The following is a 70524-nucleotide window of genomic DNA, read 5'->3' as shown; positions in this document are numbered from 1 at the left end:
ACTGTTCCACACAGGGGTTCACAAGCCCATGCTTTCTGTGTGGACACTCCCCCCCCCCAGTCAGAATCAGGCAGGACAGGGGTCTCCCACTGCTCCCTCTGTCTGACTGTCGCTCCCTTGGCCCATGGCAGGTCCCGCAGCGCTAGCAGCTCCAGTTGGCAGCGCTGGCCTCTCCCGGTCCCTCTGCGTCTGGGAGCCGCCCTCCTGGGCCAGTGCCACCTCCGGGACTGTGGTCATCCACAAAGATACTCGTGGATGGCTTTGTGCCGAAGCAGCAGTCTGCAAAGGAGGTTCCACCCCCCCACGCACACTTCCATGAGAGCTGCTGCGGAGGGGTTTGTATGGCAGTGTACGGCCACCCTTCCCCTCTCTGGGCTATGTGACCAAATCTGACCCCCAGCAGGGCTGGAGGAGGGTTGGATGCACTTGTCTCTGTCTATAGTGAGCTGATCCTCAGCCTAGGGATGCAAACGCCACCCCCCAGCCTGCCAGACAGGCATTGGGGTTCAGGTTCAGTGTCCAAGACCAGCCTCCGGCAGAGCCCCAGCCCCAGGCCCGCACTCCCCAGACCGGCACCCAGTCCCACACCCACCGGGAACTGCAGGTCTTGAACCCTCAGCACCAATGAGCTCCAACCCACTAAGGAGTCTCAGAATAGGAGCTGAACTCCGCCAGCATAGCCTGATCCCGGGCGCCAATGGGCCAAACGCTGGGGGTCGTTCCCAGCTTCCATATCCACCCAGCGTGGCTGGGATCTCCCTGCTCAGAGCTGCTTCCCTGGCCATACCTGCCCCACTTCTTGCTAACAAGCTCCTGGTAACCTGGCCCTGCCTGACACTGGACCTCGGTTTGCCCTCTGGCCTGTCTCAGACGCTGACTTCCTGGTACCAAACTAGGCCTGACCCACCGACGCTTGCTCTGACCACTAGGTCAGTTCTGGGCAACTCCCCAGGCCCAGCTCCAGCCCCGCACTCCCCATTTGGGTCTAGGCCTGTCTCTAAGTGGAAGCATCATTCCCAAATGCTGTGCAGAAATCTCCCCGGTAATGTCCCTTGTTCCCTGGAAGGAGGGGCCAGCATGTCTTGGGGACTTTAGCCAGCTGCAGGACGGATGAGGGAGTGGGTGCCCCCGGTGCCATGGGGCAGAGGCACCCCGGGGCCCAGCTCACCTGTGTGAGAGGAGAAGAACTTCACAATGAAGGGCTCCCGGCTGAAGGTGTCATTCCCGTAGGACTCACTGCCATCATCATAGAGGTAACTGTCCACCACCGACACCATGCCCGTCCTGCCGGGAGGAGATGGAACGACCACACGCAGTGAGGTGGCTCCCCTCTGTGGTGGGCCCTGGGGCACGCAGAGAGCAGCCATGGCTGGGCAGGAGGCGCCAGAGAGCGGGCGATGCCCTGCACCTCACCCAAGGAGAAAACACCTGCTGGGTCAGCAGAGGCTCCCTGGCCTGCTGCTCTGATCCCCCAACGGACCAGGCAGAGTGTGGACACAGCATGTGCAGGCCTTACTTATCCAAAGCAATCTGCAACTTCCAAACAGGTGCTGGCCTGGCTCTGCCCGGGCAGGGCTCCATCACCCAGCCCTGGCCAGAACAGCCGGGATTCTCCCCACTTCCCCCATCCTCCAGCATTGTCACTAGCTCCGGCTGTTTGCTGGCTCCTTACCTGTAGACAAAGAGGTACTGCTCCTTGTAGGATCCCCGGCCCAGGGGCTTGCTGACCACATAATTGTACGGCTGCAGCGACACCCTAGAGTGGATGCAGCAAAAGAGCCAGCAGTGAGGCCCCTGTGGGAGCAGGGAGGGCCGTGTGCACGTCCCGCGCATCTCCGTGCTCCTGCACCACCTCCCACCATGCCCGTCCCACCTCCAGCCAATCTCCCAGCCAGCTAAGCAGCAACCCTGCCTGCCTTTCTGCTGAGACGTCTCCCTCCATGCAGAGCCCTCGCCCGTCCATGCCAGGAAGCCAGGCTCAGCAGAGGGCGTCTCCAGGAGCATCATTCCTTCAGTATGTAGGCTGGCTTGACGTGAGTAATCGGATGCGGGGGAGGTCTTATTTCTTGGGAGATGGGATTAGGGAGGTAAACAGATCTGCGGGCGGGAACCACAATGTCTGTGCCAGCTGTGATCAGAAGGACCCTCCCGGGAACCACTGACAGTGGACAAGATAACCATGGATAAACTAAGCCTGGCACGTGAGCTGTGGTGAAGAGTAAGTCATGCCTGGACAGCGCGTGCGGTACAGGGACTGGGTCCCACGACGTGACCAAGCCAGCCCCAAAACGGGTGATGCAACGTCACAAAAGAAGAGAGCTGCTGCGTCCCTTTGGACGTGTGGTATGCCCTGTATCCACTCCCTCCACTTGAGTCTGATCAACGCCGCGTCGTTTTGCTGGACGCCACACGCAGACACCTCAGTGATGAGAGTGGAGTCGAACAAGGGTTGCCACCTGTCTGGTTTTTACCCTGGTTTTGGTGTCTGTGCCCAGCCGGGTGCCATTTAGGGTTGCCAGGTGCCTGGTTTTCGGGGAGCTGGTAACTCTATGCACCTGAGCCAAAAGTCCGGTTACCACAGGGCAGGGGGAGGCACCAGGTCATTAACCCACACGCCAAGCCCTGCGCAGCCAGGGCCGCCTCCTAACAGCAGGCAGGCTCCTTGAGACACCTAGCGAGTGACAGGGAGGGAGGGGAAGGAGTGAGCGATGGGGGCGGGGACTTGGGGGAAGAGGCAAAGGAGGGGCGTGGCCTGGGGAAGAGGTGGGGCAGGGGTGGGGCTTCAGAGGAAGAGGTGGGGCAGGAGGCGGGGCCTTGAGGCTCCAGTTGCCAGCAGCAATTAGAAAGGTGACAACCCTAAGCTGCTGAACTGAGTTCTTTGGAAGCCAAGTGGAAACGGTCTTGGAGGAACTCCTCACCCAGAGAGGTGCTGAGCCCCTGTGACCCCATCCATGTCAGCGACATTTACAGGTGCACAGCACGGACACCACCTCCAATAGACTCTGCCCATGCTTGGGGCATGTTACCCCTGGCCTGAGGCTGTAAATCTGCCTGGTCTCTCTGCTCTTCCCAAGCCCATTCCAGCCCTCTCTGCCCCTTTGACAGGCTTCTCTGGAGGAACAGGTGGCCCCGTCCCTTATCACCAATTCACCCCCACCCCACTTTCCTATCGTGTACAGGGTAGGGCCCAAGTCTGACCTCCCGCCAGGTTCACACTGGGTGGCCTCCACTGGCTGTAATGGCGTTACCCCGGAGATCAGAATGAGTGTTTACAGTCACTTTGCACTGGTGTAAACGGTTGCACAAGGACAGAGCAGGGAAGCCCGAGGCCCCACTGTTTGTGTCTCCCTTGCCAGCAAAAAACCAGTGTATTTTTGTAAGTCACCATTGGAATGTGGGGGGTGGGCTCTTGTCATCTTCACCCCCTATTTCCTCTTCTTTCACCCAAGCCATGGGCAGTCAGGGGGCTCAGCTTGTCAGCGCATTGCACCAGCAGCATCATGTGTGTATCACACCTCGTGCGCTGCACCCCCTTCCTCTGGTGAGATCAATCTCTCTGGCAAAGTGGGGGGCAGGGCAGGGCAGCTGGCTGCCTCTGGGAAGCCCTGGCACATGACAAAAGGGGTGTGGTTGGCAAAAATCTACCCTGGCAGCCTGGGCATGGGAGTCAATGGTGTAAACTAGAGCTGCAGTGAGGATCACAGGGGAAAGCTGCCATCCAGGGAGCCCCTCATTCCTAGCTTCTAGCCATGCCGTGCTCCGTGTCTGCCCCCTCGCTCATGTTCTCGGGGTATCCTGGGCTCCTCTGCTTGTGCTGCCTTTTGTATACAGGATTATGAAATGTGAAATGGCTTGAAATGTGCCACCTGGTACCATGGCATCCCCATGCCACGCTCACTTTATGTGAATGGCGGCGCACGGTGCCAGGCCTGGGCGCACCGGGCCCCTTCTTACACTTGTGCCTGTCTGCGGTCAAAAGCTCTGGTGGCCCACGGGGTGTCGCTGAGTCAGTTATGCCAGAACCACTTGCAGAGCCACAGCTCCAACGCTCGCTTCGTCTGCGCTGCTGCAGGCGGCCGCGGAGCCTTTCCCCGTGTGGACAGCCGGGTGCTGCACCCAAAGGGGCCTCATCTATATCTGCCCTAAAGCACTCCAGACCACAGCAATGGCTTAGGCTCTTCCCCTGCTTCTTTCCCCCTCCCGTCTAGGTGTGGAAGGCACCTGTTGAGCTCGTTCATCAGTTTCCTGACGGCGCTCAGATCAGCGTCGCGGACCTCCTGCACCACAGTGACGTCATACATCAGCACAATCTGGGGGAGACACAGAGCGCAGCACTGTGAAACTGAGCCTGGGGCGGGCTGCCTGTGCAGCGTCTCGCGCCACTCGCCTTTCTCTCCAGATTTCCTTAGGGGAGCACAAATGCTGAGGAATCAAAGAGAACGCCCAGCAAAATCCAGACCCCAGAAGAGTGGTGCCCCAGGGCCGACAGCCCCCTTGACCCACCAGCTAAGCCAGGAATTTACCTCTCTTCTGGTGCAGTGCATAGACAGGGAAACACAGGAGACTAAGATGGAAATGGCAGCTTTCATACTGCAGCTGTTCCAGTGGGGTTCGAAACCAACCAGCAGGATCCCACCAGAGCAGAGACAAACACAGCAGTGATTACACAGAGCATAGGATGAGTTTCACTGCCATGGGGAATGCCAGCCAGAGTGCCAGGGTTACCCTCTGCTTAACTCACAAAAACATTGTGGAATCTGAAGTGATTAGATAGATATATAGATGGATAGATAGATAGATGATAGATCATCTATGCCCATATGTAACCATCCAGCTGTCTATCACTTGGACTTGGTTTCATTTCTCAGTGTTATAGGGGATGGTGTGGCTGGAAAGTGTCTTCCTGCAGGGATCCCTGAACAGGGCTGAACTAGACTGTCTCCATTTGTAAGCGTGAGGACTAGGGCGTAACCCCCACAGAGGAGAAGTAGCACTAACCAGCTTTGCCAGCTCCTAGCTGGAGTAAGCCGAGAAACAGCCCAGCACTTGGCCCTCCATCACTGCCCTTTCGTTCAGGTTTCCAAGTCACCCTCGGCCCGCATGGTAGCAGCCTCTCCTGGTAGCAGCCAGAAAACACTCAGAGCCCCTGGGCCAGCTGTTTTGTGGAGTCTTGGGCACCACCAGCTCCTGCGAGCTCCCAGGATATGGCCCCTCCCCACCCAGCACTCACTTTCACGATGATGTCCGCGACGGTCTCGTTGGACATCTTGCTGTCTCCGAAGCTCTTGATGTTGAAAGCGCTGATTCTCAGGGCGGCGGCTACATGCAGGAAGGATGCCAGGGACAGCAAGGCCAGCGCCAGCCTCATGGCCCCCATCCTGCAGAGAGGAAGGGAAGCAGAGCCCCAAGGAATGAGCTGAGAGGTTAGTTACAGTCAGAACCTCGAACCTTGCTTGTCGCCTGTCACTGACCAGTCAGGAGGCTTCAGCACCAGACAGGAGCAGAGATGGGGGCAGCCCACTCATCCGTTAGGGGCTGGGCCTGACCCCACTGGAGCCAACTGCACTGCTCCTATTGGTTCACCACGAGCTGGCCCTGGATAGCAGACAAGGAATGCAGCTAATACATCCCCTGCTCCCCATGGTTCTCTGCTCCCACCTGCCTTGCTTTGCCTCTAGCCAACAGCAACCTGACAGCCAACCCTCGGTCAATGGTTCTGTGGGCAGCCGCTGTCTGCAGCATTTCCAGTGGCACTGAGTGCCCCTAGCCCTTGGCACTCCCATTTGGGATCGTTGTCTGCAAGGGGCTGCACTGGGATCCAAAAAGCCAGGGCCAAATTCTGCTGGTAGGTTCTCACTCTGATGTAAATCCGGAGTCACTCCACTGAAGCCCATGAGATTACAGGGGAGTTACACATGCGTACCTGAGAACAGGACTTGGGCCTAAGGCGGAGGTGGCTGACAAAAGGTTTTGCAAAACACGCAAAAGAAATGACCATTTTTCCTTCTGTCTGACATTTTGGGTGATTATTTTGGGGTGGCAGTTGATAAGTGGTGCATTGTTTCAAAGAAAACTTTCTAAACAAAAAGGTTTTTCGCCCAAATCCAGTGACTGTCCACTGAAACGTGTGCGTGCAGATGGTCCTGTGGGTCGAAATGGCATTTTTACGGAAAAAAGTGGAATGAAAAATTCGGGATGGACTCTAGCCCTCGGGACACCGCATGTTCGGACTGAGATTTGACCTCCACCCCGGTCCTGGGACACCCCAGACTCCTCCAAGGGCTCTGGTGACATCAGGGAACCTGGTTAGATCACAGACCTTAGGAGCCCCTCCTGCCCATCTGTGGACCTGTGTTCCAGTCAGCATTGCCCTTGCCCTGAGCTGTTCCGCAGAGCTCTGTCTCTCTGGACATGCTGCTCCTGGCAGCACGTAAGCCATGGCAGCACAATGTTTCTACCTTCTCCCCTCTCCATTCAAACCAACACTCTGTTGCCAGACCGGCTGCTGCTCACTGCATCTTGCATGCCAATCTGCCCGGTCTGGTCTGCTGATTCTCTGCTGTTCAATCGACTCCGCATGGCCGTTCCCTCTGCCCAAGAGCATCACTTGACATTCAGACCCATTCCACTTCAGGTGCCCCCTCTCAGCCAGTTATGCTGAGCAGCAGCAGCATCCCTCCTCTGCCCCTCTCCTTCCCCTCCCTTCCCCCCACCAGTGGGATCTCCTGGAGATGGAGAGATCAGACACATCAGGGCTGGATTGAGTCCAGCCCATGGAGGGACGGCAGGTGGAGCTTCCCTCTGCACAGGCTACTGCTACTTCCAGTCCCAGCCTTTATGACTCTAAGTGCAAGGGTCACAGGAGGCTAATACCGCCAGCAGTGCTAGTCTCCCCCAAAGGGGAATGAGGAGCGAGCCCCCTCCACAGCTGGTGGGATGGGGGTAGCATCTTCGGACCCAGTGCCTGCTCCTAGAGGGAGCTCGCCCCGGGGCACCCCATACTGCAGGCCAGCCGACACCCCGCAGTCTTGCCCAAATTGTTAGCACAGATCTGGACAAGTCGCGGTCCCATACAGAGCCCTGTGGAGTCTAGCGCTCCCCAGGATGAACAAGCTTCTACTCCAGCTGTCTGCTTCCCACCAAACTAGCCACACCATTGCCATCTTGGTACTTTATTGCTTGAGCCAGAGAGAGAGTTCACATGTGAATCTGCCATGGGAATCTATTGAAAACTTCCTGTTACCCCGTGCGCATTAACCCTGGTGGTCCCACCTCCTTAATGGTGGCTCATCCACCTTCTCTAACTATGGCTTTTCTCTGGGCTCTTTTCCTACCACAGCAGTGAAGCTCTGGAGGCTACCAGGGCCGTGTGTCTGACCCTGCCTCCCTGGGCTCCCCTTGCAGGACAAGTCCAGCCCACCTCCTTGGTACAGGCCACAGCTCACTCCAGAGAACTCTAGTGTCGTGGGAATCTGAGCCCTCGACCTGCCCTCTGTCCTCCTACAGCTGTTGGTTCCATGTAGCAACTTTACCTGGCCCAGGTAACGATCTTGAAAGCAGCCCCAGAGACGCCCTTTCCTCAGAGTTCGCCCTCACCGACATTCGCCCTTGAGACTCCCAGGATTCACCTTCCCAATGGCACTCTGCCCGAGAGAACGGCTCGATGGCTTGGCAGAGGGGCAGGGGGGCGGAGTGCAGGCTGGCACTGCATGATCCTGCCCCGGGGCTGCTCAGACTTCCGTGGCGTTCTCAGTTCACCTGTGCCACTAGATTAACACAGGGCCATTCCCTGAGCATCCTACCCAGACAAAACGCCCATTGGAATTCATAGACCCAATCCTGACGAGCCTATTCCAGTCTCTCCTTGGAAACCCAGCAATGTCCCCTAGACCAGCGCTGTCACTTCTATCTGCACAGATGGCAGAGCAATGATTCCCCAGGCTCGGTTATAATATCTCACACGCTCATTCAAAGTTCATTGCTTTTGACTCCACTATTAGAGAGCTCCCTTCCCGTGCACTCTTCAGTCCTGAGGGCACCCCCAGTGTCCTGAGGGCAACTGTGTTGTACCTTCAGTAGGTCACTACTGTTACGCTACCACCTTGTGCTGGCCCTTTGACTGGTGACCTAGGACACTATACAGCACACCGGGCTCTTACACATAAAGGGTGAAATCTTGGCTCCATTGAATCAATGGGAATTTTACTATTGACGTCAGTGGAGCTAGGATTTTCCCCAAGGTGTCTGTAAATTCAGGAGAAATTCTACGCGTCATTCTCTACCCTCTTTATTCAGGCCATGTCTACACTATAGAGCTCCGGCACTGCAGCTGTGCCACTGTAGTGGAGATGCTTCCTACAGCAACGGAAGGGGTTTTTCCATCACTGTAGGCAAATCCACCTCTCCGAGCATCAGTGGCTAAGTTGACGGAAGAATTCTTCTGTAGACCTAGCCACATCCACACCAGGGATTAAGTCATCGTAGCTCTGGCACGCAAGGGTGCAAATTTCACACCCCCAGGTGCCGGAGCTATGTCAACCTAACTTTTAAGTCCAAAACTTCCACTGAAGTAAGGAGGTCAGGATCAGGCCATGTAGGGAAATACTATAATACAGAGAACATATATCTCCTCAATTGGCTGGCTTACCTCAGGTGAGGATCTGGCCCTACATACTGGCTGGTGGAGAAAATCTAATCTCCAGAAAATTATTTTGAACAGATGAAGTCTACATCTGTAATAAGGAAATTAAAGTGCAACTTACCTTTTATGTTGTTTCTTACACTCCACGGAGAGCAGAAGTTCCCCTGGCCACTATTTATGAAAATGTGTGAAGTCCTGACTTTGCCACTAACTATTTGCTCAAGGCCTGGTATAGGCTCCATATGGTCATTTTCAGGACAGAAAAGGTTTACTCAGTATAAAAATAGCTCTTCCTATCAGAGTTGATATTGGTATCTCCAGCTCTGGGGTCCAGTGGAACTCTAGGAAAAGACGCTAATCAATAACAACACAGACAATGTCAAAGGGAAGGCTTTATTCCATACAAAAATAATTAAAGGAAATAAACTCTGGGGAAAGCAATAAAGCAAAGTCAGGTAAAAGCTGGCCAAACAGCCCAGGCATATTAATGGGAGCTCTGGGAGCATGGCGGGGCTGGCTGTGGAAAACGTAGGTGTTTTCTATGAAGAGTTTCCAAGGAGGCAAAAATGTTCATGACGGCCTGTGTTTAGTGCAGAATTTTCTGGGAACATTTTCATTTTGTTCAGAAAGCCTTTTTTGGTCCAAAAACTCTTCAGAAAAATAGCTTTTACCCAGCCTAGGGAGGCAGGAGCAGTCCCTGTAAAGGGTCACAAACAGAGCTGCCAAGTAGTTAGTCTTGCCAGACTGCCACCCAGTGGGCAGCTGTAACTAACTTGTGCGCCATTTCCCATTACCCCACCATGATGACAGCCCATGAGAAGTTCCACCTCAAGGGTTTGACAGGCAGCAGCCTCCTGGCGCCTGATTGGCTCCTTGCCCTATATAAATGCAAGGAGTTGACTTTTACCTCCTGACTCAGATTCTGACCCTTGGGGTCAGCCCTGGCCTGGAACCTGACTACAAACTCCTCTACTACTCCCAGCCTCAGGTTTGCCCCTGCTCTGATCCTTGGCCCTGCCTCCCCGGTTGGGATCCTGACACTCAGGACAATTGTCACTGTTTCACAACTGGATTCTAGGTCTATCGCTAACCATCATGGTGACTTTGACCCCTCTTCAGGGGAACAGCATGAGGCTGGTATGTGTCATTTTAGTCCCACTTGAACCTGTAAATGGTGCTTGGGTCTTGTTCTGGCCTTATTCACAGTGGTGAATTGGTGAGATCGTTCCTTAGACAGAGCAATGCACCTTTCTGCCTACAGAGGTGAGGCCCTCTCTGTCATGGAAAGGCAATACCCTGCAATATCCTGGACAAACCCTTCCTGAATTAAGACTAAGTGTATTAGGAGTTCATTGTATTAAAATGGCAAATATGTATCCATTATTGTGGGCTTGTCTGTAACGTCTTTAGGGGAGAGATGTGACTAATGCCAGCCCTGGGAAATGTTATGACCTTCAAAGGACTATTTGAAGCAATGTGAACTTTTAAAGTTGAGAGGGTTTCTTAGGAAATACATGGGAGGAGGGGAATGCAAATTTACACCTTCAGACCCACCCCGCTGAAGCTTCACCCTGAAGAGGGAGATCTGTCAGTTGATCACCTGTTACATGAAGCCAGATCAAAGACGCAAATCATATAAAGAAGTGACTATCAGATTCATGGGGGTTCTTGTGCTGAGTGAACAGCTGTTCTGAACTTGTGAGCACAGAAACCCTGGGGGGGGGGTGAGGGAGTGAAGAAGGGTGGCTCACCTGCCAGAGGTGAGGGTGATCTCTGATAAGCTTATTAGTGTGCATCTTGGTTCTTTTCTTGTCTGAATGCTTTCACCTTAAGAATAAATCTCCTTGCTTAGAAGGAGCTGGGTGGTAACTGTGTTTGTTGCCAATTCTTGTGATTTTTATCATGAGTCTCCTGCTATTTGGTATTTTTCTTAAAGCCCCAGCTTCTGGATTCGGGTGATACATGAGTATCTCAGCATTTAAAAAAAAAGTAAGTAATTTTCTAGCCCTCGTGGTTGCAAAGAAAAGCTTAAACACAAACCCAGAAGACTCAAAAGGCCAATAGAAAGAACCCACTATTGATGGGGTTTAAAATATTATTTTTAAGCCAATCTCATGAGATTTTTGTGGCTTGGTTTATGATTTTTTAATGCTTAGGGTTGGCAATATTCCCAAGATCTGAATGAGCCAGGCTTACCAGTGCCCTGCTAAAGGCATGTGAGTGGAGTATTTCAATCATTACCACTTTGGTTCAACTATTATCTAAAATATTGTCACTTTCCAAATGTAACCAGCTAAAAAGTGGCTGGCTTGGTTTAAACCAGAGACGGAATGAATCTAGGTCCACGGTGTCTTACTGTGACGCGTACCCTATGGCTGGGAGCAAACCAAGCCCATGTTCACATAAAAGAATTTTAAGGTGTCTGAGGGGAGCACACAGATGTGCACACTTCTTCCAAGTAGTGTCTTGGGAGAGAAGCAATTGCCCTGGGGATTTCCAACACAGAGATGAAGCCCTGAAATAGAGCTACATTTGGGAAAACCTGAGGCTAACATAGATGCTCCTAAATCCCAATCAACAATAAAAAAAGGACATTAGTTGTATATATAACGCATCTTAACCCAGCAGAGTTTTGACTCTGGAAAGGGAGAGGAGTCAGAGACTCCATGAAATCCAATAGGGATTTCACTCTTGCTCCTCACTTCGTGTGGAAGGTGCTCAGATGCTGAGGCGATGAAGGCAGGATACGATATAACCATTTGTCTTTCTTTGTGAAAAGCATTAACATGAACTATGTTCCTACTGTCACTGAAGAACTCAATGGGAGTTTTGGCAGCAGCTAGGATGGGGCCAGGATTTCAGCCCCGAAATCCACGCTCCGTGTGGCTGCTCGAAAGCAGAGTGAATCTTACAGAGCAGCAAGGCGCGCTCCCCTGATGAGATTCCATGATAAACCCAGCTTGGCCTTATTTCCCCCATCCAACAGCACACTGCAAAATTTCTAGGCTAAGTCTGTGCCCAAGGAAGCATTTGACTACCTTATCTAAACTAAATTGCACTAGGGATCCTTGAATGATGACACCTTAAGAACAGAGTCCAGAGAGTCTTCAAACTGGTTTGGCATGGTCTGTAGCAAACCCCTACTTCCCACCCCTCCCAAAAAAAAATAACCTAAAGGAAGGAGCAACCAAAACTCCACTGGCCTCCTGGCTACCATCTAGCCAGGAGCAAGGTGCTGTGCCAGGACTCACTTGAAAGGCAATTGGCATTTTAAACAGTACCATTGGGTGGGGCTGGCCTGCCGAGCAGACCTGGGCTTGCCAGCTGTTCCAGGGACAGGAAGAGGCAGCTGGGGAGGGGCGGTTCATCCCCCTTCATCTCCTACACAGAACTTGGGGGAGCAAGGGGGCGAACACCCATCTGATCTACGGCACCTTTCTCATGGGGCTCAGTCTCCCCAGTCTCCTCCCACACCCCCTGCGACTCCTGCAGACCTAGAGCATGGTTTGTTACTCCCCTGGCCCAGACCCTAGCCAGGACCCTCCTCTTCCCCAGTTGCTATTTTCCAGAGGAAAGTGAATCTTTGGTCCTCAATGCCTCTTTGAGTGGCACTGTCAGCTAGGGAAACCCCAGCCTCTATGGCCTATTTATAAATCTCCCCTGTGAGATGATGGTCAGTCAGGCATCTCCCAGAGGGCCCCCCCCCCCCCCCCCAACATTCTCTAGGTTCAGGGGAGTGGCAGGGCCCGATTCTCCTTTCTCTCCATTACACGCCAATGTGAGCGGGAGGAGAGCAAGGCCCAGAGCCTCCCCGATTGGTGCAGCCGGGCTCCCTACAGCCACCAGCACCACCTCGGGAGTGGGAGATGCCTCCATAGTGGAACCACCCCCAAGCTTGCAGAATCTCCAAGGGCAGCCGCTGTGGAGGCTCCTCTGGGCTGGCCAGGCCAGTTTTATGCCGCCTGAGGGGAACTCCTCTCCCCTGGGCTCTGCATGCTGCTTCTCTGCCCTGCCACATTACAGCCAGGGCCCCCACATGAGGGGGAAAAAGGGCACACTTTACTGGGGCTCAGAGGCCCTGGGGGCCCCGACCCAGGCTGCAACCCCCATTACCATGAGGAAAAAATGTTTCTTGGCTCATGAGTTTGTATGTATGGGATGAGGGATTGTGGTATGTGTGAGGGAGGGGGCCCGTGTTACAAGTTTGTACTGGGCCCGAAAAAACTATGCTTGAGTCCTGATTACAGCTGCCCCTGTGCCTCTCCTTTGTTTACTGTCAGCGCTGCTCTGACTGGAGCAGCTGTGCTTATTTACATCCCTTTATCGGCCAAGAGCTTTTCATCCTTGAAAAGCAGCTGGCGCATTTCTCAAAAGGGCGTGCGGGGATTGGCAGCAGAATAGAGCCAGGGCGGCAGGGAGCACCCGTGGCAAGAGGTGGCACAGCTGCTCTTTGCAACATCAGGAAGGATGCTCCACAGGTAGAATTCTGGCTGAGTCAGGGGCTTCTGCTGCAACCAGGCCACCCTACGCTCTCCTCACAACCCAGGCCAGGGCTTGAAAACGCCATCTGGCTCTTAATTCCCTTGCTCGTTGTTCACCTTTGTTTCACCTACTTTGAAAGGAGAATGTAAAATAGGATGCTGCGGGCAGTGCATGCTTCCTGCAACAGCCAAGTGGGTAGAAAATCTTCCAACCAGGCAGTGCACAGAGGATACAGAGCTGACTGCCGGAGCTTCCAGGCACCTGGGAACATTAGCTCAGGGATTCTCAAACTGGGGGTCAGGACCCCTGGGGGGGTTGTGAGGTTATTTATATGGGGGATGTGAGCCGCCTAGTTCTGACAGCAGCGCCACTGCCAGCAGCGGCGCAGAAGTAATGGTGGCAATGGGGTGCTAAGTCTGCTATGAAAAGTGATATTGACAAAGTTTCTTTGCACCCCCAGTATTAAACAGTAACTATTTAAAAAGAGAACTTCTGCTTATGACAATACTTCGATAAAATGTGTTTTAGTCTTAATTTAAAAGTGGTGAGAAAAGATAAATTCATTTTAAACAATAGCTATACATTTAGCATTTAAAATAGTATTAAACATAAAAAATGTGTGTGTTAATTTACAAGGGGGGGCAGGGTCACACTCAGAGGCTTGCTGTGTGAAATGAGTCACCAATACAAAAAGCTTGATAGCTACTGATATTCATTGCCATGGAATGTTAGCTTTGAAGTCTAACGATAATGACCCAAGACAACACACAAGTCTGCAGCACTTTGAAAATGTGAGTGTAGCATGGAATGAATTGCACTGAGTAAGAAACAAAGAGGCTCTGTCCTAACTGCGGTATTCACTTCCAGGTTTCATTCCATAAGCCTCCATTCTTAAAATGCCATGACTCTGTCACAACACTTACATCCTGCCTCTTCTGGTGGAAGGGGAATCTGGGGTCTCTGTTGCTGACTGAGGCCCAGCTTGTTGCAAAGTACAAAGGGCCTTGATTATAATTTGAACCAGAGCCTTTCATGGCTATGTTACTAGTTCAAATCCAGCCTGGTGTCAACAGAGGAGGATTTTCCAACACACAGTAATGATTTTGGACCTCATTATGACGGATAAAGAATTAATCATTGGATTGGAAGTCACTGGTTGCCACTGAGCAGCAATGACTGGACCACATTCAATATGGGCAAACTATGGCCAGTCCCAACCATACTTCATGCTTCAAGAGGGCTAATTTCCCAAAACTGAGGAAAATTATGAGCAAAGTTAACTGGGTGGAAAAACTTAGATAGAAAAATATGAATGAAGTTTGAGAGTTCTGAGTGCTTTAAGAAGAGTTTATTAGAGGCCAAAAAGCAGTAGAGGACAACTTTGTTACTGAACCAGGATGGGTTTTTAGCCAATGTAAAAGGCAGCAAGTAGAAATAAATTTTAAAAAGCAATAAAAAGCAATATACAACAAATGGAGAAAAGAGAAAATAGATAGCACTCAATATAAATGAGAAGTTATGAAGTGTTTGAAGATTGATAAGGAAAGCTAAATCCATCATGGAGGAGGGGAATGTATAGCTAGCAGTGCTAAAGACAATAAGGAGTTTTTAGGATTTCTTTTGTTGCAGATATACTTTTAACAATGGTATACACTCTGCAGACTGCTGTCCTGTCCTCACCACCCAGGAAGAATTGACTCCACACACCTAGAGTCTGTTTCAGACCTTTTTTCTCAGGGATTTGGCTTTATTTCTTGTAATAACACAATTCAGCACACAAATAGTCCTTTAACACCCCCCCAACCAGGTCTCTTGCAGGAGCCTTCCTTACTCCCTACAGCACTCCACCAGTTCTATTATAGATCATCCCAGTGCTCCAGATCCAGCCACATGCGTGAACCAACTTCCTGCAATTCTCTACCCCCAACTAAGCCACTTGCAGGCTTTTATAATCATCTGTTCTCTTTTATAATCATCTGGGAGGTAACTGATCAATCATGGGTGAGGCTAGGTCTAACTTCCCTTTAAAAACCAGCTACCCTGTGACAGGCCCATAATTACAGGGAGATAGTTAAATTATTAACAATGTTGCAGAAAAGGTCAATGTGTTCAATAAATATTTCTGTTCTGTATTTGGAAAGAAGCAGGATGATGTGCTTGTATCACACGAGGATGATGAAATACCTTCCAGTCCATTAGGAGGATGCTAAACATCTAATAAGGATAAACATTTTTAAATCAGCAAGCCCAGATAACTCGCATTCAAGAGTCGGCTAAGGAGATATCTGGCCTGCTGATAATGTTTAATAAACCTTAGACTACTGAGGAAATTCCAAAATGGATGCTAACATCATGCCCATATTCAAAAAGGCAAGTTGGATGAATCCAGTGGGCATGTACTCCGCACAGCTCAGCAGTGCCTCTGCTTCCCTTGCTATCATTACTACACTGCTATTTATACTCATGCTAACTCAATTACAGCTAGCACAAGTATGAGTACACCAGCTGGGAAATCACACCCTAGCTCATAGTGTAGACGTAACCTAAAAGTTGTTGTTATGTGATGGAGTTTTGGTGGTCCATGTGAAATGAGTTCAAGATTGTGGTGTGGGTGGGAGGCAGGATCATCATCTCGGGACACATCCCCACCCCAGGGGTGCAAACATCTAACAAGCTTCTAGAAGGAAACTAGAGATATTATGACAAGTGTGTCCAGCAGTTACCCCCATTGCAAGTGAGAGAATGTTAGATTTCAAACAGATAGGATCTGTCAGCCTAGCATCCCATCCCCCAAGGTCCTGTGTCATAACCACAGCTGAGGGTCATTGCTGCAGGAGGTACAGAAGATACGGGAACAAAACCAAGGAGGACACTGGGTGCCCAATTATGACTGCAATCTGACCCCTTTATTCCACTCCTGAGGCACATGGGGCTGGAAAGAGGCCGAGGGTCCCAACTAGGAATTCCACTGATGCACAGGGGTTATCCAGACAGCATAGGCACAGGCCAGGGATGGGAAGGGGCATTTCAGGGAGGCCAGAGCATTCTGCGCTCTAGTTATTCTGGGAACAGAGCAGACGCTAGGCGGCTGGGGGAAGCTGCTGTAAATAAGCAGGGGATGCTCTGGTGTTTGGTGCTTGGCCCAGAATTCAGAAGGAAGCAGGGTGGCTTTGCCCTCTTTCTGCAGGCTGCAGCTCCTGAGAGGCAAAGCTCAGAGTTGGGGGGCTGCTGGGCTCTGGTTTTTTTTTTTTTTTGAGGACTTCCAGGCAGTGACAGTGCTCATGTGACATAAGTAACCCCCACCCAACTCCCCCAGAAGCAGCAAATACCAGCTCTGGCTGGTGGCTGGACAAACCAGTGCAGCAGAAGGAGCCACTCTGAGAACAAGTGGCCATGTGACTAGAAAGTTGGTCAGGGTTTGGAGGTGGGAGTTCTATGTCCTTGCTTCTGGCACTGAGCTCAGGCTAACTGCCCTGTCCGGCTTCCTGGAGGTCCCATGTGGTGTGCTTTATTTATGTAATTAACCGGCTGTATGGGTCTGCTCTTGTTCTTTCAGGTGGTGCAATGTTTCATTTGTATTTTCAAACAGAGGAAAGCTGTACGAGCAGCTACTGGAGAGCGTGTCTACAGGCCCCGGCGTGTAACACCTGGGATGTATCTCAGTGATGATTGACACAGGTGTGAGTGTTCTTTGCTTGTTAACCAACAACAAGAAATATTTGATACAGTAAACTCAGTGCTCTCATTAAATATTATTTATTTGTACTGTGGTCACACCTGCAGGCCCCACACCCATGGTGCTAGGTACTGTACAAAAACATAACGAAGAGCCAGTCCCCATCCAGAAGAGGTTGCAATGTGAGTACTAAGGGTGCTGTATCCTGCCTTTACTAAATTCTCAAGCACCAACTCTGAGCTGCAGGTTGCGTGCCGCTTTTGCGGCCTCTGGATTCTGGGGTTGGGTGGGGGCCAGTCTGGACCCCATCATAAAAAAGGATAGCTCCCCAGGTTTCCATAATCTAGGCTGGGCTGCAATCGCTCCTAGGGGCCATTCCAACAACTAAGATTAGCCATCTTGCTGCATTGCTCCAGCCACACCTCTGCTGTGCCCCTGTGCTGACAGGGAGACAGCTCAGCCCTATGCCACTGGAGGAAGCCCCTGCATGAGCAGTATTTCCTGGGGTTTAGCTAAACCCACTTCGAGGGTGCAACATAAACGATCAGAGCCTAGAAATGGTGCCTTGGTCAGTGTCTGCAGGTGGCTCCGGTCCCAGTGGAAGTCAGCAGGGAGCATGGCATTGCAGTGCCCAGGGCTGGGGGCACTATGACACTCCCTGCAGCTTGCTAGCCTGTGTACACGAGGGCCACCAGCCCTTCCTAACACCAACCCAGTCCCTCGAGCGGGTCCTGCGAGAGGGTGGTCCCCGCCCACCCCTCACTCTTAGCCCTCCGGTGCTTTCCATCGGGTCCCGGCCCCCGGAGCCCCCCGGCCTTCCTCCCCCTATGCCCCGAGCCGGCTGCACAAGCTGCAGCCGGTTCTTTTCGAACCACGCCGAGGGACCATCTTTACACGCTCGTGCTCCACACCATTCACTTCCTCGCCCTCGTGTCCCGCCCTGACACCAAGTGGCGGGACCTGTTACCATCTGCGGAGGGCGAGGATCCCCGGTGGGCCAGTCTGTACTCCACCTTGACTCCGCGGCCCACCGGGGATATCAGTTGGCGGCTCCTTCACGGGGCCGTGAGCACGGGCGTGTACTTGGCGCGGTTCACCCCTCGTCCCGACGCCTGTTCCTACTGTGGCGTGAGGGAGACCCTGGCGCACGTCTACCTCGAGTGCGCCAGGCTGCAGCCCCTGTTCCAGCTCCTCCAGAACCTCTTGCTGAGGTTCTGGCTGCACTTCTCTCCGCACCTGTTCCTTTACGCACACCCTATCCATGGCCCCACAAAGTCGCGGGACCTCCTGGTCAACCTCCTCCTAGCCCTGGCCAAACTGGCCATCTACAAGACCAGGGAGGGGAGGTTGGCCGGGGGGGCGCTCAGCGACTGTGGGGCCTATTTCCGTTCCCTCGTGCGCTCACGGATCCGGGCAGAGTTCCTCTGGGCAGCATCCGCCGGCTCCCTGGACGCCTTCCGGGAGCAGTGGGCGCTGTCCGGGGTTCTCTGCTCGGTGTCCCCCTCCGGTTCCCTCCTTTTGACCCTGTGACCCCCACGTCCCTCCCTGTTTTTTCATTAGTTGCCCCCCGATGTTAGTTGTCTCCCGGGTCCAGTGACTCCTCCCCTTAGGCTGGAGGAGGGGCCTTTTGCAGTGGGCGGGCACAAGCCCGCCCCCTTCCCGGGTCACAAATAGGACCAACCCAGCACAGGGGAAATAAAAAGCAGTCTTTTACAGCCCTCCTGTGTGTCCCATCCCCCCACATTACAGCAGGTCCCTGGTTTCTTGAGTACTGCCTCCTTTCTTCCTGGGCACTGACCCCATGGCCCCCACTCAGGCACCAGCCCCACACCTCCCCTCTCTCCACGTGGTCATCAGCCCCACTCCTCCCCTCTCCCTCCCTCTCCAGTCTCCACCCACCCCACAAACTCCTCCCCTAGCCCCGCCCCTCGGTCACCCCGCGCGGCCGGCAGGCGGCGCTGTGGCGGATGGCCGCGACCGCCCCCTCCCCCCACCGCCGGGCCGGCTCGTCCCCCTTTTTGGCCGGGCCGGGCCACCGTGCCGCTCGCCCGCGTTGCGCCGCCCTGGGCCGCGGCCCGCCCGCTGCTTCCCCTCGCCTCAGCCCGGCCTCGCCGCCGAAGTCACCCGGACATGCTCGCCTGAGCAGGCCCCGCAGGAGGTGCGGCCCGGCCGGGAGCGGGGGCGCGCCCAGCTGGGCCCCGGCCTGGCCCGAGACCCACAGCCGCGCGCGCGGGGGCTCTGAGTCTGGGGCCGGGCCTGGGGCGCGCGGGCCGGGGGCGGCCTCGTGGCTTCTCTTAACGCGAGTAGGGGGCGGGGGGCATCTGGGGCGAGGGGATTTGGAGGCCTGGGGGTGGGGCGAGGGGATTTGGAGGCCTGGCATGTGGGGGCATCACACACCCCTGACCTGGGCCTGTCACTGCACAAGGCGGCTCGTCCCGGCCCGTAGCCAGGCAGCCGGAGAGACGCCGCTGTGCCCGGCCGGCACCCAGCCGAGAGCTGGACTGGGGCGGGGGTGGCACTGAAACGGCAATGGGTGTGTAACGCGATTGGCTCTGCCCAGGGGCGGGGGGCCAGGCCAGCGTTTTCTGCTGTATCTGAGCTTCCGTTTACCAGCGAGGTCCCCAGCCCTTGCAGTTGCCCGGAAAACTTTCCAGATGTGACCTGTGCGGAGCTGGCTGCGCTCCGATGTCATGGGCAGTCTGCAGACAGGGCTCCTGGGCGGTTTGCTGAGCTGCCCAGGCTGAAGTTAACGCGGCTGGTCGGTTTCACTGTGGCTGTTTAGAACTTTGTAGCAGTGAAACTCAAGAACCAGATACATTTCTCTGCCCAGCAGTTTGGGGAAGCAGGAGCTCAGGAGCCAGTGGCCCTGGTCTTCTCCCCCAACACTCCTCAGGCTGCTAGGTGTCTGATAAACTTTTCAAGTGGAACTACTGCTGCAGATATACCAAGGGTGACAGTCTTGTGCTGCCCTTGCTTAGTTTTGAGGTGAAGGGTTTTCTCTCATCCCATTCTTGCAAATGGTTTGGCTGTATTCAAGGCGCACACATGTCATTATCTATCTGCCACCTTTGTGCTATAATTCTTCTTTGTGTCAGCAATACAGCAGCTCATTCCACATCCTTCAGGGGTTTTAAAAAGTCCTAAGCATATTCAGGAGCCAGTGCCATAAATACTTTCAATATGAGAAATGTTTTTGTGTTACTTGGCTTTGGTTGTTTGTTTACATCTCACTCTACTTTTATGTAAACAAAGAAAATAAGAAACAAGGATTTTTTGGGAAAGAGTGAAAGACCCCCTGCAATCTAAGTCCCGGCTGTTCCTGCTCAAGAGTCTCTAAATGCAAATAGAAAACTGCCACATAAAAAGCAGAAGCCTCTCATTTCTTTGAGCGGAAGAACTGAGACAGATGCTACTGTTGATGATGATATTGGGATTTATTCATCGCTTTTTTGTCTTTTCTCTTGCAGGAGCACAATGAGTGATATTCGCCATTCCCTGCTCCGCCGGGATGCCCTGAGTGCCGCCAAAGAAGTGCTGTATCATTTGGACATCTACTTCAGCAGTCAGCTCCAAAATGCACCTCTTCCCATTGTGGACAAAGGCCCAGTTGAGTTGCTGGAAGAGTTCATATTTCAGGTTCCCAAAGAGCGCAACTCCCAACCTAAAGTAGGTAACAGGTCCAATGAGCAAAAATACAACTGCATTTGAATTGGCTGATAACGTATTGATGTTGTTTTATACTTACGATCTAGGGCAATTAAATTTACACAGCTGGAATCTTGTGTCTCTGTAGAGTCCCACAGATTAAATTGGGGCTATATTTAGGTGCAAGGGTCCACACATGTAGATTTGGATGCAGGATCAGGGCATAGAAAGATAAGATGCACTGGGAGAATCAGGGAAAGAAGTCATCTTTAGACTTTTTCTTTTGGGAGTTCTCTTGGGTCCCCCTCCGAACTTTATCTTTTGCCTTGACAATAATAGCTGCATGCAGTTACCCTGCAAATAATATGATCAAGAATCTTTCTAGGTTGATAAGTAAATGTAATGTTTGTCTTGGAACCAAGCATGTGCACACTGTATCAGAGAGAATGCAAGAACTGAAAGGTGATAAGGCAGGCTACACATACTAGGCTATGAAGTTTGGGAAGGTAGAATTTCTGCTACTGCTCAGAAGTCCTCGGATTCCACTGCTCCTGTCTAATTTTTCAGCAAAGGAATTTATATGATCTCCATGAAGCTGCCTGTAGAACAGGAGAAGTATGGCCAGGCTTGCCCAAGAGCAGGAGACAAGTGTGATGAGGAAGAGAATATTCTCATAATACTTCCCTCTGTTTCTGATCATGCTACATTGGGATTTACTCTATTTTCTGGCTTTGTTTTTTAGAGGCTGAATTCACTTCAAGAGCTTCAACTCCTTGAGATCATGTGCAGTTATTTCCAAGAGCAAACCAAGGATTCAGTCCGGCAGATTATTTTCTCAGCCCTCTTCAGCCCTCAAGGAAACAAAGCAGATGATGGCAGGATGGCCTTGCTAGGAAAATTGGTTTCCATGGCGGTAGCTGTGTGCAGAGTTCCCGTTCTGGAATGTGCTGCATCGTGGCTGCAGGTAAAGCTGGTGCATGGATAGGACATTCCTCAAGAGTTGACTAAGTGAACATATTGTACAAGTGGGCGAACTGAAGAAAAGGGGTTGTCTAGTGACCAAAGCAATGCAGGGTTGTGACTGAGAGGTGGGCTCTAGAAGTCAGTTCACAGAACTTGTACCTGCTATGCAACTGCCATGGACCCTCCATATTCAGATTCCCCTGGCACTTAGGAGAATTGACAGGGCAGTGCGGAAAGGGACATTCTCCCTATTGAGATCTGTGCAGGGAATAAATTTGTGGCTCTGGAACTCCCATGTCCCTGCTCCTATGGATCTCTTAATGTCTGCTTTAGGGGAGCCCCACCCTGATGTGCCTCCTAAATCCTGCAGGAGTGAGCTTTCATTCCTGTCCCCTTCAGGAGGTGTGCAGAAGCAAGCTGTTCTGCAGACTGGGGAATAGGTGGGGTGGAGAAGGGCAGCAGAAGGGAATTCCTACACACACACCCTGCTTTCCTATGGTCTGCAGTATAGGTGTTTCTCCATATAGGTCTCATGAAGGCTGCAGGAACAGGAACTGGTGTAATGTGGTGGCAGGAGACTTTGAGGGGGTGGCTTATCGTGGGGCACTGCCACCTTCAGATCACTTAACATGGAAACCTTTATGTACTTAAAAACTTGGTGCTTAAAAGACATCCCAGGGACAGTGCTGTCCTGGTGAACTGCCCTCATATTTATCACATACTTCCCACTCACCCATTTTCCTGAGAATCTTAGGGGGGGAAGCCCTGATTCTGATATCCCCCAGAAATCCCTGGGAGCATGGCTTCCTTCCTGTGGGCTAGAGTAGTCTGCAGCATCAGGATATGTTGCATGAGGGACTGTGGTTAAAAGTACTTTGGACAGTAGTGGACAGAGACATTGCTGTGCTCAGTTCAGAAAATTAGAGCACTTTCATGCGAAGAGCAAAGGTTAGTATGATGATGAAACATCATGCTCTGTATCAGTCACATGTAACTTTTGCCAGCTCTAGAAATTCTTGCAAAGGTTTTTCCCCTTCAATTATTGACTTGTATCCTCCACCTTAAATTTTTTTTCTGGGAATAGTCAGTTTACAAATCAGTCTTTCATACAGTATGAGGGAGAAAACATTTTTAAGAAATAGAGAAGCATCATAGTTGAAATTCCAAAAATTGGCAGGGGGACTTGGAGAGGTGTAGTGTCTGAAACTCCACTTAAATCGTGTTTGACTAGATAGTAGATTTCAAGTTGATGGTGCCTCTTTAATATTATTTTTTGCACAGAATTATTATTATAGCCTACTGCAGTAAAGCTAGAAAGTGGCTTATCGATGGGTTTGTAATATGTGACAGTCATGGTAAAAATGATTGTCTTGTTCCAAAGTGGCGTTTATATCCATTAACGAAGTTACACTCCTTCCCCCAGATATTAATAAGTAAAAGACAATTTCTTCTCTGCAGGATAACTCATACTTGAGATCTGATAAGCTGGTGAAGCCAGTGTAATGAGGACTAGCCACAGCCATCAGAAGCTAAAGATGAGGCACTTGATCTTCGTACTTTACATTAACCAAACAGAACTTTAAAGTTAGCGAAAAAATGTAGTAACAACCAATTGGTAGTTTCATGTAACAGAGCCTTAGTGAAATACTCTGCATCTCTCCATGGGCTGGGCACCGCAGAACTTCTTTTATACTTGTCACCACTTGGTACTGCAAATCTCTTTCAGCGAACACCTGCAATCTACTCTGTGAGGTTAGCCCATGCCTTAGTGGACGACTACTGCTGTTTGGTGCCAGGTTCCATTCAGACATTGAAACAAATATGCAGCGCCAGTCCTCGCTTCTGTTGCCAGTTCATAACGTCGGTTACAGCGCTCTATGACCTTTCTTCAGGTAAACTGCCGCTAGGCAGCAGTCTCCTCTCAAAATGAATGCTATAGTGCTATGCACATGAGCTATTATGGGCATGTTTGTGTTCTCAGCTACCTATTGGCATTTTCATGGTACTCAGCACAATAGTTTTGCTAGACACGGTGCTGGATGCAGCACCTGTCCTTTGGAGGGAGGGAGAGAAGCTGAGAAATATGACACAGTGGTCAGTGATCCCAGTCAAGTTTGTAATAGACAAATGTCCATTAACAATTGGCCCTATTGTTCACGGTTTCCCCTTATGGCGAGGAATGAAGGGGTCCTCTTGAGCTAGGTTCAGATGTGGCTACAAAGCCAGTGGAGGGACTAGAGCTGGTGGTAATTTGGCCCTGACTTCCCAGAGTGAGGGTATGTGATTGTAGCATTCTGAAGGTTAGGGAGCTGTGATTTAGGAAGATGATGATAGAAGAATTGCAGTAGATGTGGCAGGAAGGGAGTGATGCATGAATAAGGATTTTAGCAGAGGCTGGGGTCAGACCTACCAATGAAGCAAGTGGGAGGAGAATGAAATTGTTGTTCCCATCTCTGGCATAGGGACTTGCTAGCAGTGTCTCATATTTTTTTTCAGATGATCTCATCCCCCCATCGGACTTGCTTGAGATGATTGTCTCCTGGATCTTTGAGGACCCCCGTTTGATACTCATCACCTTTTTAAACACTCCTATTGCAGCCAACCTGCCGATAGGATTTTTAGAGCTCACCCCTCTGACAGGACTGATCCGCTGGTGTGTGAAGGCCCCTTTGGCTTACAAAAGAAAAAAGAAGGCCTCTCTCTCAAATGGTCACCTCAATAAAGTTGCCAAGGACTCCGCCACTGGATCTGACAAAGACTGCCACCTGCTGTATTCCAAACTGCATCTAAGTGTCCTACAGGTTCTCATGATGCTTCAGGGACACTTAACAGAGAAGAACCTATATGGCCGACTAGGTCTAGTGCCCTTTGACCACGTGGTTCCGCTTGTTGAGGAAATTAACAGATTGTCTGACGAACTCAATCCACTCAATGCTTCCAAAGAGATTGAACTGGCTCTAGACAGATTAGCTCAGGCCCTGCAGGTGGCCATGGCATCAGGCGCATTGCTGTGCACTAGAGGTATGTTGCTGAAAGCAGCCAGTGAAGAGCCTAGCATGGGATCTCTGGTATGTGGGTAGGCTGTCCCTGCATGATGGAGGGAGGGATGATAAATGCATTAACAGAGGAAATATTCTGCAAGTTTGAGGAAATAAGAAATTGTTAGAGCTACAAGCTGGATGTGGCAAACAGCTCAGACAATAATAGGACAGAGAGTAAGAAAGGAAAGCCCATTGATAGAAATAAGTACTATTGGCTTTCAAGAAAGATTGTTGCTTTGAGGATTGGGAGGGATCTTCTGTTTGTACTCCCTCACACCACCACTGCCAGGCTGTGTTGATGGTTTGTAGTTTGTTTTTTGATATGGGAGTATGTTTGCCCTCTTCTGAGCCTATAAATGGACCCTGGATAATACAGTTGACATCAAAACACTCCAAAGATTATGGATCTATGGCCTTCTTTAGGTCCTACACAGCTAGTTAAGTATGGTTCCAGCTACATGTGTCTTTAAACCCTGTTTCCTAGACTGGTTTAAAACCGTCAAATTTAAGAATGACAGTGTATTCATCCATTGTACGTCCTTGTAGCATAGGTTAGAGAGGATTCAGGCTATGATTCTGCTTTGCAAAATGACAGTGAAAATTAGAAAGACAAGGTGGGTGAGGTAATATTTTTTTATTGATGAGAGAGGCAGGCTTTCAACTTATACAGAGCTCTTCTTTGGGTCTGGGAAAGGTACTCCGAGTATCACAGCTAAATACAAGGTGAAATAGATAGTGTAGCAAAAGTAGTTAACACACATTTCTAGGTATGCAGTGGTGGAGTAGCTGTCTCGGTCCCAGGATATTAGAGAGCTTACCCAGAGCTCTTTCGATCCGAAGAAGAGCTCTGTGTAAACTTGAAAGTTTGTCTCTCTCACTAACAGAAGTTGGTCCAGTAAAAGATATTACCTCACCCACCTTGTGTCTCATGTATTTCAAGGGACCATTCAAGGTGAGTGAAGTGGCCCGTTAACCCCCTCCCTCCAACCTCTCCTCCTCATGACTGGAGAGGTGTTAAGTGGGTTACAGATTGAATTTATGGCTCATTTAAAACAGTCTCTCATTTTAATGGAAGGGGTGACTGTGCGTGTGTAAATGTTGCTCCAGTTACTTTAGGGCACATTTGCCCTTTACATATATTAAAAATGTGTGTTGGTACCTGTCAGCCCTGCAAACGCCCTGGAATATGAAAGTTTTTGTGCGTCCATGGATCACGTGTAATAAAGATTTACGTTGTACAGCCCATGCCTTCAAAGGGGCTGTATTGGTATAACTGAGGCAGAGTTTTGCACTGAAGTTAGACATTAGTAAACAATTCTGATTAACGAGCCAAAGTAGAATCCAGTTTGCTCTTTGGCAAGTATATTGGTTTTGCATTTTTAAAAGAAGTCAAATCTTACTGTGTTGTATCTGACTCTGGGTACAGGGAGTCCTTTTTACATCATGACATGTCAGAGTAGGAAGAAACAGTTTGTGGCTCTGTGTGGAACGGGGCCTTTATGAGTGAAAAGAACTCCTGGTGCGCTCCCAACACAGTGTCCAGTAGAAGCACCGTTCTCGAAAGCAACTCTGGGGAAGGACACACTTTCACTTGTTTGAAAGGAAATAGCATCCTGTTTGTTCGGCTAGATTGTTTCTCTGAACTTGATGAGGGCCCATGAACTAGAGCATAGGGTGTAAACGTGACATGGAGAATAATCAAGGTGGTGTTTTTATCTGAAACATTTTCAAAGCCTGCATTTCTGGTCTTATTTTCATCACTGGAGAAGCAAGATTTGTTTGGGTTGAGTTTTATTTTTTTTCCTGGCCTATAATATTTTAGCACTATCTGTCCAAGATGGTAAACTTATTTCATAAATCTGAGGTCTGATAAGGAGTCTTGGTGAATTTGTTAAAGGGAAACCAGCTTGAAAATCCTGTCAGCTTGTAAAAGCTGCATTAAAAGTGGGGCAGGTGTAGTACCTGGAACTGAAGTCCCCCTACCAATTTGTGTGGCCCAAAGAGGTTGTCTGAAAGACCCACACAAACAAAAAGCAAAAGTGACTAGGCAGGTCAAGTGACTTAACCCAAAGTACAGTGTCAGCCCATCATACAGTTTTCTCAGAGCAAACTTTATAAGTCAGTAGCAGAACATCCATTAAAAAAGCACTGGAAATCTAACAAACCCTCCCCAGCTCAGGGCTCTTCACTCAAACCCAAAGCGTGGGGTTCATAGACCAGCCTTTTTTCCTAAGCAGGTGTTCCCTGGAGCACCTGTGTGAGCCTGAATAAACTCCTCTCAGCACTGTGTACTGTCAGTGTAATGGGTGCTATCAAGTGCACAACACCAACTGAAAATCAAGTTTTTCTCTAATCTTTCAATTCTAATAATCTTAGGTCTGTTTTGTAACAGTAGCAAGCCAAAAAGCGAGGTTTTTTTTTTTTAAAGCTGCCCCTTTAAACTTCTTTATTTCCTAACTGCTTACTTGGCCCATCTTGTTGGGGGATTGCTATACTAGAAGAGGAAGGGAATTCAGTATAAATACCTGCTAATCACATTTTTGGGCATTCAGTTGTCTATAGAATTGGGAAGAGTTTGTTTAAACTAGTATTAAAAGGATCTCACAATTGTATGTTCTTTAGAATAGTATTCTTGTTAAATTGGTTGGAAACTGGCTTCTAGGCCTTGTTTCCCAAACAAATCCAATGTCCCAAATGCCTTTCTTTAACAGAGTCTCTTAATGCAAATCTGAAAATACCTTGTGAGGATCTTTTCACCTCCAAGCCTGCTCAGCGGGGTGCAACTTTCCTTGGTGGGTAATTGAAGTGGTGACAGAGGAATGGAGCGTATAAAGGCACAAACAGTGCCAAGACTGGTTTCCTACTCCTCGCATATCAATTGGGGAAGAGGAAGGAAGGAGCAGCACGCTTGTTTGTCAATAACAAACCTTGACAAGACAACATAATGTTCAGTTATGATTATGAAAACCAATCAGAAAGGGCTGCAGGCAGAGCTCTGCTACGACAGTGGGAGAGAGCAGAGGCTGGTGGCTAAGAAATGTAAATGCCACTTTGCATTGAGCAGTGATATTTCTTGGATTGCCTATGTTTTGGCTGCCTGTTTCCCATGGCTGCCATTGGAATTCTTTGAGAGTACAACTAGCCAATTTCTAGGCTTTGATACCAGGGATTTTGAAGGTCTGCTCTTCCCTGTTGCCTGAAGCATTCCCAAACATGTCTCTTCTACCTCAGCACGACCTGAAGCAGTCTAATACTTGATAAAGAGGTACTTTTAGTCTCCATTCATTGTCTTGCTCAATATGGAGTATTGCATGCTGGGACCTGTAGTCTCCAGGCTTCCTATTTTTAACTCCACTTCATGTTAAAGATGAGATGATTATAGCAGTCTTCCCTTATATGAATTAGGTGCTGCTCCCCTGGCTCTAAAGTAAAGTTCTGTCTGTTTAATCTGCCAATAATTTTGTGCTAGGGTTTGTCTACCTTGTAACATCTGCATTTCTGTTCATTTAACTTCAATGTAAGGCAAGTGAAAGGATACTCAACTGCAGATATGTGAAATGGTTTGTGGCATAAAAGTTATAGGAAAATGTTCCCTTTACGGGATCTTATGCCTGAAAAAATAAAATTTTGGGGGTCTACTAGTATTTTATGAAATTTGACCAAAACTTCCCAGAAGGAAGAGTAGAGGAGAAAAATCTTTTATTTTGCTTTATCCACACTGTTTTCTATCCTCTTGAATTTCAGATGACTTGAGAACGATGTGCGCCCGGCTACCACATAACAAGTAAGGGACCTTTCTAAAGTTGTATTTATTTTAATGCATATTTCAGGCATTTCCTAGATGTGTGTTGAGGCAGATGTCTGCCCTGAAGAGCTAATAATGTAAGTGTGCCCTTTGGAAGGTATGCGTTACTCAAACACAAGTTTTGAGGATCAGTACAGGGGCAACTGGGTAAAATTTCACAGATTTATAGGTTCATAGATTCCAAGACCAGAAGGGACTGTTGTGATCACCTCGTCTGACCTCCTGTATAGCACAGGCCAGAGAATTGCCCCAAAATAATTCTTAGAGCAGATCTTTTAGAGAAACATCTCATCTTAATTTAAACATTTTCAGGGCTGGAGAATCTGCCACGACCCTTGGTAAATGGTTCCAATGTTGAATTAACCTCACTGTGAAAAATTTTACACCTTGTTTCCAGACTGAACTTATCTAGCTTCAACTTTCAGTCATTGGATTGTGTTATTTCTCTGCTACATTGAAGAGCCCTTTATTAAATATGTTTCCTATATAGGTACTTGTAGACTATGACAAGTCACTCCTTGACCTTCTCTTTGTTAAGAATAGATTGAGGTCCTGGAGTTTATCACTATAAGTCATGTTTTCTAATTCTTTAATCATTCTCATGGTTCTCCTCTGGACCTCTCTGATTTATCAACATCCATCTTGCATTTGTGGGCATCAGAACAGGACACAGTATTCCAGTAGCTGTCACATCAGTGCCAAATACAGAAGTAAATTAACCTCTCTACTACTGGAGATTCCCCTCTTTATGCATCCCAGGATGGCATTAGCTCTTTTGGCTACAGCGTCCCACTGGGAGCTTGTATTCAGCTGATTATCCATCACAACCCCAAATCTCTTTTAGAGTCACTACTTGGCAGGATAGAGACCCCCATCTTGAAAGTATGGCCTACATTCTTCTGTTCCGAGATGTATATATTTACATGTAGCTGTATTAAAGTGCATATTAAAGCATATTGTTTGTTTGTGCTCAGTTTACCAAGCAATCCCAATGATGCTGAATCAGTAACCTGTCCTCTTCATTACTTACCACTCCCCCAATTTTTGGGTAATCTGCAAACTTATCAATGATGAGTTTGTTTCCTTCCAGGTCGTTAACAGGAATGTTAAGTGGCATAGGGCCCAGAGCCCATCCTTTCAGGAGGCCCACTGGAAATGCAACTGCTCGATGATGATTCCCCGTTTACAGTTTAATTTTGAGACCTCTCAGTGAGCCACTTTTTAATCCATTTAATGTGTGCCATATTCATTTTATATGCTAGTTTTGTAATCAAAATGTCGTGTGATATCAAGTCAAATGCCTTAGAGAAGTTTGTGTATTAGGTCAACATTGTTACCCTTATCAACCAAACTTGTAATCGCATTAAAAAAATAGATACCAAATTAGTTTGACAGGATATATTTTCCATGAACGCATGTTGATTTGTATTATTTACATTACCATTCTTTATTAATCAAATATTGTATCAGCTGCTCCATTATCTTGCCCAGGATCAAGGTTCAACTGACTGACCTATAATTACGTGGGTCATCCCATTTACCCTTTTTAAAAATTGGCACAACATTAGCTTTCTTTGAGTCATCTGGAACTTCCCCAGTGCTTCAAGATTTATTGAAAATCAACATTAACAGTCCAGCAAGCTCCTCAGGGTATTCTTTTAAAACTCTTGGATGTAAATTAACTGGACCTGTTTATTTAAAAATGTCTGACTTACTAGTTTCTGGTTTAACATCTTCCAGAGATATTAGTGGAATGGAGTGTTATCACCATATGATGAGATTATATCATCAAATTTTTCCCCAGTACATTCAATAAATATTTCTGTTCTGTTTCTGCCTTTTCTGCATTATTGCTGATAATTCTACCATTTCAATCTAGTAATGGATGAATACCATTGTCAGGATTCTTTTTGTTCCTAATATATTTAAAAAAAAAACTCCTTATTGTACTTTACTCTGCAGGCCACGCATTCCTCCTTATGTCCTTCCCTTATCATTTTTCTACAATTTCTAAATTCTGATTTCTATTCATTACAAATCTTCTTCCCCTTTCTTCTCTTTATTATATATATTTTTGTTGTTTTTTATAGCTACCTTCACCTCTAAACCAGCACGGTCTTCTTCCTCAGTTATGAGACTGTGGCTTTTGGGGCATCTAATAAGATGTTCTTAAATGATTCCCAACAATCATTCAAGATAGTTTATGACCTGTGATTTACAGGAGGTCATTCTAAATGATTGAATCATTCCTTCTGGCCTTAAAATCTGTAAAAATCCCCAAGCCAGGTGGACCCCATTAAAATCAGTGAGGTCCTCCTGGGTCCACCCACACATATCAGCTTGCAGGATGAGGGCCTGGATTGAGACAGTTGAACAAACAAGATGGGGAAAGTGAAATGCAATTTTAAAAAGTACATCTGCCCCATCCCTGATTCCCACCTATTGTACTTAGACTCCATGCTTAACTGCACTGTTTTTTGTTTGTTGTTATAACCATTACTTATTTTCTATCTTTTTAATATTATCCAAAATATTAAAACCTGGCTTCCTAAAGGTAGGCTTCTACATCTGAAAATCAGACCATTTCTATTTAGGTGTCTAAGGGTATGTCTATACTGATGGCGGCAAAGTCACCACCGTCAGATCGATCTTTCTGGATCGATTGAGCGGTCAGTGTAGACCCGCTCGATCAATCAGGAAGTTAATGCAGTAAACCCACCCCCTCAAGTGGCATAGCGCTGCGTTGACAGGAACGCGGTTCCTGTTGGCACAGTGCAGTGAAGACAGCGCGCAGAAGGGAAGCACAACAGTTGACAGGAGTTACGCAAGCTACTCTGCGTAGATTGCGTAACTCCAGTTGACTACCGCTGAATTTCCAGGTAAGTGTAGACCAGGGCTGAGTGTGGATTTAGCCTAACTTTAGGCACCTGGGGTTGAAAATGCTGGCCTTAACATTTGCCTATTTTAAAAAATGAAGCCTTGCTGATTTTGTGTATTTAACCCTATCTTATATAAACCTTTGACAGTCTCATCCCTTTTTATCGTCTCTCTCAAACCTGAGCGCTCACCTTCTCTCCAGTTATCCCAGGCACTCCATAGCCTTCTCAGTTTTCCTTGGCAGAAATCCCAAAGTCCAGTGCAGATGAGGAATAAATTCACTTTGGATTAAATCTGATGTCACTAAGATGCAGAAACAGTTCATAGTTGTTGGTGTGAAGGCTGCTGCTTTTCTCAGATGTCTGGGGCTTTTCAGTGGTTGCCCCCAGCACCAGGCTGGTGAAACTCCTGCTACATCAGGAGGGATGAGAGTACTGACGAAGCTAATATGCTGGAGCAGCTCTCATCAGCTGGAGAAATCCAGGTCTGAAGGAGAGGTGTGGGGGGGCCAGTCGTCCCCATTCCTGAAGTGCCCCAACTTGTGTTACTGAGGGGCCAGTCTTTATCACTCCTTCGGAGCATTGCACAGTAGGCCTGCTTGGTCTCATGGGAAGAAAGTGTGTGTCTGGGTGGGGGCTCATGTCACTTCTGAGATTCCTCAGTTTTTTTCCTGCAACATTCAGTAACATTAACAAGTCTCTTAATCAGAGGAAGGTTGCTGCAGTGTGGCAGTGATAGCAGCAAATATTAAAAGTAAATATTAGGGAAGCAGCCAGGTAGAACTTCCTTCTTCCACTCTGTAAGATGTTCAATATTTGATCCTTTTGGTGCTGCTGCCCACGTTATGAATAGTTGCATTTGTGACTTGATTTTCAGTGTTTTGGTATCTTTTCTCTTCTTTGTACTACCGTTGGTCCTTGGGAGTTAGACGCCTGTGTAGTGTGCAAGAGAAACCCAAATACTTCTGGAGGAAAGAGATATTGTTCAGTCATATTTTAAGCCCCAAATTTAGTCTTATATAAAGACAGCTTGGACATAAACTAAAGCCAATAGAAATGGTTCCATAACTTTACTTGCTAAAAGTCAATAGAATCAGTTACCAAACAAAACCAAAAAATTCCTCTGCAGTGTTTGCAACCTAGACACTGCCTCATTTTGGTCTTGAAAATCTGAGGCTGGAACTCATTACTTTGTTCACTTCTAATCTAGGCTACAAGATGTAAAATAATTGCATAAATTCTCAAACAAAAATAATCAAATTTGCTTCAAAATGATCCATTTTGATATGAGTTGCTGGTGTTAATACATACAGGCGATATGGGCCACCTTTTTTAAGTGGCTTGTATGATCAGTCAGTTTAACTAGTCACCAAGTATCTGTTCTGACTGAAACCAAAAATGCTGCTTGAGACCCTTATTTTTTTTAAATAGGGATTTAAGAGCACGAGACCTGAGGACTTTTTCCTTCCTAGGCCTTTTATCATGGTAACATTCCTCCAGTTGAGAAAGGGCTTATGGGACTCCCTTTCCAGCCAATCAATACCTCCTGCAGCTGGTCAGGCATTCATTGCCCTTTGGAGAGATTGTAACCAGAGCCCCCTGTTTCTTGACAAGCCAGCTGTTCAACAGGATTACTGAAAATACTTAACTCTGTTGAACTTCATGGATAATGCTCCTTTGAAAAATACCACTGTGCCTTTACCTTGCATCATACACATCAGTCTGCAGGATGTCATAAGAAGCATGATTGCCACCCTCTCTCCCTAAAGTGCTTTCAGGTGTTTGAGGCTATGAATGTTGCTACACATTAGCAGGGGCTTTTTAATGATTCTCCTGCTAAACTGCTCCTTGTTTGGACAATTTGTTGTGGGAATAATACTTACATCTATCTGGATCTTCTTTTCACAGCCTACTCCAGCTGGTGATATCAGGTCCAGTGCAACAACCAACCCATGCCACTTTGCCACCAGGATTTTATCCTCATATCCACACCCCTCCACTGGGCTATCCTGCGCATGCAGCGCACCCTGTGTTGCCTGCACATCCGGCTCATCCAGCACTCCCAGCGCATCCTGTACAGACATTTATACCAGGCATGACATTCCCATACAGGCCTATTCGCTAAAGAATCTAACTTAAACTGTACAATGTGTTCTCATTTTCCCTTGATGGGGGAAGCCTTATAGAGGAAACCAAACATTTATGGAACCATACTTTTCCTCTTTAATATTGTGCTGTGTAATGTCTAGAAGATGGGTTTTCTTCAGGAGCAGGGAAGAGACAGATTAGGCTGCACAAACCCTAAACATGGACAGTTTCTTATTAATCCATATTGTGTGGATGAAAGAAAAAAACAAGCCCTCTGGAATGTGTGGGATTTTTTTACAAGCAACTTTAACTCATCTAATGAGCAGTACCACTTTATTCCTTGGTCTGGTATTTCTCCCAGACACATCTGTCTGACCCAGTAGAGGAGCCAGCTACTCTCTTGCTCCTTCTCATGTTTGAGGGACAGAAAGAAAACCATACCAAGACTTGCAAGTTATTCCCCTGCCCCTGTTCTTTCTCTTTTTAAATGTTTGTACTTACACCTACAGAGTTGTGTACACTGCAAATGCCTGCTTCAGAAGCACTAGGTAAGGTAGGATGGCACTTCCTGTCAGAGGAAACCACTAAAGAAAAAAGTGTGAAATGATCACTTTTATCTCTCAAATGGTGTTCAGCAAATCCAATTTTTGTTAGGCCTCTGCTAGAAAGGAACTTGCTGCCTTTGCAATTGCAACATCTTTTGTTTTTGGTAGGCCTCTGGAATGTCCTTTTCACATGTTCAAATTAATATATTTGTGGAATTTAGAGAAATTCTCTAAATTTCTCCCCAAAATTTTAGGGAAATTAGTCTAACTAATGCTGGTTGGCAAAAATGGATCAACAGCTCATTGCAACAAATTAGTTATTGATGTTTATCAATTTAACCTTTTACTGCAATTTATTTGCAGCCACACAAAAATACTTAACAATATTGTTCCAGAGAAGATAGTTTCCCAGTACCACAGGCCTTTAATTGGAAATGCTGTACTCTTTGGAAAAGCATCCTAGCATGTTTTGTCATCTGTATCACTGCAGTGACATACATAAAGTTTCCCCACTCAAAATTGTGCAGTTTTCTAGCACAGTGACAATAAAGCAGTTCTCTACGCCCCTTTCATTGACTTTTTCCAGGAGTCAATCACTTTATTTCTTTATGCATGTTTCGGATATTGGTCAGAGAGAAGCGTGGCAATAATAGCTATACAATTATACACTAAAATCAGAGGACAAAGAGATGGAAGCTAGGGCTTGGCACTTGTAATTTAGTCAATAAATTACAACTGGAGAGCAGTCCTGATGTTTGTCTACTTGTCTTTCCCTGGAAAGATAAAATTAATCATTTTGTAGAAGCTCCTAGATGAAAGGTCCTGGAACTAAGAACTACTGAGCATAAAGGAGTATGAAAAGTTATCAATACTCGTTGTAACATACCTCCTTTGAAAGGTTACTTTAAGGGGAAAGTGAGGTAGTGATAACCTTTATGTGTAACACCCATGTTTTTTTTAGCTGTAGCATCTAGGTTTTAAATAGTCTGCAACCTGTTTTCTAAAACTTGCGCTCGGTGTGGGTCTCCATTTTTTTTTCTTTGTTTAATTAAAAGTCTTGGATTCTTTCTGGTTTTGACTCTCTGTCCCATTTCATACACTCAAATTAAAAAGCTTGCTTTACAACTTTCCTATCATCATGGCTTTGAAGGATTATAGTTTCAAATTAGATGGTGTCATTAGCAGATGTTTAACTTACAAAATGAATGGGGACTTTTGTTATGGTGGAGGGACCATCTAACCCGTAACTCTTGTGAGTTTGGTTTGAGAAAGGGTTTCCTGAGTTTGCATAGCATGATGATGCCTGCCTAGATTCCATGCTGCTTTCAGCTGGTTCTAGAAGGAATTTAAATGCTCTAGTTCCCATAGTCAGCAGTTAGCATGTCGTGTTTACACATCTCAGGTCAGTCAAGTTCGTAGAAATTATTTTGATGATGGTACTTACCAAGCGTAGAAGGATCCAGTGATGCTCTCTCCCTTCAAAACCAAAATGTGCATGATGGAATCTTGCAGTGTACTGGGAACCATGCTGACTGTTGGCTGAACTTTAAAAGGCAAAGTTTACTGTAGACCGAGTGGAATAGTGAGGACAGCTGCTGTCACATCAAACAACCTTCTCCACCTTCCTCTAGCACAGGAAGGGATTACATGATCTATTTGTCATGTGGTGATCTCCACCATTCTTAGAAAAGCCAGTGAGAGAGTTTGCAGCAGCAGGGCTCAACTTGTGCATTGTGACCCTTTCATCATTAACAGTAGTTCATTTGCTCACTTTGTAACAGGATGTGGTCCCATATGCCTGTGCACTGATTGCCATTGAGCCACCTTTGAAGCACTATGGCTACTAAAGCAGAGGCTTGTGGGGTGTAAGTGGTTAAAAGGGTCTTGGATGAGAACCACTAGCTTAAAATGCATTGGCTTATCTCACTGCAGAAGTTTGTGTGTCAGTTTTATGATTACAATAAATTCTTCCAAGATACATTTACAAAGTTCCAATGTCACCTTAGGAAGCTTTTTCACCAGAAAAATTCTGTCAGGCTGTATTTTTTCCTTCCATGTGCAAGAAGGAGAGACTTTCATCATAAAACTCTAGATCAGTGTTTCTCAACCTTTTTGATACCAGGGACCGGCTTCCTATACTGTGTCAGGGAGATCTCAGGGACCAGTGCCAGACCATGGAGTGGTCGTTGAGAAAAACTGCGCTAGATGAATGCATGATTTTATCTCTTGACCTAGAGAGAAATATGAATGATGCATGAGCTACATTATAGTGTTCTACTATCTCATTAGTTCGATCGGCAATATAAGGTGGAAAATTCTGTGGAAATTCAAATCAACTCAGCTGGCCACACTTTATTATGTGTTGCTTCTTGGATATGATTTTTAGGTAAGTAAATATGGAAACAGCTTGTTGACTGGCAAAAAGTCATGAGTTCATGCTGTGAAATAGGGACTGATTCCTGACTCATTCCTCATTTGAGAAGAAGCTATATATTCTATTTCTGAGGTCAAGTAGGTTTTCCTAAATAGACTGAATTACAGCTAGTTGCACTAAATGGAGGTAGGAGGGGGAACCAACCAATATTATTCTTCTAAATACACTCCCAACAAACCTAGATTAACTCTGCAATGAGTGAAGTACAGTAAAACCCTATTTTATTAACTAATTGGGCTTGAGGAATTCATAACTGAACATCTCAAAATTACAGTAGATGTGGTGCACAAATTTATTAATCATTCAGTGATAACATACATAACAAATAGTAACGTGCCTACTACAGTTTTACAAATGAGGTCATACACTGTTGTTGTGTCCCTGAAATTACTGGAAAAATTAAATCACTGACTTCTTTATCTGAGAGAACTGCATCTCTTTGCTCCCATATCAGCCTTTCTAAATTTGAGCTGCACTGCATGGCTTTTTTTCTTGTCCTTCAACCCAGTGCAAAACTCTTTCCAACGCATTCAAGACATCAGAATATAAAGAGATATATACTTGTTCTTCAGTAACATCATTTTTATGTGATTCTTATCTTTCTTGAACAGATGTTTTAAAAAAAAAAGTCTTAGTCGGAATGATCTGAAATCCTGGATCTGTGTAATCACCTTCCAACTGTACAATGACCTCTCTCTTCACAGTTACTGCAACTAGGAACATCTTCTGGGGCTTGCTCCAGTTCAAGCACAGTGGCTTCTGTCTCTAGGGGGCATATCGTCTGCATTGATGCAAGGCAACAACTTCCCCAGGCTAGTTTTAGAGATGTTTCTGAAATGGGGGTTCACATTTCAGCAACCAAGGAGCCCTTTTCTTGATCCATACTCTTACCATTCCATCCTCTCTAGCCATGAGCAAATGGTATAAAAGTTAATTTCTGTGCAACTGCTTGAACATTTTGAATAACACCCCAGTCCATTGGCTGAATGACTGAAGTCATATATGGTGGTAGAAAGAGGACTTTCTTAGATTCCAAGGGCACGGGACTATAGCGATCACCTAATCTGATGTCCTGTATAACAGAGGCTTTAGAACTTCCCCAAAATAATTCATAGAGCATATCCTAAGTATCCAGTGATTAAAACATGATTTAAAAATTGTTAGTGTTGGAGAATTTTCCTTGAGTAAACTGTTCCAGTAGTTAATTATTCACTAGTAAAGGTTTTATGCCTTATTTTCAGCCTGAATTTGTCTACCTTCAGCTTCTAGCCATTAGATCATGTTATGTCTTGCTAGACTGAACAGCCAGTAATTAAATATTCCCCATGCAGGTGCCTATAGGCAGTAATCAAGTCACTTCTTAACCTTCTCTTTCTTAAGCTACGCAGATTGAAGTCCTTGAGTCTGTTGTTACATGGAAAGTTTTCAAATCCTTTAGTCATTCTCATGGCTCTTCTCTGAACCCTCTCCAAAATGTGTTGCCAATTTAGCTACTTTGTCACTAGATTTAGGAACTTTTTGGTTTCCCTAGTGAGAAAATAAGTGTCAAAGTGACCAGTGACAAATCTAGCGACTTTCACTGCCGATTACAGTGATGTTCAGAGAAAGAAGTCACCAATTTGTATAGTCACAATCATTCACAAGCAGCTCAATAGTATTAATAAAATCCATTCCAGGTTCTTCTTACTATATTCTGTTGCATGCCAAGTTAATGTCGGCTGAAATCTCTAAATTGTGAAAGCTAATTAAATACTTTGCTAAAGCCAAGTGCCAAGTTTGCCTGCTACTAAAGTTAGGTTTACTGGCCAGTAATTGCCGGGATTGCCTCTGGAGCCTTGTTAAAAAAATTGGTGCCACATTAGCTATCCTCCAGTCTTCTGATACAGAGGCTGATTTAAGCTATTGGTTACATGCCACAGTTAGTAGTTCTGCAATTTCATATTTGAGTTCCTTCAGAACTTTTGGATTAATACAATCTGGTCTTGGTGATGTATTAGTCTTTAATTTATCAGTTTGTTCCAAAACCACCTCTATTGACACCTCAATCTGGAACAGTTCCTCAGATTTATCACCTAAAAAAGGTGGCTCAGATATGAAATCTCCCTCACATCCTCTGCAGTGAAGACCAATGCAAAGAATTCATTTCGCTTCTCCACAGTGTCCTTGTCTTCCTTGTGCTCCTTTAGCACCTCAATTGTCCAGTGGCCGCACTGAGTTTGGCTGACTTCCTGCTTCTGATGTACTTTAAAAAATTTTTGCTGATAGTTTCTGTGTCTTTTGCTAGTTGCACTTCACATTACTTTTTGGCCTGCCAAATTATACTTTTCATGACTTGCCAGAGTTTGTTCCTTTCTATTTACCTCAGTAGAATCGGACTTCCAATTTTTAAAGAATGCCTTTTTGTCTTTAACCACCTCCTCTTCTGTTTTGCCATCATACTATTTATTTATTTTTTAAATTGGGGCTATACATTTAATTTGAGGCTGTATTATGGTTTCTTTAAAGTTTTCATGCAGTTTGCAGACATTTCACTTTTGTGACTGTTCCCTTTAATTTCTGTTTAACTAACGTCCTCATTCTTGAAGTTAAATGCTACTGTAGTGGGCTTCTTTGGTATTACCCTCCCCCTGCCCCCCCATGGATGTTAATTTTAATTACATTATGGTTATTACTGAGCAGTTCAGCTATATTCACCTCTTGGACCAGATCCTGTGCTCCATTTAGAACTATATTGAGAATTGCCTGTCCCCTTGTGGGTTCCAGGACTAGCTCTTCCAAGAAGCAGTCATTAATGGTGTCTAGAAAGTCTATCTCTGCATCCTATCTTAAGATGACCTATTCCCAGTCAATAGGTTGATCTGAATATGGTGAACAGTGAATATGTTGAATATTGATATGTTCACTAGTTGAAATTCCTCATTACTAGTGAATTTCCTATTTTTAGTCTCTTTAATCTCCCTGAGCATTTCACAGTCACCATCAATATCCTGGTCAGGTGGTCGATAGTATCTTCCTACTGCTATACTCCTATTATTCAAGTATGGAATTTCTATCTATAAAGATTCTATAGTACAGATTGATTAGTAGAGTCATAGAATCATGGGACTGGAAGGGACCCTGTGAGGTCTTCTAATCCATTCCCCTACATTCAAGGCAGGACTAAGCATTAGGGATTCTAGGTGAAGTCAGCCAGCCAGTTGTCAAGGACCTGTGAATACAATAGGTTACAGGCCAGGCGTGTTGAGGGTGTCCTCCAGTTCGCTAGGGCAGGTACAGGCTGGCCATCAGGGGAACCACAAATACTACAGGTCAAGCCAGAGATTATCGGGGGAATCGAGTGGCCATTATCAGAGGAGAAGCAAGTATGATGAGTACAGGCTTGAGAAAGCTACATGTTTGTTGAGATAGCTTAGTGCAAAGGTACTGCTTTCCCCTGATGCTTCTCTTGCAGAATACCCCCAAGTTACCTTCCCCACTCCATCCCAGCTGCAACACACAGCCTGGGAGCAGAGGGAGGAGCCACTTCGCAGAGGGGACCCTAATACCAGCTCCTGTGCAGTCTGAGTGTAGGCATAGTCCCCAGCCAACAGCCCCAAGCGCCCCACCACAGGGGCCTCCAAGCCCTGCCCCTGGAGTCCTTCCCACAGATGCCCCTCCCCAAAGGCTACCAGACCCTGCCCCGAGTCCCCGTCCCCGGACCCCCTCCAGGGGGTCCCCAAACTCTAACCCCCATAGCCCCTGCCCCAGAATCCTCACCCTAATGGCTTTCAACTGCTGCAAATCCGCTAAGTCCTCTATTGCATCCCCCAAAGCCATCGCGCCCCCAGAGCTCCCTGTTCGCCCTGTGCCGGCTATAGGGAAATGGAACTGGCCGGGGCTGGCCGTGCGCTGACTGGGAGCCGACTGTCCCAGCAGCGAGTCAGCTGCTCCATCGAGCACTCGACACTCCTGACGGAGGCGGGGCCGAGCGCCGACTCATCGATTGCTGCCCAGCCCGTTTTTAAAAGAGACAATTTAATGTTCTGGGGGTTGCGGCTTTTTCTATGTCTTTTTTGGGCTCGCTTATTTCGGGCTTTAAGGCGGGCGGGGCTTCCCTCGTGCCGCCACCCCTCCCCTTCCCCATCCCACGACAGCGGACCACCACTCCCATCATGCTCCACGCCGCTCCGCCAATAGCGAGGGAGCTTCTTGGCCGGCCACGCGCCGGCGCCAAGAACGGACCAGTCATGGCGGGCGCTGCTGCTGCTGGGAGCGGGAGGAGCGAAGCGAGGGGCCAATCAGAGGCTGCGGCCCGCCCCGCCCCGCCGCTGAGGTGGAGGTGGGGGCGGCGAAGAGCAGGGCTTCTCGGGCGGTGTCTGTCGGGCCTGGGGGTGGCTGCGGCTCCGCTGGTTGCTGAGAGGTGGCCCTGGAGCCTCTGCCGGCCCGGAATGTGCTGAGGGACGCCCCGCGCGCTCCCGCCGCAGGCCCAGGCAGCCGCCGCCCCGTCCGAGGTGAGTGACGCGGGCCTGGAGCCAGGCCCCGGCCCCTGGTACCGCTCGGGCCGGGCCGCCTGCTGCAGAGGCTCCGGGCCGCCGGCCGCGCCCGCCGCCAGGGCTCGCCCATAGGGAGCGGCGGCTCCTCGGGTGGAGGGAGTGAGGCCGGCTCCGCCTGGCGCCGCCAGTTCCCGGCCGGGCGGAGCCTTCTCCTCTCGCCGCTCTCCGTGGCGGCTCCGAGCCGAGTCCGCGCTCCGTCGCTCGGCGCTGAAACCCTGCCCTCGGCCCGGCCAAGAGCGCGTCATTAGCCCGCCGCCACCGTGAGTCCCGCGGCGCTCGCTCACGCCCCGTCTCTGATCTCCGGGGCAGTGAGCGGGCCGGGCACGGAGCGCCGGGGGTTCGCGGCGCCGCTTCCCAGCACTTCAGGCTTGTGTGCACAGACAGGCACGGCAGCCCGGAGCCATCCCTGACCGACTTCGTGTGCAGACACGCGGCTTCTGGAATAAAAGTTCCTGTTCGCGGGGGGTCCATGTGGAGTAACAGTTCCAAGTCTTGGTTCCAAGTGTGTTTCCCATGTTATGGGAAGAGGTAAAGACACTGATCTCCAAGTCATCTGTTCTGAAATAGGCCATCTCTTCCGTATCAGCGTTTGTATTTCGTGATTCCCTGCAGGCTCTCCTGTCAGGCAGTTCTGCTCTAGATTTTATCAGATCAGTTGTCTGAAGGGGAGAATTGAAGGATTTGATCCCAGAATCCTTTTTCTTCTTTGATGCCATCATTTCAGGAACATTATTGCTATAATTTGCAATCTTTTTCTGGCAGCATTAACTAGGTCAGTCTAACTGGGACACTTGTTGCTGTGATTATAAGTATCTTGGAATCTAGAGTTAATGAAATACTTGGTCTAATGAATGTGGGTCAGGTCTTTAGTGGTTTGAGACAAAAATGCCTGAGTTGTAACCCCAACTTGGTCACGGAGTCACTATGTAGCTCTGGGCAAGTCACTTATGGCCCAATTTTCAGAGAGGCTGAACACTTGCAGCTCCCAATGACTGCAGTGCTCAGTCCAGTTCCTTAAAAAATCAAGAAGATTTGTGTGTGCCTTTCCTGATTTTTAAACTGGGTGGTAATACTATGTCCCTGCCCTAGAGGGTGTGTTTACATAATGTTTGTAATGGTGTATGGTTCTGTTTCATGATTGATTAGCCACCTGTTATGAGTGTGACAACTTAAACCCTCATTGTCTAATATAAATTTTAGTGTGAGAAATAGAAAAGTTCTGTACATCAAGTGTAAAGGAAGTTATTCCTTGTCTCATGGGTAACTATTCCGGTAAAGAGAACAAGGAGGTTTCTTGGGAAAAAAACATAATAGTAAGGCATTTGGAAATGGAACTGATTTTTATTTAAATCAGTTTCTAAATCATCATACTGCGTCTTGCATAATAACTCTTAAACATTGATTCCTGCATGGAAGTGCGGTTTGCTGCTCTAGACTATCAGACTTTGCTTTGGTAGCTGCTGTAAGGTGCAACTTTATTTTATCTATAATATTGTGAATTGAGAGTTTACCTTTAAAATTAGATAAGACAGCGCCTACAGGTTTTAAGGTACATTCTCATTCTGAAGGGCTTACCCTCACATAGTGAGGTGAGGCTGTTCTAGTTTGTCCAATGTCTTTCATTCTGAAGGATCTCATAGCATTTTACAATTTTTCAGATGTTATTGAGCTTGGGATTTGTGACTGGAGTAGTTCCCTCCACTGTGTTTGTTTTTATTTTATGTATTTTAATATGGCAAATACACAGATGTATATGCAAGAATTGTTTTCACTCTACTGAAATGCAGCCATCTGGGGTAGGTTACTGCGCTTTTTTAAATTGTGCACAGCAATGCTACTATAATAGTTTAAGACAAGGACTGAAAAAGAATATGTCCAGTTGAAATTGCAGGTGGAGGTTTCTTTTGGGAGAATGTCACACAACTTGGAATTTGAGCAGGATGCCAAGTGAACACCACCTTCTTTCATAATGTGTCATGAAATCTTTAATCACAATAAGTCGAACTCAGTTTTATGTCTGATAGTGCCCAACAGCACCAGGCTGGGAGACTTACTCAATTTTGACTTGAATCACCAGCACCTTTTACTTCTGGGAGTTTAGAGCAAGCTGTTAGTTTGCTAGTGCCATAAACATGCACAGTTTCAGTGCAACATTATAAAAAAAAGAAATTCCCGGTTCTGAAGAGTTTCTCTTTTCCAAGCTGAACAGTCCCAGTATTCTGAATCTCTCTTCATGTGGAAGCTGTTCTATAATGTAATCATCTTTTGTTACCCTTCTCGGTACCTTTTCTATTTCTAATGTATCTTGGGGTGCCCAGAATTGCACACTGTATTCAAGGTGTGGGCCTACCATGGATTAATATAGTGGCATTATGATATTTACTGTTTTATTTTTTTATACTTTTGTTAATGGTTCCTAACAATCTGTTAGCTTTTTTTCACTGCTACTCCATGCTGAGTAGATATTTTCAGAGAACTATCCACAGCAGCTCCAGGATCTTTCTTGAGTGATAAAAGCTAAACAGTTGTGTTCCTCATGCAGAGCAGCCATGCCCAATAATGAAGATTCAGTGCAATCCTCACATCTGGCCCCTCTCCACAGCTAAAGAATGACTTGTAGCACTGACTGATTTAGCTGCTGTTATGAACAGAATGGTTGGATCATGGGAAAGCCAGGAAAACATTCCCTAAATTATAGGATCCATTTCTGTATAAATCTACTAACCTGAAGAAATCTGGTTGTTCTTTACTCTTGCATCCACCCTCATTTCCTTCTGCTGTTACTTCTGTTCTACTTTCCCAATGTTGTTAGGCCTGGTTTACATCTAAAACTTAGGCTGACCTACTACATTGCTCAGGGGTGTGACAAATTTCACGCCCTATGTGCTGTAGTTAGGTTGACCTAACCCTCCACTGTAGACAAAGCTAAGACAATGGAAGAATTATTGGAGAGGTAGATTTACTACAGTGATGGAGAACCCCCTTCCATCACTGTAGTAAAAGTCTATCCTCCAGCAGCATAGTTGCAGTGCTGCAGCTGTCTCACTGTAGCACTTGTAGGATAGACATACCCTTAGTAATAAAGTGGCGATGGTACTGTAGTGAAATTGTCTCTTTCAGCGGTCTCCACATCTCTTACAAGAAGACATGGTTTCTCTAACCACAGCTCTTACATGTAACTCAATTTACCAACAACATGCAATGGCTATTATAAAAGAAACAAAAAAGGGGAATCTTGCTATAAAAGATGATGGGCATCCATCTAAGTTTTTGTGTGGCAACAAGAATAAAACCTGATACCTAAGCTGAAGAAATTCTGAGGCTCAGATCAGGGAGTTGTGCTTACAGGAGTTCTCTGTGCTCCTGCTGCTTTGTTGTATGCTTCTCATCCATCTCCCCAATGCACCTCTGGCTCTTCTCCCTTCCTTCCCACTGCTGATAATTGCCATTATCACCCTGTCTTCAGGAAACCCCCTCCAGTTGCAATTGATTCCTATTAGACAGCTAAATTTAAAATTATGTACGTATGTATTTATTTATTTTTGTGGATTTCCCTACAACTAACATGCATTGGGACTAGAATCAGCTTCCTAAAATCAGAGTTATTTTGCTAAACATTTTGTATCACTGAAGGGAGGCAGAAAATTAGTTTGGATGTATATGATCTTGTATTTTTCACAGCTTCCTTGCAGTCTGTTTAAAATTCAGTGGCACCATAATATATTATATCCTCTTTCTGACATCTATAGGCTTAGGGGAATGAGAAGGGGATTATGTCCCCTCCATTAAAACTTAGATCAGTGCCACTGTCCACAGGTATAATGGGGAGGAAAAAACTTGATTGCCTTTTTCAAATGCATAACTGCATAATCCAGGCACGCAACAAAAAATATTGGGGAAAATGGAAGTTGATAGCTTCTGATTTATATCATTTACTAGGAATTGTAGAAAATCGATAAGGGAAGCAAAGGGACATAAGGAGACATCTGTAACTGGTGCAGTTAAGGACAATAAGTAGTTTTTAAAGTATATTAGGAACAAAAAGAATCCTAACAATGATACTGGTCTGTTACTAGATGGAAATGGTAGAATTATCAATAATAATGGAGAAAAGGCAGTTCAATAAATATTTCTGTTCTCTATTTGGGAAGAGGGAAATGATGTCCTATCGTATGATAATACTCTTTCCATTCCACTAGTAGATGGAGGAAGTAGGAAAATGTTAAAAAGCTACTTAGGTTAGACATTTTAAAATCAGCAGGTTTGAATTACTTGCATCCAAGAGGGTTCTTTAAAAAATGGTTTAGGGGCTTGCTGGGCTGCTAATGTTGGTGGTTTTTTCCCTCCTCCCAAGAAGTCTTGACACATAGCTTTCTTCCAGTGTTTTGGAACTTCCCCTAATGTGCCAGTATTTAAAAAAGGTAAATGGGATGAGCTGGATAATTATTGACCTGTCAGTCTGATATTGATTCTGGGCAAGATAATGGAGTGGCTATTATGGGACTCTATTAATAAAGGAGGGGCATGTCATACCAATTAACATGCGATTATGGAAAACAGACCCTGCCAAACTAACGTATCTCTTTCAATGAGATTACACATTTGGTTGATAAATGTAATAGTCGACATAATATACTTATACTTCTGTGAATTGTTTGACTTGGTACCGCACGCCATTTTGATTAAAAAAAAAAAAAAAAAAAAAAAAACCTAGAACAATATAAAATTAACATGACATACATTAAATGGATTTAACGCTGGCTAACTGATAGATCTCAAAATGTAATTGTACATGGGGAATCCTTATTGAGTCAGGTGTATTTCTAGTTGGGTCCCCCAGGGATCAGTTCTTTGCCCTATGCTATTTAATATAATTTTATTTAATGGCCTGGAAGAAAACATAAAATCATACCAGCGTGCTCTGATTTACTTGCCTCTTTTGGTAAATTGATCTGTTTGTTTCTCCCTCTTATTGGCAGTAGCTCTTCCTGAGTATACTTAACTAGGGCTCGACAAACTCCGGGCGCCAGGTCGCCGTGGCGCCTAGGAATTTAATTCTGGCATCTAGTATTTATCCCAGTGAAAGACTGGGTCCCAGGGGGAGTGGCCATCACGCTCTGGCCAGGGCGCCATTGCATCCATGTGGCAGCAGGGCCGGTAGGAGGGAGCGCTGCAGCTGCCGCACTCCAGCCAGGACACCCTGCCACTGGGCCCACGTAGTGGGAGAGGGGCGGGGCTGGGAGGGGAAAGTGGCTGCCTCGCTCCATGTGGCGGGGCCAGGAAGGAAGAGTGGCGGCTGCGCTCCGCCCAGGGCGCCTTGCTGCTGGGCCCACGTTGTCTGGTTCCTTAATTTTTGGGCTGGCTCCTAGCTACGATGCAAATTTGTCAAGCCCTGTACTTAACTATGAGTTTCCAGTTGTTCTCATTCTCTCCAGTTACACGCCCTTGGAGAACATGGAAACCTTTTCGGCTGCTGTAGGAACTTGAGGGTTACATACAGACCAAACCAAACTCAGCTTCATGAGTTCCCAAGAGGCAAGTTACACTGGGAACAATTACACAAGTAGAGCACTAACTAGAAGGTGTAGTAATAAGATACAAATTCTTTGTTTCCGTTGGAGACTGCCCTTGAATGTTATGAAATGATGTAACTGGATACATATGGCAATGCTTGCATTGGCTTAATCTCTTGCATTTTTGGTATCTTGGCTCAGAGACATGTTAGGTTGTCATCCTTCGGAACACACAGGATCTGCCAAACAAGAAAGAACTAATGATTCTTCTAGTCAAGTGCCCTGTCTGTGACAATAGCAATATGGGAGGCAGATGTAAAACCCTTCAAAGAATCTAATTGTGAATACAATGCAGTTACACGTGGTAATCTGCTGAAGTTTGAGGATTTGAAGGATCTTGTAGTCATTAGTCTAGCTGGTGCCACTGCTATGCTGCTCCTTTTCATATGTGTTCAATCCTCTTTTGAAACTTACTGAGTTACTTCCTTTAATATCCTGATGTATGTTAATTATAGGCTGCATAAAAATAATTTCTGATCTGTTTAAATGTGTTGTCTTTGATTTCACCTGTCCTCTTATTCTTGAGGAATGGGACTGAATGCATGGGAGTGCACTGTTGGGCTTTTCTGTGCCACTTTTCACTGATTCTCTACTATTTTAATAGTGGTGTGTGTCATGGACTTCAGTTTCTATCAAGTGCTGATATGTTGGCTGGCCTGACACTTAGCATCTCCCTTCACTAACTACCTTTTCAAATTGTTTGATGTTTACCTTAAAATTGGCATTAAAAGAAGCCCTATGGACTGGGAGCTCCAGGTACTCAGCATATTTGAAAATCAGGCCACTAATTTAGAGAGAATGGAGGAGTTGGGGGTGGCAAGGTTGAGTAAGAATTTGTTTTAAAAATAAACGAGGCAAAAAACCCAGCAATTTTTTTAAACGAAAGAACTGAATAGCTGAAATGATAGGCACATACCATGCAGATAATCTTAACTGACATGCCAGACTATTCCCATAAAATGGCTTGGGCTTCTGAACATTTTTTATCTGTTCTGTGGGGAGAGGGAGAGGCCCCAATACTAGAAAAAATCTTTCCATCTCCCAAAGAAAAGACTGCAGTAGCATTTCAGTTCCACTGCCTCAGGTGGGTGAACCATTCCTTCTCTGGCTTCATTCTTGTTAAGCAGGTGAGGGACTGAAACAGTGAACGTAATTTAACTTTCTTTTTGCTGGTATCTTGAAGTAAAGCAGAAGCTGTGTCTTTGCTGCAAAAAAAGGTGTGTGTTTACATAGACCCACTCTCCATATGAAATCCTAGTACAGCCAAAACACTGTAGTTCTTACTTCATTGTGGCTAGTCAAGGCAGTTTCCGAGTGGGGGGTATAGAGTTGCTGATGACAAGTGACATTGATGTAAAAACTACCTTGTCTCTACTATGATTTTACATGAGGATTGCTGTCTCTACATAAAAACACATTTTCTTGCAGTGAAGCTATAGCCTAAGTGAAAAGCGGGAACCACACTGCAGACCAGACACTGTGTCAGAGCAGAGCTCCCTGGAGGATTCCAGTTCTCAAAAACTGCTTCCAGCCCTGGCAATTGAGCTATTAATTTATTTCTCTGGGAGCAATGGTTAGCCACCTTTATAGGGTAAAATCCGCATCTGAGTCCATTAACATTTGGCTTCATCCTGCAGGTTATGTTACTTCCTTAAATTACCTTGTCTCTAGAAAATGTAATGTAATAATTTGAAGATGCCATTATTTATGAGCAAAGCACTGTGTATTCAGTGCCACAGAACTTGCCACAAAATACAACCCTTGCTTGTGCTCCAAAATTTTCACTTTAGAAACGGATTTTAGTCCTCTCAGTTAAAGAACTTTAACCATGAGTTCATGTATTGTCCACACACAGTGTGAAACAGAAGCTCTAAGAGCTGTGAACTGCACTGCTTTGTATCAATGGGATGTTGACTCTGAAACCAAAAGATGGAAACTTAAATGTCAACATTAACTATTTCATTTTAGCAGAAACATCTAGCTAATATGCTTATTGCTCAGTCCCACGCTGCTTCTCATAACCCTCCTGAAGTCCTAGCTGCCCAACCTCCAGCTTCCCCCTGACCTCTCTGATCCAATTGTGCATTTGTCAGTACAAACATCCGTGGGACACTGCAGACTTAGAAAGGCAGTGTGGAAAAAGTGACGTTCTATCTTCGAGTGATTGCTCATATCCATTCCAATATAGGTGTGTGCACGCCCACAGTGCATGGTTCCCGGAACTTTTTTCCCCTTAGCAGACCCCATAGGGCTGACTCTGGTGCCCCCTGGAGTGCCGCACCCATGCTGCAGCACATAAGGCACTGCCGGCCCTACGCCCCCTCCGACCCGGAGGGGGCTCGACGGGTCGTGGCTAGTGCATCTCTGTCCTCGACCCTGCCCGTACCCACGGCGCAGGGGAGTGTCCGTGCTCCGTGCACTCTCCTCGTCGTCGGCACCGGGGATGCTGCTCCGTGCTGAGTGGAATCCGGTGCTGACGGTGCGCTCTGCACCGAGGGGGAGCAGGATGACACGGACACAGAGCGGAGCGCTGCAATAGGAGCAAGGCTTTAAACCTGATCTCTGCCTCTGGCTCACTGTTTAAAGCCTTGCATATCTTACTTTGTCTGCTCTCCCCCCAAGCACTTAAGGTACCGAGAGGGAGGGGGGGGGACAAAGGGGGGGTTAAACCCAGGCGGCCGGGACATAGTCCGGCCACCTTAAGTCCGTCAGGGACTTCTTCTTAAGCTACAACACTTAACTACTTAACTAACTAGGTACTTTGATTAACAAAGAGATCAGAGAAGGGGAATGGCACTTGCAGAGAGCAAGTGCTAGTTCTATGACCTTCACGGGCGGAAAGAAGAGACTGAGGGGGCGTAGGGCCAGCAGTGCCTCATGTGCTGCAGCATGGGTGCGGCACTCCAGGGGGCACCAGAGCCGGCCCTACGGGGTCTGCTAAGGGGAAAAAAGTTCCGGGAACTGTGCACTGTGGGCGTGCACACACCTATATTGGAATGGATATGAGCAACACATCTCGAAGTACAACAGTTACTGGTAAGTAACCCTGTTTTCAGTGTCAGAATAAAAAACACAATGGCTGTTGTACTGACTGTAATATTCAGTAATCGTCATTTTGGAAATTATGTGACAGCATTGTTAGTGGGACTGATCTGGATTTTAGTACCACAGCTGTCGGGACCTTAGTGCAGTATTCAAGGGGGGCGTCCCATATGATACATAAGGTCTCCAGTTACAGGAATGTTGTAAAAAGACTGTGATAAGCTACAGGAACCTGTTTCATCTGTGCAACAACATGCTCATGGGATAAATCTTTACATCTAGATTTAAATCATTGTATGCTCAGGACAATGGGGTCTCCTGCCCTGGCCTTGACAAATGCCCACTTCTCCCACTTGTATCCATTCAGAACGCTGCTGCAAAGATCACTTTCCTGGGTCATCACTTTGAATGGGGGTCTCACACACCCCGCGCATCCCTCCACTTCTCTGCCATTTCACATATGACCTACTTGTCTTTCCTGTTAAGGCCCTTCATAGTTCATCCCCACTCTTCTGTTATCCTATAGGCTATCAAGATAGTGTCCTGCACCAGCAATGCCCATCTTGGCTGTCCATTTGTCAAACTTTCTAATGAGCACCAGTGTACTTTCTGCCATGCTGCTAGTATGTATAGGGAGAAAAGTACACTTTACCTGACCCTCTCAGTTCATTGCTGTTACTGAAATATATGTTTAGCTCTGCTTCTTTGTCCTACACTCAGCAGAGTCCATGACCAGTAATGGAGCCTCAAAGATCCTGCTCCCCTCTGATTTTGCTTCAGATGCAGTGTAGGACATGTCCAAAACTGACTTTAGAATGCACGATAGCATCCAAATCCTACTGAGAGTAACTGAGATTGGCTCTGCTCCAAAACTGAGGAAGAACTCTCTAACTCAAAAGCTTGTCCCTTCCACCCACAAAGTTGGTCCAATAAGTTGTTACTTCGCCTACCCTGTATCACTCAGAAGGCAGCTCCAAATATCTTCTCTTAATTTCACAGCTTATTCAAAGATTTGTTTTTAAATGTTTGTAAGAGCCACAAGATAATATGTAATGCTTATCAAGCTCTTAATGTCCTCAAAGCGCTATGCGAACATGAACTAATCCTCTCAAAAATGTGTCCCCCTGCAGGCTCTGCTGCCTCTGCAGCAGTTACCTAACAAAATCTGTTCCCAGAGCTGTACTAACATCCTTTCTTTGGCTAGTGCATAAATAAGGAAATAAACAGAGAGCTGTGTTAATCTCCTGGTTAGTGCTGAGACATGTTGACGGGTCAGTGTGGGGGGAGCATTCCCTGCTACTGCAGCTGCTGCTGCATCTTTTCTTGGTATAGAGAACTCCAGCCTCTAGGGCTGGCAAACCACTTTCACCAGTATGAAATTCCATTGTTTACGGCTTGCTTTTTGTTAAAACAGCACTGCAGTAAGTCACAGGGACTGATTGGGAGACCCCATTGTGAACTCTTCAGCAAAGTAAACAAGCACAATCCTAGGATATATTCTTTATTTTGATAACTGTCATTCTAATTTTAGAGTACTTCATACCATGTGAGTAAGTGTCCTAGATCAGTATAGAGCTCTCTGTGGTGCTCTGCAGAACAAAATATTTCAAGAACTCTAAGCAGTGGGGGATTGGGAGAGAAGGTGGGCCTGGGAGAGGAGAGCTCATTGAAGTGGTCTGTAACTGGAGAAGGTGAGAGAATTCTTGCACTACTCCATATTTTGGAAGAGAACCTCCCTAGAGTAGTGGTTCCCAAATTTAAGATGATCCACCAGCTGCTTTGGGGCACTATTACATATTTTGTGTGTGTGTGTAAACTATTATTTTAATTTTTTTTTTAAATTCAAACACAAAAGACACAATTATGTGCTTTCTGCACTGCTAGCAGCCCAGCCTGGCTCCCCCTTGCTCTCTCTGTCCCGGTCTTTTCCTCTGCTTACCCAGCTAGTTAGGGAGACCCTGGGGAGAATGGGGGGAAGGAAGCAGCTCCTTTCCCATGGAGTGGGCCCTGCTCCAGGTGTGGCGACCTGGTGTATGGGGTTGCAGTGCCACTCAGGTTTAGCCCAGCCACCTCTCTGTCTTGATGGAGCAGCAGATGGATCAAACCTGAATGCCATTGCGACCCAGTGCACCACATCACAATGCCGCTCAATGGAGGGCCCAGGTCAAACTGCCCCTCTTGCCCCTGCTCCTCTGGGGGGAGGGCAGGCAGGAAAGGGCAGTTGTGGAACATGCACAGGATGCAGTGGAAACGGACGGACAGTGAGAGGCAACCCAAGACCCTTCCTGTGACCTACTGGTGGATTGGGATCTACCAATTTGGAAACACTGCCCCAGGTCTGTTTAAAGCTTTTCTGGGTGGGAGAAGGGTTAGCAGTGTTTTGTTCTTGATGGTGGGATAACGGCAGAAAACACTAATAATAATGGTCAGTAGTTTTGTATAGTGCTTTTCATCCTTGGATCTCAGTGTGCTAACGTTATCCCTGTTGTATTTTGCGGTATCTGATGCTCAGAGAGGTGTTGTTACTTGGTCACGGTCACACAGTGAGCCAGCGGTAGAGCTGCTGATTCCCAGCTCTGGTGCTCCATCCACGAGGCCACAGCAGCCCCACGTTATTGGAAGAATGGGGTATGTTGAGCTGTTCCTGAGTACTCTCACTGCACGTCTGCAGTTTGCAGGCATGTTGCTGGAAGAATGCTAGGCTGAAGGTTGTCATGGCTGAAGGTTGTTCTCATTAGTATTGGTAGCTATCCCTTGGAGTGATTTTGTAATCATGGCATTGCTTTAGATTGCATGTGCTGCCCAATCGGGACGGACTGTAATCTAATCTGTTCCATCTCCGAGTACTAGGATCAAAAGTTAACTGGAGCACCAGTAAATTGGGAGGAACCCCGACTTCAGCGGTAGGGGATTATGCATGTGCTTCCACAGGCTGTTCTTCTCAGTATCACCATCCCCAAGCATTCAAAAACCATGAATTAGGCCTCCAAAAGCTAGAAGACTGGGTTTGAAATCTTTATGGATATTTTTTCCTTTTGTTTTCTGATTTCTGAGCCTTTAGGTTACACTCGGGTCGCATTCCAGGCTTTTTTCTAACTGAGGGCTAGAAACCTTTTTTTTTAATGTGGAGATTTTCAGTCATGTGAACCTGAGAGCTGAAGCTTTAAGAAAAACACCAAATATTGTGAAACTTGCAGTAAAATTGTCAGAGTTGGTAACCCCACCTTCTGTGGCAGTGAAACTGACCAAGATTGCTCAATGGCCTGCATGAAATGAACTTTTGGCCTCACTTCAGTTCTAATTGAACATTACAAAAACCGCACTTGAAGTTGGCTTTAATTAGCCTCCTCTAAGCAGAGGCACCAAAGATTAATAGACCTTGGACAATGTACTCTCCTTTCTGCCAAAGAGATGAATCCTCCAAGTCAGGGTTGAGCCACGGTTGGGGGACACTTGATGTTTCTGCTCTGGCTGTGCCCATTCTGTGGATAGGGCTGTGAAGCAAGCACCTCTCTGCATTAAATTCATTTAGAAACACCCTCCCCACCCCAAAAACCTAACTGGATAGTAGGATCATCTCTCTGCTCTTGCTGGCCCAGCTGGGGAAGCACTGAGAGCATCAGTCAGTGCAGACATAGCCTTCTGTTTTGGGGATTCCCTCAGTGGGATATCATCAGGATAATGTTAGGTCAGACTAGATGGTCCAGTGGTCCCCCCTCTGACCTTAAAATCTATGAATGTGAGAGCATGATACTCCTGGGATTCCCACAGTGTTACAAGTGGATCAGTAATTCCCCTGGTTCTGAGTACCAGTTAGTTTGGTCATCTGTCTCTCTTGTTGCTGTGGACTGGCCCAGTACAAGGAGATTAAAAGTGGTCCTTCTATTTCCCGCAACACAAAATACAGACTCCAAGATGCATGGTCTCTGAGGTGCTACCTTATTCTCCTATACTTAACTCCATGCTTTCTGAAGGTAGCAACCTTTTCCTAGATCTTGACCTGTGGTAATGTACCTGTAACCAATAGGGGTGAGCAAAACCATGAGACAAAAGCAAAAGGGCTTCTGTCTTGCAGTTGGAGTCTGTTGTCTTAACATCATATCACTGGGCTCAAACAGGTTAATGGGGTGACAGCTGGTGGATGGGTGGCATGACTGCAATCAGTGACTTGAGTGTTTGCAGCCTGTCTCATTACTCATTCTGAATCTGGATGTGCTGTAGGTCTGAGGCCCCCTCTCCTGAAACATCCAAGTCCACAGGACAGGGCTTCTCAGACTATTTTATGCTGTAGCTATAGGCCATGTCTTGATGAAGCGATTCTCTGGGGGGCCCTTTCCCTCCAGACCTGTGCCTTCCTGAGGGCAACTTGAGTCACTAGGACAGGATTAAAAAGAACAGATGAAAATAAACTCTCAGCAATGTGATGAGTGTGGCTGCTTGGCTACTTCCCTTGGTTTTGTGCATCTGTTTGTCTCTAGGAATTTACATATATTGCCTGTAGTCTCCATTATGCCATTCACTGCGGCCCCCTCCAGTTCTGGTGTTCAGATATTTGATCACTTGAATTTGACCCAGAGAAGCACCAGACAAAAAGAGGGAGCTGTCTGGTTTTTGTGTATTCATCAAACAAGCATTTGGAAATCCTGAGAGCCCTGATTTGGATTACAACTAGCAGAAAGCCTGGCTTTACTTCTTGAGGAATGCTTCATGACTGTGACAGAGCTCCACATATCATCTGAGAGTTGCTGTAATAAGGAAAAACTCTGAAGCCGTAAAATATTGGAGGGGGAGGGACCAACAGAGGTTCTGATAACTAAAGGTGGCTTGTGGGGTGGGGATTGAGATTAAATAATTGTTGTTGGTTCATCTCTTGGTCTGGCTCTGCATAACTTGTTTACTACTACTTGTTTACTATACTTGCTATTTGGTGTCTTGTAGAAAACGCTTCTTCTGTCTAGTGTGTGTAACCTGGCTCTGGTGCATACCAAGGTGTATGTTTGCACTTCCACCTATCAGCTGCTTTATTGCATAATATTTAAATACGTTTGACGATATTGTAATAGAAAACCTTCATTATAAATTTGTTATAATTACACTGATTCTGGGGTGGGAGGAGATGGTGTCAAGTTTTGTATTTAAACATTCCCTGTAAGGTAGATTGAGTTACATCAGTGATTTTAAATCAGTAAGTAGAAAGCCTCGATTAAAATGGATGATTTAAATCAACTTTTCCATTTGTATTTTATTTTCTAAAGAAAGGTGCTTCTCATTGGTTGACAATTGCTAACGCACGTTGATTTACAGTTAAATAGAGCCTTTACACTGGATTTGCTACATTTTTTGCCATCTAGGAGGGTATGCTATCACTAGAGCAAGTTTCCGTGATGGGTGGAGTCAAATACTAATAATTTGAGAACTGAGCCAATCACAGCTCAGGTAGGGGGAGACGCTATAAAATAGGAATATGAGATCACTCAGGTGGACTCAGCGGATGATATTGCTGAGATACAAGATGGTGTCTCCTGGAGTTAGAAGCCGGGTTCCAATGCCTGTAATGACTCTGGAAATCTCTTGCAACCAGTAGCACAACCCCTGGGTCCCCCAGAGGTTCAAGCCCTTAATACTGTACATGACCTATTGTGCTGTATTTATAAAACTCGACCTCCAAAGTTGGATGTTTTCCCTATGATTCTGTCTCTATGTAGAAAAGCAGCCTTTAATCCAAAGCTTTTTTTGATGGAGTCTCATGGATTCAGCATTCTTTTTATTTAACTATTTTGTACTAAACTCAAATTTCATTTTAAAAAATTATTTTTAAAAGAAAGTCATAATTAAATAACGTTGAAAAATTTCCAGTTTAAAATAAAATCATTGATTTTTATTTTTTTTTTAAATCCCTCTCTGCTGTGCAGAACTCAGATTGGCCTAAGAATGACTCGCTCGGCAGTGAAGACTCCCCCTAGCCCCAATGTTGCCTTTGTTCCAGATACAAACAGGTCTCAAATCTGAAGCTTCCAGTTGCATCCTTCCTAATATGCTTCTTTTTCCTTTGCAGGCGTGAATGACGGAAGTGCCCCCAACTGCAGCTAGTGACATAAACCTGCGTCTTCTCTGCCACGATGACATAGATGTAGTGAAACAGCTCTGCGGTGACTGGTTTCCAATAGAGTAAGTAACAGTCCTTTGTGGGGTGGGCGGGCCATGGAGAGACTGTCTGTAAACAATTGGCGTGAAAGTGCGGAGCTGAGAGCACAGGCAGGTACTGTGACAGCTGCCCCACAAGCCAATGTACCTCAGGCCTGGTCTACACTGGCAGTGTAAGTCAACATAATGCGGCTTACGTCAACCACATAAAGTATGCGTCTCCACTGGCATGTCAGTTCTGCCAACCTAAATCATGGTAAAATTCGACCACCTCTGCAAGTGGCGTAGTGCTGAAGTCAAATTCTATGGGTCGAATGAGTATCAGTGTAGGCAGAGCGCAACGTAAATCAATGTCATTGGCCTCCAGGAGGTGTCCCATAATGCTCTGTTGTGACCACTCTGGACATTCGCAGTCTGCTGCACCACAGCCACCTGCATAGGAAACAGTCCCTCCCCTGAAGCCCCAGGAAATTTTGAATTCCCATTTCTTGTTTGGCCAGCGTGGAGAGAGCTTTGTAGCTGAACTGGTCATGGCGACTGCACGCCTCAAACGCACTCCAGCATGGAGTCGACCTGAGGTGTTGGATCTCATCAGCCTATGGGGCAAAGAGTCTGTTCTGGCTCAGCATCAAGCCAGCAAAAGAAATTTAGATATCTACGAGAAGATATCGCATGACATGGTGGAGAAGGGCCAGAACAGGGATGGTCAGCAGGGCCACGTTAAAATCAAAGAGCTGAGGCAGGCATATCAGAAAACTAGGAAGGCGAACAGTCGTTCTGGCTCATCACCGAAGACGTGCCACTTTTATGAGGAGCTGCATGCGATTCTTGGCGGTGACCCCACCACTGTGCCACCATGCAGCTTTAATACCTCAGAAGAATCCCAGTCCAGGATGAAAGAGGACGACTCGGGGGATGAGGAAAACAGGGCAGGAGAGCAGGGTATTCATTCTCCCTGAGAGCCAGGACCTGTTCGTTACCCCAGAGCAGCCCAACTGGATGCAGGACAGCATTACTGACCGAGATGCTGGGGAAGGCACATCTGGTGAGTGTGTATAGCAAATCGCATTTCTGTGATTGTCCCCAGTCCAGCTTCTTATTTATGGGAAAAATGGCATTTGTGTTTTTGTGGGGATGGGCTTTTTGGGTGTTGGTCCACTGAAGAAGAGGGTTACCCCTGGAACAGACTATTTATGTGCACAGAGATGCTCCAAGAATCCTCCATGGATATCTCCAGGAAACTTTTGTGTACATACTCTGCAATCCTTTGCAGAAGGTTTCTGGGGAGGGCAGTCTTATTTCTTCCGCACAGTAGGACATTTTCCCCTGCCTCTCTGCTATTAAATGAGCAGGCATCAGTGCGGAACACAGCATAGCAGCATAAGGGCCAGGCCCGTACCCCAATGCATGCAACAAATCTTCCCTTTCCGCCTGTGCTACCCTCAGGGGACTGATATCACACATGGTCACCTAGGGAAGATGGTGCAAGTTTACACTACCTGACCAATATAGTCACTGCGTGTTATTCCCCTGCCGTGGACAGTGTCGTGGGCCCCAACACAGACCATTCCAAGCCATGATGCTGTTGGCGTGGGGTCCGGGAATGGGCGCCCCAGTGTTTTTTTCCAGCTACACTTCACCCACACCCTCCTCCAATCCCTTTGGACCACCTCCTCCCAAACCGGTCTTTGGGATAGTAAAGGGGAGCCCAATGATCCTTCTCCTCGGTTAAGTGTGGATTGGGGAATTTAGTGCTACAGAGACTTTCCTATAATGGATGAAAGGGGCCCCTTATTTACCATGGCTGGAACGCCACTCCGACCTGTGTAATAGGTAGTGATTGGTTTGTGGGTCTGTCTTTGCCTTGTGAATATGAAAGGGAGTTCTTGTTACATTGTAACATTTCTTTTTGTCCATGGGGTCAGCTAACAATGGCAACTTTCCGCTTTGCTTGCCTTACAGTGGACACCTCGGCCTTCACCCCAGCTTCTATACCTGCAGAGCACCTTTCCCACATTAGAAAGTGGGGAAAAATCCCCTCCAGATGACGTGTTCAATGAACTAATGAACGCCTCCGTGGCTGCTGACACAGAGCTCAGAGCCTGGAGGATATCATTGTCAGAGAAACTAAACATGGACGTGGAAAACCAAAAATCAGCGCAGGAGCGTGCAATGCAACAGCGGATGTTGCGTATTATGAGGGTTCAGTCTGACATGCTGAAGCGTCTAGTAGAGCTCCAGGAAGAGCAGCAGCAGGACAGACTCCCTCTGCAGCCCCTCCAAAACACTCAAACAAGCTGTTCCGTACCAGCCCCCACCCCCAAGCACTCTTGGAGGAGGTTGAGCAGGGTGCAGTATGTGCTCCACTCCATGCTAGTGGAGGGGAGCAGAAAGAGGTGACTGTCTCTTTAAGAACTGGGAATGTGTGTGCTTTGTTGTTTGCACAGTCACACTTTGCTCTGGATGCCCAAGCAGCCTTATGAGAATGTTAAATTATTTTCCTTCCCCCCACTGTAATGGGTCACCAATAAAACTGTACTGCTTTTACAAAACATTACTCTTTATTCATTGAGAGCGTGGGGATTGTCGGTGGGGAGGGGACCGATGGTGTGAGGGTGGGAGATGGGAAGGGAAGGCACAGCACTGAGACGTACATTACTGCGGTTCATTGCAAAAATGGGTTTTCAATGCTTCCCTGTGGCGCAGCACTCCACGGTTGGCTCTCAGTGTAGTAATGGAATCTGGCTGCTCAAAATTTGCAGCCAGCTGTTCAGCCTCCCCGACCCAACCCTGTGGGAACTTTTCCCACTTGTTTCACACACATTATGGAGCACACAGCTGGCAGAGATAACAGTGGGAATGTTGCGTTCACGGAGACCTAACCTAATGAGCAAACTGTGCCATATTGCCTTTAAGCAGCTAAATGCACATTCCACCACCATTCTGTACTTTCTAAGTGTATTATTGAAACGCTCCTTCTCGTTGTCCAGATGCCTGGTGCAGGGCTTCACTAGCCAGGGGAGCAAGAGGTAGGCAGGATCCCCCAGGATCACTATTGGCATTTCAACATCGCCAATATTTATTTTTTGATCAGGGAAGAAAGTGCCCACCTGCATCTTTTTTAACAGATCTGAGTTCCTAAAGATGCATGCATCATGCACCTTTCCAGACCACCCCACATTGATGTCGGTAAAACGTCCCTTGTGATCATCAAGGGCCTGCAACACCATTGAGAAATATCCCTTTCAGTTTATGTACTCTGTGGCAAGGTGGTCCAGTGCTAAGATAAGGATATGAATGCCATCTATTGCCCCGCCACAGTTTGGGAACCCCATTGTGGCAAACCCAACCACTATGTCCTTCACGTTTCCCAAAGTCACCACTCTTAGCAAAAGTCTATTAATGACCTGGCACACTTGCATTACAGCAGCTCCCACGGTGGATTTACTGACTCCAAATTGATTCCCGACTGACCAGTAGCAGTCTGGGGTTGCTAGCTTACACAGAGCGATGGCCACTTGCTTCTCCGCTGTCAGAGAAGGTCTCAAGCAAGTATTCATGCGTTTCAGGGCTGGGGACAGCGCTGCGCAAAGTTCAGTGAAAGTGGCCTTTCGCATACGAAAGTTCTGCAGCCACTGCTCATCATCCCACATCTTCATAACGATGCGATCCCACCAGTCTGTGCTTGTTTCCTGGGCCCAGAACCGGCACTCCACCCACAGAAGATATTTGCTGCAGACTGTCACGCAACAGGAATTGTTTCGCTCTATGGCTTATGGCAGGGCAGCTTCAGTAACATGGCAATTTTCTGCACTGCAGCTCCTGTCTTGGCCTTGAAAATACTGCAGGATAAGTCGTGAGGTGTTTGTGATGCTCACAGTGATTGTGCACAGCTGAGCGGGCTCCATGCCTCTCCGGCAGTGGCATGCGCGCGGAAGAGATGGGTTTGGAAAAATGGTGCGAAAAAACATTCGTCTCTTTGTTTTGGACGGGGGGAGCACGTTACATCATAGGAAGAAAACAACCTTCCCAAAAGGCACTGTGGGATAGCTATCCATGGTGCACTACTCTGATTATCGATGCAAGCACAGCTGATAGAAACACAAACTCCTGACGCAATGCATGTGGTGTGATCACGCGCCTCCGACTTCGTAAATTCAGCAGGTGAAAGGCAACTGAAATTAAATCGACTTCACTCTGCAGTGTAGACATATCCTCAGTCCTGATCTTCCCCAACTGCCAGTCTAGTCCTGCCTCGTCTACACAGCCCTGCCAGTGGGCCATCAGTATTCAGAAGGACTTGAGAGAATAAACAGCAGGAGCAGATAAACTCTTATATTTCTTCAGCATCACATCCTAAAGAATCCCAAAGCCCTCACAGAATGAACTGTGTGCATCTTACAATGAACTTCATAATAAAGGGGGGAAATCTTGGAGGAGGCTGCTCCTTTTTTCATTAAGAGAATACTTGGCGTGGGGTGGGGGGGGAAGTCATGTTTCCACAAGAAACGATGAAATCCTTGTCAGATAGGTTACTGGTAGTATAGAATGAAATTAGCCAAGCTGGGATGTGGTCCAGACACCCTTATTAAAAAGTGCCGTGGGATCTTTAATGGTTATATGTGTAGGACTTAGTTTTAACTCCATCCAAAAGAGACTCCCTCCAGCGGCAAAGCTTCCTAGCTTGGAGATCTACTGACTCTTCTACAAGCGTGCTGCCTACTAGACTGTCAACACCTCTGCCTGCAGTCTGAGTGCTTACTGCAGGACTCCCACTGAAGTCTTATTCTGGCACAACTTGTGCTGTAATCCTACCAGATTCCTGACTGTTGTAGACTCATGGCCCCGTTTGAAATGCTGTGTTCCCAAAGCATTCCTGGCTATTGTGTTTCTTTTCTTCCCAGGTACCCTGATTCATGGTATCAGGACATCACTTCCAACAAGAAGTTCTTTTCCCTTGGAGCCACTTACAGAGGCACCATCGTGGGAATGATAGTAGCTGAGATAAAGAGCAGAACAAAAGTGCATAAAGAGGTAGGCAAGCCATAGTCTAAGATGAGTTGTGCGCACATCCCCCCAATGGGACTTATTTCTTGCCTTGCTTGGCTACTTGTGAGCAGTCAAAAGACGAAGAATGCAGAGACTTTTAACTTCGGGGGAAAAAAAAGTGCTAATGAGATATCAAGAGACAGTTGGCAAGTGCACTTTATCTGTAATTGCACTTTCTCATGTTCTGCTGTACACCGTTTGTGACAGTAATGGACTCTTGGAAATAGGAGACTTTACTGCAGTGCTGCTTCTGCTATAAGCCATTGGCAGTTGAGGGGGCTTATCCCCTTGCAGGAGGTTCTTGTAACTGTGCAGGATGAGGCCCTAAAACGTTTATCTGAACATAACCAGGATGTGTGGTATGAGCACAGTGGTGTTGCTGTGTAAACCTTCTGTTTTACACCTCATGACCTTTGTGTTAAGAGCACATCTCCTCTAAAAAGGGTCCTTTAAAGGCCCCTTCTTGTCCTGCTCCCTGTGTGTATTCAGCATCATATATGTTCATGCTGTTGTCTAAACTGGGTCTTTACTATTTTTAGTCAAAGGGCACCTGTCACGAGTGTTTAATTCCTGCAGAACCTAAGCTTTCCTCTTTTAATGAAACAGTCAACTTTCCAAACGTGAATCAGGTGTAACCAGTGCAGTGCTATTTTCCTAGATCTGCAGAGAGCTCTGGTGCTAGTGAGAAGAGACAGAGAGAGCAGTTGAGGAAGGGAAAGAGAGCTTAGGAGGAGAGGGGAAAAAGGACAGACACTGAAGACCATGGATACACCAGAATCTATTGTAGAGGAGAAATTGGGAAGGAAAAGATCAAACAAAATCAAGGGAGCTGGCAATGAGTGTAGGGGATTTTAAGGCTTTACATAAAGTTGATTGACGGTATGTTATAACTAAATATAACACAGTAACCCAGTGCACAGCTATTCTTATCCTTCAAAATATCTAGGAGCATATGGTGGCCCTGGTTGTTTCCTGTCCTGGCTGGCTTAGTCCTTGGGTTAGGAGATGTCAGCTAAATTTTTCAAGACCTTTTATTGTGCACGACCAGCAGTTCGTTTTACTAAGCTCCACTTGGTTACACCTGTGCAAATCCCATTGAAGGCTGTGATGTTGCTGAGGGCATAACGTGGCCTGTAGAACATGTATTACAGTTTATGTATAAGAAAGAGGATCCCATCTTGACTCAGCCATTTGCAGAAGCTGGGAGTGGATGACAGGGCATGGGTCACCGCTGTCAGAAGACAGGATACTGGGCTAGATGGACCATTGGTCTGACCCAGTGTGGCTGTTCTTATGCAGGGTTGGCAGAAAAAAGCAAATTCTAGCTAGTAAACTGCTGACATTTGATCTGGACGCTCAAACATGGAATCCCCCCAATGCCATGTTAACACCTTTCACTGAACATTAAACCAATGCATTTAATTAACAGTTAATTATGTGAGACATGAAGGGAACTGATTACTTTTGCTATCCCCCAGACTGGAAGGAAATATGAAAATAGCAACTCCTCCCTCAGCCCAAACAGATTCTCCTCTTTTCCTCCATTTAGGGGACTGTGTTTATCTCTTTATTTCCAATAGCTCCATAAAGGCAGCTGGGATAAGAAAAGTATTGTCAATAGGCGCTTGCTTTGCTTTGACATAATACACTATGCTATACAGAGGTTCACGCATGTATCCCACTAAATGTTTTGTCATGTCTACTCAGGATGGAGATATCCTAGCTTCCAATTTTCCTGTTGATACTCAAGTTGCTTACATTTTAAGTCTAGGAGTGGTGAAAGAATTTAGAAAACATGGAATAGGTAAGAACATTCTAAATAACTTTTCTGCGTCTGTTGCTTAGCATCAATCCATTGTGTGGTTTATTTACCCCCTACTAACTCATGTTTAAGGGTAGCTCTATGGGTGAGAGAACAAGGGGGATTTGAGAAATAGCATAATGATGTGGATCAGAATATGTCCATCAGAGGAGTGCAGTGATCAGTTTGAACCCCAGCTTACAGCACAACAATTTCACTGCCATGGGAAAATCTTAAAGTAGAAAATGTCTTACCCCTTTGATGTGGCAGGATATATGCTTCAAGGCCAGATAAAACACACTTCAAGTGATTTGTACATGTGCATGCCACTCTTGGTGTTATGCGTGCCCTGTGCACAGCTTTTGGAAACTTTCCCTCAGCAGTACCCGTTGGGGCAGCTCGAGCTCCCCCTGTTGCCACTCACTCCTGCGTGCTGGTATAAAGGGGGGAGCTGCTCTAACACTCCTCAGTTCCTTCTTACCGCCCATGACAGTTGCTAAAGCAAGACAAATAGATTCCAACAAGTTGTCTCAGCATGTTATAGTTGTGTATATAGTTACCTGTTTGCATAGGTTTTAGTGTTAGAACTTTCACTAACCAAATGAGAGGGCTGCTGCTCTGTGTAATGCTGCTCTTCCTTCCTTTGATAGGTTCCCTCTTACTTGAAAGCTTGAAGGATCACATATCAACAACTGCCCAAGACCACTGTAAAGCCATCTACTTACATGTCCTCACCACCAACAATACGGCAATTAACTTCTATGAAAATAGAGACTTTAAACAGCACCACTACCTGCCCTATTATTATTCCATCAGAGGGGTCCTCAAAGACGGGTTTACCTACGTTCTATACATCAATGGTGGACATCCTCCTTGGACAATCTTATATCCTTTGCCTTGGGTTTGATTAGCTGTGGAATGAGATAACCAGACACGTGGTATTTGGGGTAAAACACATCCTGCAAAGCAAATCTGTTTGCATTTGGAGACTGATCCCAATTTAGCGATGGCCTTCACTGAACTGGATTCCTTACTTTCCAAAGGAGATTTGGATTGTGTCTAGCATATTCATGCCCAACTTCAAGTCCTGTGGGATCCATTCAGTAGAACAGTACATGTCCCTTGTGGGGTAGGAGTATATGTCTTGTCTGAGTTGCGTGACTGCTGCTAATGAGAGTGTTTGGCTAAGACTAGGTGTGGTATGGATGGGCACTGTGCAAAACTTCCTCAGCACAGCTCTGCTGAAGGCACTTTAGCCAAGACCTGCAGCTCTTCCCCCTGCTATTCCAGTCCTGTGCTCCTCACACGACACTGTCCCTGTATGTTAGGATTTGTGTACACTACAAATGCTTTGCTGGCATAACTGTGCCAGCAGGGTCCCCTAGTGGGGATGGAGCATAAACTGACAGTTGTTCTGCCAGCATAGCTGTAGCACCTCCCCGACCAACCTTAGCTATGCTGACAGAAGCACCCTTCAGTCAGCATAATTTGTCTACACTGGGGGATTTGCCAGCATTGCTGTGCTGGCTAGAGGGTGTCATTTTCCTGCCCCTCCACACACCCCCACACCCACCCACCCTCCTACCTGCTGTGCTAGCAACACTTAGTAGCCAAAGCCTTAATCCTAACCTACAGCATCATCTTCCGATCCAGTCTTGGCTTCAAGCTTGAGCAGAAACTTCTCCACTGTGTGGTGGCTTTGACCAGGTGCTTTCCAAACTGTTTCACTTCTGACAGAATTGGGGACTTGAAGGCCGGTCTTGGAGATGATGGGCTAGTGGACTTTTCTCCTCCTATCCAAAGAAGACAGGCAGCGTCTGCCCCTTTTGTTGGGTAGATCAGAAACTTGTTAACCGTTGTAAGTCATGCAGAGTGGAACCTTCTCAATGCTAATGGCATGATGGGCTCCAAATGCAGCTGGAGGCACGCTAGTCAGTAGGGTAACTTATTCCACCCTTCTGAACAGCCCTAAGGATTGACTCCTCAGGGAGGCAGGGTGGGTACAGATTTTACAGAGATGCCAAACTAAATTATGTTATGCTTCAGGTCAGTCAGTGAGCTTAAAGAAGTCCCTTCTCCCTGACCCCTTAATGGTAACTGTGTAAAGCTGTATCTGAGCAATCGAAATGTCTCTGCAGCCGGATTGCTGTGGAGTGAAAGGGACACTAGTGGGTATTCAGCTAAAGCACAGAATGTTCCCAGTATGTCCTGCTTTTCTTACTGTGCAGTCCCGCCTGGTTTTTGTAACTGGGCAGTTAGTTCGATATGCAGGACAGGTAACTGGTCAGTGCTGCTCTCATTACCTAATGTTGTCCAGTACAATGTTCTGTTGTCCTTAACTGAGGCCCACTGACTACCTACAGCACATTGGCTCAACGCTTGCCGGCCTGAGCCCATGTTCGATTCCTCACAGGATCTACCGCCAAGCCCAGAGCCTCCTCCGCAGCCTGCTGCCATGGTCTGGCATTTCCGCAAAGAGTGGCATTGAATACAGCCGGGCCACGTGACCCAGTCAAAAGATGTCAGAAAAGCGAGAGGTAGGCAGCTGTGAGTGGTGTTTACCTTCTCTCTGGAGCCCTGCAGTGCAACAAGCCAGTGGCATAACAGCCCCACTGTACACCTGGGGCAAGAGAGGCAGGATGCTAAAGCAAGGGCCTCTGCGACATAGACTATGCAGCTCAGTGTGCAATTCAGCCTCTTGGAAACGGCTGGAGCCAAACTTCTGTGTGAGCCGCACTCCGGGCTCCCTCTGTGTGTTGCTGAACACTGATAGCTATTTCATCTTGCCTCTTTTGTTGCTGGTTTTACTCCTGCTACAGTTGATGGCAGAATGCCCATTGTCTTAAGGCGCATATGTGCGCACACCCCCCAGAATTAATGATATAATTAATTTGAGCCCCAAGAATGTTGTTAAAAGCAACCTCCCACTGCTGTAGGTGACCCCTTTCCTTGATCTTTTAGAGCAGCTGAGGTGGGCCCTGAGCATTTGAGAATGTCCCCTCCCCCCCAGTCCTGCAGGGTCTGGAAATCAGAGTAGTAAACTACCCATTCAACTCCCACTGGATCAGATGTGCAAGGTCCAAGTGACTTGGACTATAAGCTCTTACGGGTAGGGCATTGTAAAGCACACCGTCTGTCCTGTCCCTCTGTGTAGAAGTATTCAGCCCTTCCATGGTTTTCAGACAGCTGTTTTCTTGTCTTTAATAGGATCATTCTTCCTTTTATCTCCTGAATCATCTGGCTCTGCACTGATTCCACTGATTCTGGCTTCCCTTCAACAACCCAGCCTCTTACAATTGACCCCTCATCCATGGATTGACTGAGATTTGGCAGACCCTATTCTTGACTTGCTGCAGCCCTGATTTGCCATCCTCTCGGCCAAAAGTCCCAGGGAATCCTGTGAAGATCGACAGCCATTGCTCTCTTTTAAAGGGTATCACTGTGCTGTGGGCAAGTGGCCCTTCCTATTACAGCTCTGTGTGCATATTACACATCCCCTCCCCTGCCTCTCCCCTCACCTCCGGCCAGTTCTTACATAGATGCACGTAGTTGTGTGCGAGATGCATAAGGATGCAGTCTAACGATGGAACATGCACTGACCAACCTGGTTAGAGCCCACAATACAGCGGAGGGCCAGTGCTGTGGCTAGAAGTAGGTCAGCCGTGTCCTCTCGGTCCAAGCGCAGGTGGGAATGGGGCGCGCATCTCTTGTGCTCCCATGGTCCTGCTGATGAGTCTGTTGCTGCTGGTAACACTCCTTCCCACTCACAGGAAGGAAACTGCTGCTGAGATGCCCAGGGATAGTCACCATGCCATGACTTAAAAAGAAGCATCTGATTCATGATGCGCTAAAGTAGAAGACAGGGATGAAATAGTTGTTTCATAGTGAAATATAGATACACTGTGTAGATCCTTCTGCCTTGAGTCTGAGCTACAGCTCACCAGGATAGGATGGGGGAGATGTATTCCTGTGGTTGGAGCCCTGGAGGAGAGAGTGAGCCACCTCCGTTCCCTCACACTGTATCGCCTGTGGAACCGGAGTTAACCTGCAGGATGTTTAGGGACAAGATCTGTGCACAGGTTGCTGCTTTTGAAGACAATGAGCTGGTGCCCTACTTGTGTTTGTAGAAGCTGCAGGCTCTGAAAGGTGCATGTGGGGGGTGCGCTGATGGGCAGCCTCGCTGGGGCCATGGCAGGCATCTGGTATCGACATCCCAATGGAGGCTGCAATGTGGCTGTGTCAACAGTGAAATACTTGTATTGTGCAAACAAAGATCTTGTGCAGAACACAAGTCTCCTCATGTGGAGCTTACCAGACACTGGCTTTCCCAATGGGCCGAAGGTCCCAGACCCTCCCCACGTATTGCATTCATGTGCGAAAAGACCCCAAAGCCACAGGAAGAGCACCTGATTGCTAGCATGACGTTGGAATAGTGCTGTCCCCTGGCTCAGCTAGAGGGAGCCTCTAGGACTGTGCAAAGCATATAGTGTGGGTAAATGCCTGGCCTCCTTCCAGCAACTGGACCCACGCCCTTTCTTCCCCTGGCAGAATCTGTGCCTTCTCTCTGCACTGCATCCCCATCCACACGATCTTGTGCCCACTTTGAAACTGGGAGTTGGCAGAGGAAATCTTAAACTAACGCTGGTGTGTTGTCTCCTGCTGCTGGCAGGCAGCACGGTGCTAAAATTGTGGCCCTAGAAAGTTACTGTGGAGACTGGGAACGTCAGGGTCTTACAGCACAAAGTTGGCCTCTTAAAGTAACTTCAGTCTGATGGAAGAATCAGCCTCCAGGTGTCACTTCAACACAAGTCAGAGTGTAACTAGAGGATTATCATCTCCTCGCTATTACCATGCCAGCTGATACCTAAGGAGGGTGGGAATAGCTTCCTGCCTTGTCACAGGCTTCTGCCTGGCACTGCCAGCATCCCAGACCAAGGGCAGTCTTGGCGATCCCCCTTTTAACCCAGAATGTCTGCTTCCAGTCCAGCTTGTGCTTTGTAACCCTGCCCCATTTCATGTGGAGCCAAGCCCAGGAAGCTTTTTCACTCAGGCCCTGGGATGCTGCTGTGTATCTTGCCTTGAGGCGGCAGCGGGAACCATTGTTGAGGGTGCTGTTCATTTCTCAGCTCAGCAGGGTCCTCGGCTTCATTTGTTCTGTTGCTGGAATAGATGGTTTAATCACAAAGGAGACGGTTTGTCAGTCAAAGCACTAGAATGATAGTGGGTAGGAATAGCTGGGATTTCCCTGCTGGAGAGCTGGTGCAGACGTACAGACTGCTGCTCTGCAGTGGGGAGATGGCTGAGCTTCAGAATGGGCTCTTCACTTTGTGTGGGCTGAAGGAAGCTAATGATTCACTGAAGGGAGGGAGCCTCTAGGGGAAACTGGGGGAGGGGTGGTGTTGGGACCATGCAGCCTTTGCTGTGTGTCTTATTCAGTATAGTGAGGGAGGCAGAGCACCTGCCTGAGAGAGAGCTGTGACTGACCAGCATGGGCTGTGCCCAGAGTTGTGTGGGGGAAACTATTCCCCCATTCTCAGTGGGGGGGAGATCTAGACAGTGTCACCCAGTGATCTCTTCAGGCTCTGCAATGGCATGACCTTCACCCACCCAGACTGAGGATCAGCCCCCCCTCTCCCTCTATTGCTCTGCTTAGTTTTGTGCCTGTACTTTATTTCTGTCAGGTCTTTCAGCTGGGGCGACCTTCTCTTGCACAGAAGTTGCCTCCCAGGGAAGAGTGGGTTCTCTGCAAATGTACATGTACTCCCTGTTCTCTAGCTAGGGCCACTCTACCCCAGCAGCCTGGCCAAGATGACAGGCCTCTCCTCGTGATGCTGAAATATCCTCAATCTGGTAGCTGGTCAGGAGGGGACCGTTAAGTAGCTTAGATGTAGGCTTTTAAAAGGGCTGCTCTGAGCCAAGCCTGTTTCCTGGGGACTGGCCAACACACATCAGACTTGTTCTTCCATCTCCTTGTTTTTCTCGTTTCCCTGGCACGGCTGCCTGGCACTGATAGCAGTGTGCTCTGTGTTTGGGTTGTGGGAAGGAAGAATTGTTTCCTAATCATCCAAGGGAAACTTTTAGCAAATTTTGATCAGTGTAAAGTTCTAGCCCTCTGAACACTATTGAGGGAGAGGTGGTTACTAACCAGTGCACATGCTGGCTATTCTGTTTGCTGTGTTCTGCGGCGCTGGGCTGGAACCTAACCAGGAGTAGTGGCCCGGTTTTGTTGCTGATGTGCATTAGGGGGAGCCAAAAGCAGTTGTCCACAGCACTGATCACAGAGAGGAGTGGTCCCAGTATTCATTATACTCAGCTTCTGGGCCCCATGAGATGTTACGGGCACATCCCTGTGCTAAAGGGCAGGAGAGTCTCCATCAGATCCTGCCCAGTCGAGGTCTCCAGGCTCTGCCTAACCTATAGAAGCCTGGGATTTCCTTTCCCCTCAGTGCCCACCTGCTATTCATGCCAAGAAATGCCATCCTGCTTCCCCTGTTGGATCGATGCTGTCGGTTGCATTGGGGCTAAGAGAGCAAGGAGACTGGAGAACTCTGTAATAGACTGAGCCTGCTCTCTGTGCAGTTAGGAGAGGGTGAAATGCAGCCTCCTGCTGATTGCTATGAGACTTGTATGGCTCCTGGTTGGGCCTGAGTGGAATCTCTCTAGCTTCTGTGATCAGGAGGTGGAGGAAACCTGGATATCTTAGGACTGATGGGCTTTTCTGGGTGAGAAGCTATCGTGTGGAACCTTCCATATTCACCCCCTTGCCCTGTCCCAACGCACATGTCCTAGTATTGTATTTTTAATGAAGTGCAGGGCCACCTGGCTGTGTCAGCCTGCTCTTATACACACATAGGAACCGTAAGGAGGTTGAGGGGAGTGTAGCTCCTGCACTAGCATATGCCACAGAGAAACAGGTTCTCTTAAAATATACACTAGCTGCTAGTAAGATCACCAACAATCCTTCAGTCGCGTGATGCCACAAGGACACTCAGACACAGAATCTGATTGGTTAGAACTCCGTTACAGACCCTTCCTGGGGAGTCCTCACTATTCATAATCTATGTAATGGATGGCTTTATTCTCAGTGCTTTTAGATGGGGCCTGTTGGTTCTTCCCTGATGGAAAAAGCACTGAGCTGTCCCCTCTGTGCCGGTGAGATCTTCCCAGGCAGAGCAGACCTTGACAATCTTTGCTTTGTCCATAGCCTCTGCCAGAATGGCTGGAAGGATTTGCCAATTGAAACTGTTCCTAGTTAAGCTGTATGGAGGCTTCTAGATGTGAAATGAATTATAGGAGCACCTGCTCAAGCCCGGCCCAAGCAGAGTTAGCCAGATGCTGTGTTTGAGTTTTCAATCATGTTTTGTACACTGCAGTATTATGGCTGTGGTGTGTTATTTACAGAGGACAGTGACTATACCAATGTAAATGACCCTTGATCTAGTGGCTTCAGACAGATTCAGCCTCAGAGAGGCTGTGGTATCTCTCAAGGCGTCTCAACCTAATTTTCAGTAAACTTTTTTTCTTATGTAGCTTTTTTTTTTTTTTTTTTTTAAATGTGGGTTTAAGTGTGCTTGAGGATTTATTTAGTCGCTACAGCTGCTTCGGTATGCATTGGGTTTGTTTTCCTTGCACTTTTTAATGTCTCTCTGAAATGGCTGTGCAATAAGGAATCTGTATTTCTTCCCTGGGTTTGAACTTTTACAACTGTTTTGTATCCATGCCTGCTGCATATTCTAACCCCCCAATGCTACAGCAGTGGAGTGGGTCCACAGGGGACGAGCAACTTGTCCTACCAGCTATGCCCCCTTCATAAATTCTGCCCTTGTTGCAAAGGTGTGTCAACCATCCATCACCCCTCACACCCCCCTGTACCCTCTTATTTATTGAAGAGCATATAGCTGCCCAACAGCCCGTCTCTCTAAATGTCTTCAATTAAAAGGATTTTTTCTTTTGTGATTCTCCTGCTTGTTTTTAACCCCACGCCTGCATTCAAGCTGCTGCTACTGCCACCGGCCACCACCCAGCGGCATGCTCCATAAACATGGGTGCTGTGGAGGCAAAAAGCAGCTATTCTGCTTGGAGCTGTGGGAGAGACAGCTGGCCCATCCTCCCAGCCAAGGTTTCACCCTGCCACTCCTAGCAGGGACTATGGGTGAGGGGCTGAGGTGACCCCATCACTAAGTAATT

At 47.1% G+C, this 70524-nt stretch overlaps 3 protein-coding genes across 3 annotated transcripts in view; 2 read left to right on the top strand and 1 right to left on the bottom strand.

The window, feature by feature from the left end:
- LOC137155132 (deoxyribonuclease-1-like) overlaps window positions 1-5377 on the bottom strand; it is a 10440-nt gene extending 5063 nt beyond the window's left edge. Inside the window, exons 1-4 of the mRNA XM_067551155.1 lie at window positions 5231-5377; window positions 4222-4310; window positions 1673-1756; window positions 1169-1284 (exon numbers count right to left, since the gene is read on the bottom strand). Of these exons, the coding sequence (XP_067407256.1) occupies window positions 1169-1284; window positions 1673-1756; window positions 4222-4310; window positions 5231-5377 (436 nt within the window). The remainder of the gene's footprint in view (window positions 1-1168; window positions 1285-1672; window positions 1757-4221; window positions 4311-5230) is intronic.
- Window positions 5378-18832: 13455 nt separating this feature from the next.
- Window positions 18833-34833, top strand: INTS15 (integrator complex subunit 15). Its single transcript, XM_067551151.1, has 7 exons — window positions 18833-18957; window positions 20267-20465; window positions 21187-21408; window positions 23134-23299; window positions 23904-24428; window positions 28193-28232; window positions 33038-34833. Exons 2-7 carry the CDS (start codon window positions 20274-20276, stop codon window positions 33252-33254), a joined length of 1362 nt encoding a protein of 453 aa, XP_067407252.1. The 5' UTR covers window positions 18833-18957; window positions 20267-20273; the 3' UTR covers window positions 33255-34833.
- Window positions 34834-40437: 5604 nt separating this feature from the next.
- Window positions 40438-70288, top strand: NAA60 (N-alpha-acetyltransferase 60, NatF catalytic subunit). Its single transcript, XM_067551150.1, has 7 exons — window positions 40438-40686; window positions 55399-55511; window positions 60392-60521; window positions 62244-62340; window positions 62988-63222; window positions 64688-64874; window positions 65545-70288. The coding sequence occupies exons 2-6, from the start codon at window positions 55405-55407 to the stop codon at window positions 64842-64844; spliced, it is 726 nt and encodes a 241-aa protein (XP_067407251.1). The 5' UTR covers window positions 40438-40686; window positions 55399-55404; the 3' UTR covers window positions 64845-64874; window positions 65545-70288.
- The last annotated feature ends 236 nt before the right edge of the window (window positions 70289-70524 follow it).

Source organism: Emydura macquarii, unplaced genomic scaffold (genome assembly GCF_026122565.2).
Source record: "Emydura macquarii macquarii isolate MOO-44397 ecotype Brisbane River unplaced genomic scaffold, CSIRO-AGI_Emac_v2 contig_1348, whole genome shotgun sequence".
Classification (NCBI taxonomy): Eukaryota; Metazoa; Chordata; order Testudines; family Chelidae; genus Emydura; species Emydura macquarii.
Note: the sequence above shows the minus strand (reverse complement) of the source record. Positions and strands in the feature narration are given on the sequence as shown.

Bases quoted from the DNA above. Each gene is read 5' to 3' on its own strand.
- NAA60 (XM_067551150.1), top strand. From the start codon at position 55,405: ATGACGGAAGTGCCCCCAACTGCAGCTAGTGACATAAACCTGCGTCTT. The intron at 55,512-60,391 runs GTAAGTAACAGT...TTTTCTTCCCAG, and splicing joins GGTGACTGGTTTCCAATAGA to GTACCCTGATTCATGGTATC. The intron at 62,341-62,987 runs GTAAGAACATTC...TTCCTTTGATAG, and splicing joins ATTTAGAAAACATGGAATAG to GTTCCCTCTTACTTGAAAGC.
- INTS15 (XM_067551151.1), top strand. From the start codon at position 20,274: ATGAGTGATATTCGCCATTCCCTGCTCCGCCGGGATGCCCTGAGTGCC. The intron at 20,466-21,186 runs GTAGGTAACAGG...TTTGTTTTTTAG, and splicing joins AGCGCAACTCCCAACCTAAA to AGGCTGAATTCACTTCAAGA. The intron at 28,233-33,037 runs GTAAGGGACCTT...TTCTTTTCACAG, and splicing joins GCCCGGCTACCACATAACAA to CCTACTCCAGCTGGTGATAT.